This window comes from Emydura macquarii, unplaced genomic scaffold (assembly GCF_026122565.2).
Source record: "Emydura macquarii macquarii isolate MOO-44397 ecotype Brisbane River unplaced genomic scaffold, CSIRO-AGI_Emac_v2 contig_1363, whole genome shotgun sequence".
Taxonomy (NCBI): domain Eukaryota; kingdom Metazoa; phylum Chordata; order Testudines; family Chelidae; genus Emydura; species Emydura macquarii.
This window is the reverse complement of record NW_027131500.1, coordinates 13,231,470-13,289,962: the sequence shown is the minus strand read 5'-3', so window position 1 is coordinate 13,289,962 and position 58,493 is coordinate 13,231,470. Positions and strand designations below refer to the sequence as shown.

The window sequence follows — 58,493 nt, the reverse complement described above, 5'->3', positions numbered from 1 at the left end:
CCATGATAAACTCCAATTGACTTCAATAAGAGAAGAATCCAGCACAAAGAAATTAGTTGCTCTAAATCTTATGCTATTATAAAATGTAAAGAATTACTGCAGAATAGGAAGTTGCAATGCCAGATTCTATTTTCTCATGATTCGTTCTTTTGGGCTGGCATGACTCCTGAGTTGGTAGTCAGAGCTGTACTCAGCCTAAATCGTACTAGGGCTGAGTCTCACACTAAAGTTGCTTTATATACCACTCTGGTAGTTTAAAAAGGCCTTCTGATAATACCTAGTTATTATATAGCACTTTCCATCAGTCGATCTCAAAGTGCTTTACAAAGGAGGTAAGTATCTTTGTGCGATGAGGATAAAGGGGAAACTGAGGCACAAAGAGAGAGATGAAGTGTCTTGCCTAAGGTCACACAGCAGGCCCGTGGTAGAACTAGGAATTCAAGTTTCCTGAGTTGTCCTCCATTGCTCTATCTTCTTAGGCTACACTAATTAAATTCCAGACCAACCTTAAAATGGGTGTACATGTAATTTAGGCATGTACCCTACAAGCTAGGGGAGTGATTTCCAGCTCATGTACATATACTAGCTCCTAGGCATAGCCTAGAAATGATGGTAGCTTAAGTATGCTGTGCATACTGGAAAGTATAGGTACCTTCTGGGGAGGGGGAAGCAGGACTACCATGGAGAATGAATTTCAACAGTTGGAAGCACACCCAGAAAGGCCGTAACTGCCATTAGGGAAGGGAGGGATCCAGGCAGTACAAAAGGAACTTGAAGGAAAAATAGACTCCAGTAGAAAGGTGTGAGGAGAAAGCAAAAAGGAGCCATGGGCAAAAAGAGGAGGACCAAGACTTTGAAAAACCAACATAGAGGAGTCTGACACCAGGCAACCAATTCACTCAGAGGCTGATCCAAAATCCACAGAAGTCAGTGGATAGATCCATGTTAATTTCAGTGGGCTTTGAGTCAGACCATTTAATTTGATTTGAACTTTGTTTCATGCCAGAATATGTGAAGTAGCTTTGTTTCTAAAACTGTTTTCATTAGTTGATGGCCTATTATGTGAGGAAGGGTGATGGTGTTATCAATAAATCATAACAGCAGTTGCAGTTACTCTGCATGTTGAAATCACATTTCTATATTTGTTTGTTGTTTGAATCTTGCTTTTTACCATTCAGTACTATTTTTTAATTTAATTTTCCCATAACTACTATGAACCATGCATAACTTTTCAATCTGTTTCTGCCATAATAAGTAAATAGAATGAAGGACTCAGAGTTCCTTCTTGCTAAAATCTACATCAGAGCTATTTGTGGCTTTGTTTCAGAAACTTATGCTTAGTATATTTGAGCAATGTAAACTTCCTGCCCATGAAGAAGGCTATATGACCAATTAGTAGTGTCAGCTGATCATCCAATCTGGAGGGGTAAAAAAACAACTTTGATATGCACAGCTCATGAGTTTTGGCTGGCATATCAAAATCAGTTCATCAGGTTAAGACTTTTTAATGGCAAACCACAGGGATGCGAATTTTAGTTCTAGCTCTCCATATAGAGTAGCTTAACTGAGACAAACTCACTTTAGAATCTATTCAAGTTGGAAATATTTCTGATTCTTTTATAATTTAGAACCTTTTAGGTTCTTTCCTCCTTTAACTAATGCCTCGCAGCTGATCTGGAAGCCAAAGAAAAATCAAATATATTAGTGTTTTGTTTCTTGCACAAACATTTGGAATTGAAATCCATCTGTTGGGCACCCGAGTTTCTAAAAATGTTCAAATTCAGTGTCTGGGTAGGATAGAGGTGAGGGGGCAAAGTTGAATTATAATATAGTATAAATATAATAATTTAGATACGTTCTTCAGAGTTGCTGAGCACCTGCAACTCTGTTCATCTCAAGCGAAAAACTAGATGAAAGGGAATATAGCGGGGACATATCATGGCTATTATATTAAATAAGAAAAAACAGTAAACTACTGTTAACTGGAAAAAATGTAGATTACCCATCACATTGCAGTTAGCTGACCTTATCTTGCACATTTTTAAACAAATCAGTTGTATAGAAATGGGTGCAAGCTGACATATTATTTACTCTTAATGACAGCTTTCACAAAGAAATATCCAGCAGTAGGTTTACTGGCCTGATTTTGAGATGCTAAGCATCTGCAGCTTCCTATTGATTTGGGACCTAGCATTGCATGTCCTTTGCTTTAGTAATTCCTTATTCATTTTCAGAGGTGTTGAGCACCTGCAACTCTAAATAAAGTGTTGAATCGACTGCTTCTGAATGACTGAAGAGCAAGGTGGGGGTTAAACAGCTGCTGTAGGATGGGTAATCTTTTCCCAATGAAATAAAGGTTTGGCAGCTACCGTATTATTATCAGAATATTATATTATTGCATATCTTTTTGTCTCTACTGTATGTCCACTCTGTGTCTAGGTTTTGGGTTCACGTGTTCAGAGTTACACCAGTTTCTGGCAACAACCTTAGAAATAGCCTGGAGCATATGCTTCCTGTATATTCCTCCTCTCTTAGAGAGAAAAGCTGTTCTCACAGATAACAAACTCTTTTGTGATTCATGGGAATGAGGAGCCACTGCAATCTCAAACATTTCAATCAAGACTTGATGCGACGACCTCACTCAGGACTTCCTAGAGTGGTATGGGCATCTCCTCCTGATATTCTTTGGCATTTGTTAGCTCTACAGTATCCTTGGGTGAGATGACTCTTTTTTTTTTTTTTTTTTTTTTTTTTTTTTTTTTTTTGGGGAACTCTGTTTTATTTCCTATGTCAATGGCTTTTACTGATTCCATGGAAACTACCTTCAAGGTCTCATATTTTTTCTATTTCAGTTTGTGGGCAGTGTGCCTTTTGCCCCTGGAATTATCTTTTCTAATAAAATAGTGTGTGTGGGTTGAGAAAAGGCCTTTTAACAAATAACCTTTTAATCCCCTGAGAACTGATACTAAATACCCTATTTTCAGTGAATAGCCATCTGTTCCCATAAAAAGGATCCCAAGATTGAAAGAAGTAAAGTAAAATCTTGTACTTCTTTTTGTTTGAAACTGGTGGAACGTGATTTTAGGCGTCACTTGTTGAACTGAGTGCTGCTTCTGAGAAGTTTCATCCATATCAGTTCTGTACACTGGAGACAGCTGTATATTTTGCAGCTCCATCACAGCAGGAGACCTGTATTGTAACAGATTTCCTTTGATTCCCCTCCCCCGCCCCCAGTAGAATCCTTCAGATCCTGCAGTGCAGGGCAACACTTTAAAGCAGTCTCCATTGTATCTACTACCTGCTGCTGGGAAGCAAGTCAAATTTCAGTCTTGGATGTTTTGAAAGTTTGATCTCTCACCTAGAAAATAGTGCTGCTTGAACTTCAATTTTTCATATTACTGAGTATGAAAGATACTATAAACTCAAATATTCTATTCTATAATTTGTAAAACTAGCAGTTTGTACATATACATCCTGATTTTTCATCCATATTTTCCTCCTATAATATAAAGGAATTGGGGAATCTGTTATGAGAATTATTTTTATTACTAACTGCACATTACTATTGTCAAAGATGATTCTATGGTTGCTGGTGTATTTAAACCTGTACTTTAAGATTACACACCTATGGTCAAATTTTGAATTGTGATACACCCTGATTTGGGGAGAACACTCTCATGTGTGTGCGCAAGCCAAGTTTCTGATTCACTTATTGTATGTATTGTCATTGTTGTGTCGGTCCCACTTCACCTTCAATGGTCCCTTAGAATATGTGCTAACTACTTATGCTAAACTATCTGATCTTGTGTTTAGCTGTGACACTCTGAGGATCTTTGCGAAATCTGAAGAGCTCTGGGTAGCTCAAAAGCTTCTCTCACCAACAGAAGTTGGTTCAATGAAAGAGGTGACTTCACCCATCTTGTCTCTGGCATGTGCACAGGTGATTCAAAACTTGATCCCTGTTAATTTTCACATGGTATTACTAATGCGCATCAAAGAGACAGTTGTGTCTCTTCACTGGGGCGCTATATAAGGACAGGGCTCTATTTACATGCATCACATTGCTGGATTGGAGTCTGTTATACCATTACTTAAACAGTTTATAAATTGCTGAAGAGGTGACAGGACGGAGGGTGATGTGACGTTTGTATCCTAAATAGAAGGCCTAAACTGTATAAAGGTTTGTAAGTTTTCTCTATATAGAAAGATCTCTGAACCTAATCTCTCATCTCTCCCTCCTTTGTGACTTTTTTAGTAACGTGATATCTGCACCTGGAAACACTGCATCCTGAAGTTAAGGATACATCGTTTTATGTACTGAGTACTTCAAAATCAAATAGTTTTGTCTTCAGGGACACAAACAAGGCTAAACTTTAAAATATATCTACATTGTAGTTACTGGGAATACGATAAATAGTGTCTGTGTGTGGGGAAGAAATAACACTTTTCATGGCTCAAATAACTTAAATAGCCAAATAGGTTCTTATAAAACTTTTTTTCTATGACAGATTGTCCATTTTGGAGCTGAGACCCACAGGTAAGAAATTTCAATCCCAAGGGTAATTTTCTGACAAAGTTTTAAGGAACTCTAAAGAGGGCTTTTGTGCCCAGCATGCAAGTTGGTGAGCACCTCCTTCGAAGGTGGTATTAATGTAATGCCTTTGTGTGTATGAGTGATATCCTCTAGTAGCTGGTCCATAGAGTTTAAGGGGTCTACTTGCAGCTGGACAATGTAGTTTTTCTATAGCTCAGATAAGTATTTTATGTTTTAGGAGTAGACCAGCAGTCTAGTTCCAGCTTCTTAGGTGTATATGCATGTTGGATTTGTTAGAGTGAATATCCTCCACACCCAAAGAGCTTAGTGGGAGCTGAAGGTGCACAGCTCCTTGCGGGAATGGATCCTTACAATAGAACTACCCTGTCAACATTAAATATGTAATAGCTGGCAGAGTGCCAAGATGTAATACTATTACTATTTACTTACCACTTTATCTTCTGAAGTTGGGTGTACTAAGAAAAATCAATGGAATGGAAAAAGAAGGGAATCTCAGCAGCTAGACTGAACACGTTATGAATAATCATAAATGTTCAGTAGCTATTTCTGCTGCTACAAGATGAAAACTGGTGTGGATGCCTGCACAGAATTAAACAGAACAGCTATATATTGCCTGCCAGATCCAAGTTCCAGTTCTTGCGGGTGTTGGTGGACAGGGGGGAGAGTTGCATGACTTTGTTTAAAAAAAACAAAAAAAAACAAACAAAAAAAACTCTTAGAATTTTTCATCTGGGTGGCAAATTTAAGAATTATTTTCTGAGCAGGAATGATTAGTGTCAGGATTATTTTCTATCAGTATCTGAGAAATGAAATGTCTGAGTGTTTTTAGCTGTTTATATTTATTTTTAGAAAGCTGTCTGATAACCTTTGAAGGAGTCAAGATGACATTTTCCCTCTCCCCCACCCCGATCAGTTTTTAAAGTTTTTTCTTTTCCTGAAAGCAGATGCTCTTGCTCCCTTGATAATAAAGGGTGATACTTTTCAAAGAGAAGTTGCTATCTTACTTGATATTGTCACTCTCTTCTCTTTGTTTCCTAGTGATGATTGGAAATATTACACATTTTTGTGATATATATTTTTCCATTCAATTTGAGTTACCACTCAGCTATGGGTCCTGGTCTAACAGGAAGATTGATTTCTACACCTGCTCTTATGATACAGGGAATAACTCAACTCAAGATCAAAAGTGTGTGTGTGTGTGTGTGTGTGTGTGTGTGTGTGTGAGAGAGAGAGAAATTAAAAACAGGCTTAAAGACACTTGTGTAATCAGCATGGCAGTTTGATCAACACATTAGAGGGTTGCTATTTACTAGGGTTTCAAATGTTCATCCTTAAATGCCATGTTTCCATAATGGGAAAATCAGATCTCATCTCAACAGCTATGGCAATGCCACAGCAGCAGAACTGTACTGTGATTGTAGTTAGGGAGTTAGCTTTGTGGGCACCATGAATGGCTGTACTCATGTTTGTATGGTAGAGAGCCCAGCTTTTCAGGGCTCTCTGAGTAGTAGTGTCTAGGGGGCAGGTGGATGTGGGACATGGGAGGAGCCAAAGGATATTTTGTTGGCTCTATGACAGTAAGGCTGGGCTGGTGCCTTGGGGATGAAGTAGTCTCTATCGAGCAGCATCACATCATTGCTTATAGCTTGGGATTGAAGGTTCCTCAAGAGCTATCCAGTACACAGTCTGATGCTTAGGTGGTCTGTGGATTTGGCCATAAGAGCCCAGTTTTGGAAGGCAATGCATGCTTCCTGCATAATATGTATTTCCATAGATTTCAGGGTGCTTAACACCACCATAGGATGAGACCTAAAACATTAGAAGAAAGGTAAATGACACATGCTTGCCAGCTGTCTGTGGTTGTACAAATCTGGCACTTCATAAATAACTGGTGTGTGCTAGTTCAATGAGAAATAAACATCCCATGAAATCTGGTGATTATTCTTTGCCATTGATTTTGAATAGGAGAGCCATTCGCATGTTAGAAGTTTGACAGAAATGGAAGACTATTTCCCTATTAGCTCTCTTAAGAATTTAGCCCAATATCTGTAACAGGCTGGCTGGCCCTTTTAAGGGAGTTGAGCTCAGCCTTGCTGTGATGGAGCAGTTATCCCCCAGCTGCTGCTGATTGGGTGGCTTACTTATCAATGACCCCAGCTGTGAAAGGGTCAGAGAGGGCTACATAGAGAGTGAAACAAGGGCCACTTCTTTCTCCAGGAAGGACCTGGTGGAGGCAGGAGGCAGGATGTCGAGAACCACGGGGAGCAGGTTAGGTTTCTATGGGAGACTGAGAGATTCGGTCTGTAAGAAACAGGGAAGTCCCTAGGAGAAGCTGCCAGAGTCCTTGGTAAGGGGAGGCAGTGGGGAAACCTGCTAGAAAATAGGGCCTACAGGGATGCCCTAGAAGGCAGTGCTCAGCCCAAGGAGCAAAGATGAAACTCTCCACTGCCCACAAGTAAGGTTGTAGAGCAGGGAACTTCGGCATATCTTGAAAGGAGGGGCAGAAGGGTCACTTACTTGCATTCTTTAGCTGGACTTCTGTTACCCCAGAAAGGCACTGAACTTGAACATGACCTAGTGGGAGGACTGAGCCATGGAAGAGAGAAACAGACACAGGCCATCCTGTCGACTAAAGAAATGGTCACGAGCCACTAGAAATGAGGACCCCTAAATTCTAGTGGCATGCCATGCTCTGACACCAGAGGGTGCTATGGATTTAAGAGCAGTCAGCTATGGTCTGATTGATCAAGTTCTCAACTTTCATTTTTTCACACTTTTTTTTTGATGGTCAGGCTGTCTAAAAGGGGCATGGATACTGAACTGTTAAAGTTGTCGTCGTCGTCGTCCTACTGAATGCAATTCAGATATAGGAGCCCCCACCTGCTTTAGAAGACCATTAGCTTTTTGTGATTCTACCTCACAGGTGCAACTAGGTAGTTTTTAATGTTGAGCAATCCCTGCTACAATGTAGCTGCAATGAGCAATAGGAGGGGTATATGACCCAAATACATCAAATATGTGTGGGTTGATTTTCCTGTCCAGAATATATAGTGGGTGTGCACTCATGGGTGGGTACATGCGTGTATGTGTGCGCACACTATATGTGAACACACAATTATACAATGATCTTTAGCACGTAGGCAAATAAGAGAAGTGGTTTTTGTTTTCATCGAAGTCTGGTAACAAAAGCATTTGAAGAATCATGATGTGAGTAATTCCCCTGAGATGATTTCTAAGTGCAGACAGTATATTCTGTTCATTCTCTGAGTACAGAGACAACTTGCACCACAAGTTTGTAGCAGCAAAATGAATTGGCCCCCAGGCATCTAACTGAATGTGCAACAGAATCCAAACTTGGACAGGTCCAGCAGACACTGCATCTAGCAGTCCTTCAGCATGTATTTGCATCAGTACTCTTACAAGATGAGAATAGCTATGGTGAACTTAATTTCCTAAACCAATTCCTAATTGTTACCATTGTCTAGAGGTCTGGATTCCCTGCAAAGTTCCAATAAGCTGACAAATGCTGTTTGACCTTCACTTCAACAGAAGCCAATATCTAACTCAAACCATTTACCCATGCAGGAGAAATGCATGTATGCTAAGTTGATTATTTCACATCTCCTTGATGATTTTGACCTGAAGCCAGTAAGCAGCTAAATATTCCTAATGGGTTCTGGTCATCCATGATTTCTGAACAGGTTACCTTTCTACATGCTGACCTTGATAATACAGCACTGGGTATAACTTGGTGTGTTCTTCAAGAGTACTTCTTCTAGTCTGTATTCAAGCAGCATAGCTAGTGTTACTAGGGAAACTGCTTCCATAATGTCAACTTGACCAGACCATTGCTGTCCTATTTTATCATCAAGCAGACAACATCAATGTGTGACAGTATATCTTTTAAAGAACAGGAAGATATAAAGAAGTTACTATATTCATTTTTTTGTTTAAATGTAATAGGTTTTTTGTTTTTTAAATGGAAGACCTGAGGTGATTCTGCTGGTGATGGATTTTTCCCTCCCCTCTGACTACAGTGAATGCATTTCCTGTTAGTAATTTTTCTAGAACAGCTACTTGAGTTAATGGTCACCTAAAAAGAGCTGCTGTAAATACCACTGGAAATCTTTTTCCTGAGTGCTGAGCACCAAATCTGAATAGTGGAGACCGGTGCAAGCTGAAAGTGGGTAAAATAAGAACATAGAAATGCAAGATTTTGTATAATTACTTAGACCACTGACTGGTCTGTTTGCCTTTTAGGACAGTAGTAAATGTCAAAACTCACTTATGCTTAAGTGATCATCTTACCACTTGAAGCATGAGGGTTGAGAGTCATAACTTTTATTCCTCTTATAAATGCTGCTGTTCATATAAACAGTGCACTCCTTCTGAAATTGCAAGATTAACTACAGCAGAACTTAGGAGTGTGGAGTGGGAGGAAGAGGATCTGGGTTCTGGTCCTAATTTATTCCACTGACTCTGTGTGACCCTACAAAATTCACTTGACTCTACTGCACTTCAACACAATTTTACAGATGGGGAAGTTAAATACCTACTTCATAAGGAACTTCTGAAACTTTGTTAATGTCTGTAAAGTGCTTTGATCATCAAAGAAAATCTGCTATAGAATTATCATTTGATGTTGTTTGCTTAATGTTCCCATGGGCTGAACTATGTGGGAGGCTGGACATAGAGGACTTCTGCTTCAGCCTCTTGATCTGCTTCTCTTCCCCCTTCCCACCCCTTTTAAACTGCTTTCTTGCAGATTCGGGCTTTGGTCTGAATTAAGCTTACGGGTTCTTGCTGATCAGTGTGCATAGTGTAGCTAAGGAAATAGTACTCTGCAACAAATAGTTTTAGACTTGTGGGTCCAATGAGGGAGCTGTGTGGTATAATTAAATTGGTAGACATGAGCTAGAGAGCTTTAGTTTACTTTGCTTGTCTCGGTCTTCTGAATACTGGTCACTACTTAACTGACTGCCTCCCTGCCACTTCTTCCCATGTGTTTCTTCTCCCCTACCCTCTTTTTTCTTTTTGGCTTCCATTATGTCATTAAAATAAAAAAAATCTTGAACACTTTGCCCAAATGGATGCTGTTGCTGCATCAAGGGTTAGGGTTGGAACAATGCCAGCTGTACAACATATTGCTATCTCTTCTGTCTCGCTGCTGATCTGATTAATCAGAATTCAGAGACTCTGCAAAGTGTCTGGATGACATGAATAGCACCATTACACCATGAAACATTTGCAAACCTCAGTGATTCGGTGACTACAAAAGACTAGCTCAGGACTGCTAGACACTTCCATTGAACAGGTCAGACAAGTGGTGAGGAAATACTGGAGGATCTTCAAGGTTATAAGCCCTGTGTTAAAGCAATGGAGGATGACTGGAGGATCCACACTATACAGTTAGCATACATTAATTTAAGGAAAAGCTTCTAGAGCACAGTCTGAATTTCTTGGTCAAAGTATAGTCAAGGTCCAGACTCCAGAGAAGAAAATAACAACAACAAAATAAGTAAATAAAATGAGTTCTTTGGGTCCATTCAAAAGCATCTGGCAGTCCAGATTTGGCACCGCGGTCTGCATAAAGATTACCCCGTCCTAGAGGAACAACTGAAGACAGTGCTGCGCACTTGATCTGTGGCATCCACAGAATGCACAGACCAGTCAGGGATGCATGCAATCTTCTGTTTGCCCTAAATTAAATGAATGCTTGCATTCTTTCAACACTTTGAACTATCAACTTTGCCTTGAATCAGCTCTTCCAGAGCTGCTGTTTTGTTTCTCTGTTCTACTCTTCTCAGATTATCCTTTTTCTTTTCCTCTTTTCTTGGTTCCTCTCTGTTTTAGTTTAAGCCTTTTTTTCTCTCTCTCCTAGTTTCCTCTTTTGTCTTACCTGAATTTTACCTTTCTCTTTCTCCAGTGTCCCACTTTTTCTCTTGTCCCCCTTGTCTCCACGGATGACGTCCCTTAAGGGGAGTTCCAAAATGTAATTGGTGATAATCATAATCTTTGCCCTGTAAATGTGCTTTCCTGTAGAATACTGAATCCCCGTTTTTAAAGAATTTCTATATAGATGGATAATCTGATCACCATAGCAACTCATAAACATGTCAGGTAAGCAATTCAGAATAATTACATGTTTTTGAGATGCCCACAATAAGAGAGATTTTGTACAGCAAGATATTTTGTTAGTGCCTAGAGTCCACTTACCGATAGAAGTGATGGTCTTTGACATCCAGTTGTCATAGGGGGCTCTGGATACTGTACCAGAAGATAGAACCATTTTGTTTGATCTTCAATTTTTCAGGCTTGTTAGTGACTCAGATAATATGGAGAGAGCACTGAAGGGCTGTACAGCATACTTTGAAAATAAGAACATTCTAAATCTGGGGTTTATCAACCTTAGCAGGAAGTCTTTCACCTTTTCTGCAATAAGCTAGTAATAAAATTGACCTTTCCTTTCAATAGACCATTATATTGCTCCCTTTAAAAGTCTGTCAGCATTTTATCACACCGTATTTTCAAGAGGTTTTTGTTTTGTTTTTTTGTTTTGGCTATGAAATTGCTCTAGGATCAGAAGAAATGTTCTAATTTTGCTTATGGTGGTACTAGAAATATTTTCAACAGTGTCAACTTTAACAATGAAAATTCTACCTAGTTTCCTAGATTTTTAACTTTGCTTGGACTTTAAAACACAAACTAACTGAAATAATAACTTGCTGTTCTTGTCCATTCAGTTTGTTGCTTCCCAGGGTATTTTCTTTCTATACATTTGTAATGCTTATCTCTAAGTAATGCATACACGCATTGTATTTACCTTAAGTTTTAGCAATAAAGAATTAATAATCAGTTTCCAGTTATCTATTAAATACTCCTGATAAAATCACTTGGACAGCAAGAGAAAATGGCATGCAATAATGTGCTACAACAAATATGTTATCAATTAATTATGTGGAATATTTCTTTCCAGATGAAGCAAATGGTATAACAAAGAAAATGGTTTTACTAGCTACACATCAGTTCACTTGCTTCAGGGAACAGCCATTTGAAAGACCAGAGTTGTCATGTGTTTTCAGTTTCTATGGCACCACTAGCTACTTTTGACCCAGTTTCCATAATCTAGTTTATCTACCCATTCTTGTTCTTGGATGAGGGGGAGATTTTCAAAGATAGTATGTCAGAAGGACCAAGGCAGCCTTTCATCTACTTCAATGAGCTTTGGAACTGGGAGGCAATTTAATCATATTTAGGACACTATATGAGTAATGTAATTTATATTTTGAAAATCTCTTGCTTATTAAGAGCGTATTGTTTGCTTCCAATATGTAAAGCTATATATACATATTTTACTACAGAGACGAAAAGCCTCAATACAATGTTGATAGTAAAATGATATTTAACATATAAGTTGATTATTAAATTTAAAGATATATAGCTTTCAGCAACAGTGATTAGATTTTTAAATGCCAGTTTGCTGGGATTTAAACCAGTACTGCTATGAACTACTAAACTAGCTTTCACATCTTTCCTTGTTGGAAAGCCTTGTGGGGGATTAGGTCCCCCAACCCAAACAGTATTTCCTTTCTTTCATTTGCCATTGGTCTCCCACAACCCGCTGTCTGATCCTTGAGTTACATTTTGGGCCTAATTTAAGATTGAAAGCAGGGAGCTTGGGTGAAATCCTGGCTCATAGAAGTCAATAGCAAAACTCCCTTTGACTTGAATGGAGCCAGGACTTCATCACTTGTCTTTCATGCACTGCCCGGGTATGGTGTTTATACAAATAGTAAATGATTATTAATATAGATTTATTGAGGCTTACACATATGAGATGACTCTGAACAGTTATTAAATCACATCAGAGCAAGTATAGTATATAAAATAGGTGTCATTAAATATTTGAGAAACTTAAGTTAGAGTGACTCCGGAGGACCAACTTTTCAACCTGAGAATCTAAATTAAGTTTTGTACACTTCCAACTGCAAAATAGTTGACTAAATAAATGTTCATTTGGGACCTGATTCAAGCCCAGTGGAAAGTCTCCTATTGACTTTCCCAAGGACTTTGGATCAACCCCTTTCTGCACGCCTAAGGAAGTTCTATGTATGTAAAATGGCTAAAGTGCAGGCAAGCAACATCAAAACACTTGGCCCTGAATGATGATTAATTTCTATTTAGCCACAGATTCCATGGCACAACATTCTTCATGTACTTCTCTCTCCTAATACCTCATTGAAATTGGATGATAGATTCAGAACTTCACTTCTTTGAAAGATTTAAAAGAATGCTTAAATCAGTTAAAGCTGCAGCAAGTTGTTTGCCAGTTCTGAAGCCCTTCCAAAATTTTACACGAGTGTTTGCTGGTCATGGGCCTAATGACATCGTTTTAATTTCAGGTGGAGAGCAGATTTAAAAAATAAAGAGAGAAACGTGCAGAAAATCTCACCATTTGAACAGGTGAAGAAACAAACACTCTGTACTCAACAGCACTGCTGAGAGGCAAAGGAACATTCTGAGCAGTCATGATAGTCTGGATGGCTTTCAGAATGTTTTATGCTTGAACTTGATATTTTTTTAAACATACAGACTAATTTGGTTCAGATTATACTATTAGAAGCCAAATTCTCAACATCTGCAATATGAACTTAATCTTGCTAGGTGCTGAAGATGCTGGCCCTGGTCCAGCAAAACACTGAGGTTCATGTTTTAAAGCTAAACATGTGCATAGTCTCACCGATGTCCATGGGGCTATGTATGTGTCGAAAATTAAGAATGTGCTTAATTGCTTTGCTGGACTGGGGCCAGAGTGCTCAGCACCATGCAGGACTAATAATTACCTGAGCACATCTTACCTGCCTGTACCAAAAACTGAGCGTGTATCTAGGCTTGATTCCGCATGCTTCTTATGTAATTGGCAATTTAATTAATCAGGCATGTCACTTATATCTCTTTGTCTCTGTTTTCCCCCCTCTACAAAAGGGAGATAGTATTCACTTGTACAAAGTGCTTTGAGATCTTGGGATGAAAAGTGCAGTATAAATGCTGATGAGTAATTTGCTGTGATTGGTTGGTTATTCACACAAGACTACTTGGGACTGCTCACTTAAATAAGTAACTGCATGTGTAGACTGGACAGCAATTTGCAGGTGAAAACTGCGTGCTTAAAGTATCTCTAACTATGTCCAGTAATTGAGGGGGCCAATTAAAAATTTGTACCTATGAATATTCATAAGTCTGCTACACAAGAAGCAAATATAGAGAGAATTTTGTTAACACTGGGTTCCCATTCTTTATTTTAGTCTTGTGCTGCTGAAGTTTTCATCCAGATACCTGGTATAATATCAAGAAAAGCTTTGTGAATGAGAAATCCCAGATAAAATTTCCATTGAAGTTTGGATAACGCTGTTGTGCACCTAAAGAAATAATTTACAAACTTATCTTCAAATCTCGTCCAAGTCTTAGAATAACATCAGATCAATACGCAGACAATGCCCTTGCTTTTGCCTCAGAAGAAAAGAGCTACTGATGCTGACAGCCTTGATAAAGGTTTCCAGTTGGTCCAATATGGAATAAATTACCTTGAAGAGAGAAACTTTTTCCCATTAATGCTATTAATACGATACATTCAATCAACTGTGTCTAAGTTTTTAATAATGCATTATAGTATAGAAAAGGGATCATGGAGGAATCTACTTTTACTGTTGAAAAACCTCTGATGTACACTTTTACATCTCCTGCATTTTCTAAGAAAAGCCCTCTTCAAAGCAAGAAGTGCATTTTTTTTTCCAGCAGTGTCAAAGTATTGACTGAGGGAAAAGTGAAATGGTTTAAAGAAAAATGCTTATGTAAGTTGTTTAGTAAAAAGTCATAAGGAAAAGCAGGAGTGAAACATTGTCATTTTTCCAGACTGATAACTATGGCCCTCTTTCAATTTTTAAATGTGTGTCTAATGAGACAGTCCTGATGAAGTTGTAATTAGAACTAGGCACATTTGTGAGAATAGGCAGTGTTGCCACCCTCCAAGTTTAAAAGTCACGAGTGAGATGCTATAAAATCATGAGACGGACTTAAAATGTAATGAGATTTTTGAAGAATCACACTGGCTGCTCAGAGCAAAATTCCACTTCCTTTGCTTGATCCTCAACGTGAAGAGATGCTTACTTGCTCTTCTTCTCCTCTGTTATTTCCCATCAATATTTTTCCCTCCAAAGAGTTTTCCTCATTCTCTTTCCCCCAACCTTTTTATTTCCTTTCATCTTTCTTCTGTCCTATCTCCCACCCCTTTACTCTCCTCTCTCCTTTTATATTCACCTACTATGTCCCCCAGGATTTGCCTACACAGCAGCTAGGAGCAGGCTTCCAAGTCCACTTAGACAGGCACGAGCTATCTCCAGTTGAGCTAGCAGTGTGAATGTTATGGCCCCGGTGGCAGCACAGGCTAGGTACAAGCCTGCCTGACCACCTGGGTGGCTAGCTCATGTTACATTGCTATTTTTGGTGTGCTAGCTCTGCTTGAACTAGCACATGTGTCTATTGAGGCAGAGAGGCATACTCCTAGCTGCACTGTAGACCTATGGTGAATATCCCTTCCTGCCCACTGACAGCACAGGGGTAACATCAGAGAGCCTGGCTTTAAACGTATTGGAAACGAAGACAGCTTCACTGCCAACTGAAAAGTCTTTAAGGAAATAGTAGCCATTGTAAATGAGGGCAGCCTGACTTTTCTCCCATTTAGAACAAAGGTGGATGGAAGCCATTTTTATTTTTAATAATGGCTCAAAATCCTGAGGTGACTTTTGATGATCACCATGAGTAGTTTTAAAAAATGACTAAATTCATGAAACTCCAGGTTATAAACAACTGGGGGTTGTTTCTTTAAAACTTGTTTACTTTAATCACGTGGCAATGAACACCTGGGACATGAGTTCTCTTCATGAAAGCTTTGATTCTGCTGTGAGGCCCCGTCTACTCCCATTTGTGTGATATTGCAGTTCCGGTGTCCAAGTTTCAGGGTGTCTTGAAAAGCCATGTCCATGGGAGGAGTGGGGGATGCATGAGAGATTTAGCATAAGGATGGGATCCCCTCTCTATTCTATGTAAAAGAAGAGCCCCAATCCTCTCAGTTCCTTTTTTCCTAGCTGCAGTTTTCACATGACTTGAGATAGCCAGGAAGGTAAGTAGGTAACGTGAATGCACAGGGGTGACTCTCAAAGAACAATTACTGGTAAAAAAAAAAAAAAATTTTCTTGCACAAATTGTCAGTTAATGGGGACTTTTTTTTCTCCTATTGTCTGTGACGGTGGCTTTTTAAAAAAAAATCTTTCTTCTCCTTGTGCAGTGAGCCAAGATGTATGTGCACAGTAGTATTCTTTCATAGCTCTGTGCTAGTGATGCTGCTGAGGCTAAGGTTGATTATTATGAAAGGCTGACCTTTCATAATAAATCACATTTTTCAGCTTTGAAACTTTGACACAGATGTGGTCATTTCCCTGTTGAGAATCAGTTGTCATATTTACTGCAACAGTTAATAATAATTTCTGTTCAGGGGTTTACCACCAGGAACTTGGTTTAGTTTGTATGTTACCAAAGAAGGTGGGTCGATAGATTGCCACCTTCAAGTATGAAATAAAGTGTGCTTCAGTTATATTTTAGCAATAAGAGTATAGTATTTTCTGAGAGGTTCAGATTTTCTTGCCATGTATGTTGCTCAAGACAGCTTTCTTAAAATCCAGACTTTACAAGTAATTAGTACTGAATGAGAACCAACTGCTTTGATTTTTGATGGGGAGAGAAGAAACTCTTTAAGTGATTGATATTTTAACATGAGTCTCTTGCCTAGTATGGTGGTGAGGCTACTTTCTTATTTTGTAATATTGTTATGAGCTGAGTCAAACCTTGCTTTGGGCTGAGTTAAAGCCATGTTCAAACTGAGGTGTGACTGCACCTTTCACTTAAGATAGTTGTAATAAACACTTACGGGGCCAAACCTATAACAAGGTCTAATAGTCTGCCCAGAAACTAGCACTATGAGGATGGAGGAGTTGAACTGGGTGTGATGAGGTGTGTGTGAGGCAATGCAAAACGCACAGAAACTGAAAACGGGGGGGGAAGGGGAAGGGTAGAGAGAAGAAGGCCAGGCAGTAGCCAGGGGGAACTGTATGACCCTGGAAAAAGCCAGAGAAACAGCTTTTGGGTTTGTTGGCTGAAGAGGCTTAGGGTTGCAAGCTAAGAAATTGCTCCTTTTTGTTCTTGGCTCCTCCTGCATTTGCCGGAATTTTTTTTTAAAGCAGACTTCATCAATTTCTATTTCCAGCTGAGACATTCCCAGTGCCCTGAACTTTGACTAGCTTCTTAGGTCAAATCGGAGCAAAAATATCTTATGAATAGAACCAAAACCTTGGTTCTGAACCCTGACTCTAGATCTAAGTTTCAATCAGAATTTAGTTTGTATTATGGAAGCACCCAGGAGACCTAGTCATGGACCAGGACTCCATTATGCTAGCTTCTATACAAACACAATTAAAAAAGACTGTTCCTCCTCCTCCTCCTCCTCCTCTAGAGTTTGCAGTCTCTAAGACAAGAGGTTGATACAGGTAGACAGGGAGCACAAGGAAAGAAGAATTTACTTTATAATGAGTCAGATATGAAAACATCAACATCTGGGAATTCCGGGTCTAGATCTAGATTTTGGACAGTAAACTCTGGGAGGGTTTGAGTCTAAGGTTTTATTTCAATCAATGATAGACTTCACTTGATTATTTGCTTAGTTATTATTCCTCAGTTCTGAGCTACAAGCTCTGCTATTCATGATCATTTAATTTACCCTTCTTGGAATAGACATTTATTTGCTGTTAATTTTGGTTTGTAGTTATTAGTAAAGAGATCAAAATGAAAAGATGGACGTTAGAAGGAGGACTGCTATTATTGCATGGTGAACAGTGCTCAATGTACATAAAAAATTTAGAGCGCTATATAGTTTTGTCAAATACCTAGAAAAATCTCTGCTCTACCTGCTCTTTCCGCTTGTTCCTTTCAAAAACAAAAACAAACAAACAAACAAACAAAAAATGCTGAGGAGAAATGGAGAACTACTAAAGCAAAGGGAAATATAAGAGGGGTTGTAATTTAAGCAACCTTATCTCTGAATTTCCTGACTCTTGTGAGATTCTCACTCTGTTTTAGAATTCCACTCATATACGGCTTAAAATTGAGTTTGTTTTGTCTTTGCTAATGGATATGTGTGCCATTCTCTCAGTGGTTCCCCCCTTTGTTCCATTTATTTTACCAGAGATAAGGGGTACTATGGTCTGCAAATATCCTCCTGTATTTCATGCTATGGTGAAGCTACGAATTTAGCTGATGGTTGACTTTTTAGTTTGGATTTGGCTATGTTCAATTTGATTCAGACAAAGTAAAGTGTTCCTTTACTATTTTACAAATAATGGTAGACAACAAAAACCTTTCCTACCATTCTTCAGCATTGCAGTCCAGCTGCCTGCTGTATACAAGGAAACTAGTTGCATGTCCAAGGTTAAAAGAAAAATTACATCTTGCTTTAGTTAGGAAACGGGAAATTCAAAAGGTAAACAATCGCCTATTGTGAAGAAACTGACTTTATTTAAAACATACATCCCCCTTTTCATTTTAATTGGCATTGAAGAGTCTACTAGCAGTGGTGGCTGTTACTAATACATTGATATATTTACATATATGCTCATCTATAAAATTTGTATTTGTCCACATAGATCTGTGAACCTAATATAAGAGTGTGACAGTAATTTATTTTAGCAACTGAAGAATTCCAGGGGGAATTCAACAGCCTTCTCTAGTATTGGTGCTATTTCTTCTAGGCATGTGCTTGTCTGTCAGATCTGTCAGACACCTCTTTACTTCAGACAGGAAGGGTTTTGCCTTAAAACAAGATGTGTGCAAATGGATTTCCTATCCATTAGAACAAACTGGTGTCATCACTAGGAGAAAAACAAATCTTAGGCCCAATGTACAGAAATACATTTGGTAATTGATTCTTATCAGCTAGTTTGTGTTCTTTATCAGGCTACTTATCTCCTGCCTCCATATTTTGATGTACCAGAACTTCAGTATATGCACTGTTTAGGAAGTACTCCATTTCTATTATCTGCTAAACTTTAGCTCAGGTTGCATGCTCCCCAGGGTAGGGAAATGTCTCTTCTTAATTATCAGATGTTTTATAGAAATAATAAGAATTTTAACTTATAAGTCTGAGAGCCTACCATGTTCTTGCATGGTATTTCAACTGGTTAACATCCGAATGCTAAGTACTTGCTCAAGGCTTTTTAGTCTTGAAGAGTTTATCAAAAAAATGCTAAGTAGCCTTTAATCACCATCCTTTATTTTCTATGACTTAAGAAAAAAGTAATTGGTGAGTAAATATGAAAATAATCAAATCTGATTGTGGACACAAAGAATATGTTTCAGTCATCATCTTGGTCTGGTTTGAGATCATTGCTTTCATCCTGAATGTAACAGAATAACACAAATCATCATTTTATTCTAATTTACTTTTCAATATTGCTGTCTGTTATCTCTCTCTCACGCAACAGTTTGTTCTTTTTCTCTTATATAAAGACTGGAGTAGCACAGGAGTCATTCTCAGATGCTGAGTAGCTAACTGTTCCCAGAAAAATAAGGGCTGGTACCTGTGCAGTGTGTGCTTTCCATTATCTAGTCAAGCTTAGGATGCTGCGGTTTTCTGCTGCTGTGTTCCGCCTGAAGGAAGCTGTATTTCAGTGGTAGATAAGATAAAACAAGAAGATTCATTTATATTGCAATGATCTCACTAGTGAAAATATGGTAATAATCTTTCTTCTTAGTGAGGAATTGAGGGATGGCTTTAATAGAAAAATCTATGGTCTGGAGACAATTTTTGGGTCTATGTTCTTGCCTTGCTCAGCCTAGAAGGTTTGAAATTGATTGAAATGAATAAACTGCTTATTGATCTTACCATGGTACAGGTTTTAGCTAAATCCCAAAGAATTTGTCTGATGTGGGGATCTTCAACATCCTTGACAAACTATATAGTGTAACATAAGAATCAAGGCAGAGTGGGAAACAGAGCAGCATGTGGGGAAACTTGCACAGCACCTGATCTAAATCAGCACTGTTAATTCCTCACTTTTGTAAGTACTAAATTCACTCACAAATGTATATTAAATGTTAATCTTTTAATGACTTCCTATCGATTTTTTGCAAAGACTGTAATTCATTTAGAAAATGAATTGGTAAAGATATTTGTATGTATCTCAGGCTGGTCTCTGGCACAATTGTATGAGACCAAGGAAGGATTCAAAAAGACCTCCCACTACCTCTAGATTTCACAGGTATTGCTGCAGCACAGGCCATGTTGTCTGACAATGGGATGCTGGCATTTTTGAAAGACTGGAACAGAGCAACCAGGGTTTCTATTGCCTTTTGCTTCAAGCTGTAAATGGCAGCACATCTATTTGCTCCACTTGTCCAAACTCTGTCTCGTTATTGGCTCCTTAAAAATAAGCTTGACCTTCAATTTAGAACTGATCATACTCCATGGGTGTGAAGACCCAAGAGAGATTAGCTTTCTAATACAGCTCCTGATTGTCTGTGCATCAAACCTAAAGAAACCAGTTGCATTAAAATTATTGGTTCCTTTTACAACCTCACTGTAAACTTTTTGGTTTAAGAAAATAAAACCTCTGCCAAAGTCTGACCACAAGCACGAGAATTCTACATGGAATTTTGCCATTCCTTTAATGAAAATAGTGAAATGGAAAAACAGTTTTTCTTACTCTGCTATAGTCTGACACAAAGGAAACCGAGCAGGTGAAAAGTTAGTGCTAGAAGAAGGGAAAGGATCAAATGTAGAGAAAAGCTTTTTAGCATGTGATTACAAATGTATCAGTTGGTTAAGCAACATGTTCTAAACAAGTCCAGTATTTCTCTAGCCCTTTTTAATTTCTTACAAATAAACAAAGACAATGGGCTTGGTTCTTCTCTGACAGATTTTTCACACCGGGATGATTTTAATGATTTACACCAGACCTAGAGGAGAATCAAACCCAAAGTTCCTAATTTAAAGACATGTTGGGGTGTGGCTCTAGCTGCTGTTTTAGCAGTCCTAAAACACCCATGTATCTGATGGGCTGTAAAGTTGTTCCTGAAACTATGGTCTCTGGAAGGTACTAGCCAGTACTCGGAAGCACATCACAGTGCCAGCAAACCACCATTTTCATCACAGTAGTGTCCTCCTCTGAAATGCAGCCTTACAAATATGAAAGGACCAGTAAAGATGCTGAAGGATCTGGTGTTGCCCTCCCAGGCAAGAGCTATTAGTGGATTGGATAGTACTATCATTTCAACAAATCTTCAAATCCTTGCTCTTAGTTTCCTATGGTGTAGATTATTAACCTTGTAATATAGTAATTTAAATATGAATGGTGTACATTTGGAACAAGACGGTTATTTAAATATCCCTGGAAACATGATTCCTGTGATCAGCAATTCAGATTTTTGTATCACAAACAGACTTACCATCAGCATAGTATTCCATTTTCTAAGGACTTCTAGTAGTCAGTAAGGCATATGCTTCCACTAAATGTACAAGAGGGATGATGATCTCCCATAAGGCCTAATTTAATGGCCGTTGAAGGAAATGAGAACCTTTCAGATCCTTAGTGAAGGATGTGATTGTTACTTTTATTCCCCTGGATAGTTTACTTGGCTGTTTGTTTTGAATGGTGACTGTGACAACTGTAGAACCTGACAAAATAAAGGGCCTTTATTTTGTATCATTTTCATGTTGTTACTTGGGTGATATTAACGAATAACCCTGCCCCCCTTCAGTTTTATCAGTGAATGGGTAAAGAGCAAGTTCTCATTCACCAGAAACTGAGTTTGGCCCTTTGGAGCTGGTTGCCCAGTTTTGCCCCTTATCTATCTGCCTACAAATGGATGCATACTTATTAGTTCTAATTGTCACATTTTCACAATAGCAAACTTAAACTATGATTCGTTTCATTCGCACTGCTTGCCTGAGGTTGAACATCAGTCCTCAGACTATCAGATTGCGACATGTCTATTTTCTTGATGCTATGCCCTGGCAAGCTTTGTAAATATCATGATTAAACATGTAAATTATACAGTCAGAACAAGTTGGTTAATCAAGAATCAAATATTCCTGGGAACAGGATTGTTGTGGACAGTGAGTCATTTTAATTTACTAGCATAGGAACTGATTTACTGTAAACCAATTATTGCCAATCTTATGTAAACTTAGGTTTCTAAGTGATGAATATTCTTATGAGGTAAAGATGAAGTGGGTTTCTGCCCATGAAAGCTTATGCCGAAATAAGTTTGTTAGTCTTTAAGGTGCCCCAGGGCTCTTGCTGTTTTGCTTAAGAGGTTAAAGATTTAGCAAGATGTTTAGAAATACTGCAGTGTGGAAATGGAATCCTTAAATTGTTTGATTCTTGATCATAAAATAAGTTTAAAAAAATCAGTGTTTGGTTCCCAGAGGTGAATCATGAATTGAGCAGAAACATAGAGAGGAGTAGGTAGACAATTACGAACAATGGACTTGAAGATCAGAGATCCTCAGATCACTGGATGAATGTGACAAAGCAAGCACTTCAATTGTAAAATAAAATCTTTCTTTAGTAATTGATTTAACAATTAAAATGAGCTTTGCTGTTCCCTTATTTAGAGAGGAGTTGCATTTCATCAGATGGGAATTGGTACCAGGTAATCATTTACTACATCTGTACAGCCAGAGAACTCTCACATCTTCCTTTTTACCAATACTCAGAGAGAGAGAGAGAGAGGGTGGTCCAAATGGGTAGAACACTAACCTAGGACTTGAGACTTGATTTTAACTCTGTGCTCTACCTCAGACTTCCTGTGTGACTAAGTTTGGGCAAATCACTTAGTCTCTCTTTCTAGGACCCCCTTCAAGATCTATAAAATGTGGATAATAGCACTTCCCTGCCTCTCAGAGGTGCTCTGAGGGGAATAATACATCAAAAGATTGGGAGAGGCTCAGATACCCAGGTGATGGGGGAGCCATAACTTAGATAAAAGCTGTGCATGCATGTGTCAATAACTTAGGCAAAATGAATGTGCACATCTGGTAAGGAGGGCTCTGTGACATGGCTCCACAGTGGCTATTATTACTTTGGCACTCATTCTTTTAATTAATCTGTTGACTTGCTTATTTCACTTACTTTCATTTTAAAAACTATAACACAAAAAAGAAGTTGATGCAAAAAATCTCCAACCATTCTGGACAACTTCAAAAAACAAAAAATATCATTACAAAAACAAGTTAAGGTTGCTAAGTGACAATATATTTATTGGCTACACCTCTTATGAAACCCACACACTAAAAAGCCAGGAAATGAATAGCTAAGGACATTAAAAAAATTAAAACTTTGCTTAGCAAGAATTTGTTGCATAAATATCTTTTTAAACAAATTTTGTAATAACTATCAGTATGTGATTTATTACCTAAATCAGATTGCATTACTTTGCTTCCTGGATTACACAAGTGAAATTTTAATAAATAAGAGGAAGATTGGTGATTTCAAGCTGGTCCCATTCACAATTCCAGTGCAAACACATGACCAAGACTTCTGCTTTCTTTTTACATTATTGTAAACAGTCACTGAATTCATGGAAAACAATGAAAAAGTCATATAAATACTGAGTAAATTCATGTATTTATTCAAATAAATGTTTACACATGCTTTTTGTAGTGTTGATACACCTCTAGTAAAAGGGCTTCTAAAGATTGTTGTTCATGCATTTGTGAATTTATCATTGTAGATAAATATATAGAGTCTCGAGGGTGGGATTAGTCTTTATCTGCTGACCAGAAAGCAGTGGTTCACTCTTTTTTTCGCCTTAATATTTTTGGCAGAAATATCTATCAAGGAGGAAAGCACAGGTCTTGGTGCCTTTGGGTAACTCACTGAGAATAATAAATTACCTTATGCTCTTTAATCTCATAACAAAATTTATTTCAAAATAAGAACTTTGTCACAACAAATAATCTTTGAGTTTGTCGGTATCATTCTCTGTTTGTTCCATCTCCCCATGATAATAATAATAGAATGAACTCTTATCATTTTCATTCAACAATCTCAAACACTTTATGAAGGTGAGTAAGTACCACTGCCCCCAAAACTAAACCTTTTATGATTGAAGCAACTTCTCCATAGACATTTAATCTACATTGTTTACATGGGGGGAGTAGAAATCTGCCTGTTGGTACTTTTTGTGGGAGGTAGAAGGGCTTGAGTTGAAAGTCAGTTAATATTGCTGCTTGCTAGTTTCGTAACAGTGGTTTATAACTTAGTTTTTCAGAGTAAACCAACGAGGAGCCCACTCTAATGCTTTCCCAACTAATCCTTTCTTTGGACAAACAAACCAAAATACAAAGTTATGAAAATTATTCTTAAACAATTTTACCCATTTGGACCTGGTACCAACAATGGACCAGAATGAAGCAAAGAATGTAATCAGATAGCAGAAGTTAATAAATGTTATGGCCAGAAGGACCTACTGTGATTATCTAGTCTGAACTCCTGCATAACCCAAGCTTCACGATGTCATTCAGCAATTATTTCACTGGATGGAATTATTCTTCCCTACTGTATATGGTATTGACCACTACAAACCCATAATGAACCCAACTTCAAACAGGATGAAATAGAAATGAAAAAGTTGGTGTCTGAATGTCACACAACAGTGTGGTGTGTGAAGTGTGGGCTGTAGACTCAGCTTTCATGAAGAACAAAGAAGCAGAAAGATCTAGAAGCATTTAAAATATAGATGTAGATTTTAAAATGTTAGGTCCTATTGAAACTGGAAAAAAAAATCCCATAGCAACTTCATAATAGTATAGCTCCTAGCTAAAGCAAAAAACCTTCACCATTAGAACAAGCCTTTGTCTAGACTAAACAAAATCTCTTCAGGCTTCTGCTAAACTAAACTGACTTTCATTCACCTTGAGAGTCTGGGCCTGTTACAACTTTGACTCTTTCAAGACTGAACCAGCAGGTTTTATAGCACATAAGCTCCTCCCATGGTAGACTTTGACAGATGATCCTCCTCCATTTGTTTTCAAAATGGAGACTGCCAGGCAGTAGCAAACACTACAGCCACTTTAAACTTTAGAAAAATACCATCAGCAGCATACCTTCCTCCAGGTAAGCCTATTAGCTCAGAGCTGGTTTGCTCCTTTACAGAATGCATCCTGCAGCTGATTTTTACCTTACCATTTCTCTTAGAACTTACTGAAATTAATACCAGTTAGCATTGCAGAAACCAACCCCTGTTGGCTGTCCCACATCCACTGACTGATCACTTCATCACACTGACTGTCGCTGTACCAAACTGAAGCCAGGCACCTTGGAAGTTAATTTCCTAATATTTATTTGAATATACTGTTCGTTGTGGCATTGTGGATCACTAATACTTCAGCAATATAGTACACCATTCCAAAGTTCTCAAAAAAAAAAAAAAAAAAAAAAAAAAAATCCCACTATGAGAAACCAGAAAATTGTAGAAATTAGAGATGGAAAAACCTCATTAAGTAGAAGGCTCAAATAGCTCATGCCCCACTGGCACTGCCTAAAGTCTACATTCAATAACCACACTGATCAAGATTTATGGTCTTCAGTTTCCAAGGCTTGCACATCAGTGAAGTTAATTAGCATTTGAGCTTACTAAGGTAATAAGAAAGTCTTATGCTTTTATTGGCAATACCAATGGAGCACAGAGGAATAATGCAATGGGACCTAGAAGTGCTAGCAATTTGTATATACATATTTTTTAAAAAGTACAGTGGGATTCAACCGGGGAAAATGTAAATTAACAAAGTCAGTGGAAGGAAGATATTGCAAAGCAGTAATGGTTTAAAAAAACAAACCAAGACGGACCCATCTTAGACCACATATTGGGTACGAGCTTGCAATGTGATAAGAGCCGCCATGTTGTATCTGGATTTCAATTAGTGTTATGGAGCAGTGAAGTGACAGTCCCTTTCTATGTGACTCAAGGTGTGATTGCACCTGGAATATTGTATTCAGTTCTGAGCTCCGTAATGGCAGATTTATGTCAACAAAGCTGAAGAAACTTAGAAGTGTGCAACAAAAAATCAAAGGACTGGTTTGTCAGACTGAGATTCAAAGAGCGTGGCTAAATGATGGATAAGGGAGAATAGGGTACTTCTACAAGAATACCACAGCAGAAGCATTTAATGCAGTACTAAATACTTCTATAGCGCTTTTAATCTTTGAAGTGCATTGCAAACACTCATCTTCTGAACACAAATGAGTGGCATTATATAGTGAGCACCTTGCAGTGTAACCAGAAGTAATGGACTGAAACTGAGGGGAAGGGGGGAATTAAATGCAGTATTTAAAAGAGTGCTAATACTGATTCACTGTTCATTGATCTCCAAAATGAAATTATAGAAATGGTACTGCACTGAGAATGGTTCTCCTCTGGCAGGGAATGGATAAAATGACCAAAAAGGTCTCTCTTGGCTCCAGTTTCTATGGGTTTTGTAGTTAAATGAATTCCCAGTAGTTTAATTTTGTCTGAAAATCTCTGCTGTAATGTTGGTAGTCTTTGGCGCTATGTGGTGTACTAAAAGCCCTAAGGCCATCCTTGGACAGGCATCACCCTATATAGACACTGAAGTGCATGTGTGATAGCTGATTTTTACCAGTTACATGTACACACGTTCATACGTTGTATTCAAGATAAAAAATTGTGCCCTTAGTTCATTCATTCATTTCTGACCATGTATAATGACTATGGGTATGATTTTGTCCCGGTAAAATTAAGCAAAATTCATGGAATAGTCATCCGGAAAAATGTACAAAATCCAGGTCCAGTCATGGCAGGGCTGAAGCCCAAGCTGGAGCCACATAGCCTGAGCACAAGTGGGGCTGAAGTCATAGAAGTCAGAGATCTGTTAAAGTCACAAAATCCGTGACCAAATTGTATCCTTAATAATGACCATGCATAATATGTCTACTGCAGATACCTGTGTTCAGTGTTAATATTGTTCAATGTGTTCTTGATTTGATGTTTTATATAGCAGATTCTGAATGAAATAAATGCAAATAGTTCCTTTTTAAAAAAAAAAATATGGGTAGGGCATAGTGAGTTTAATGTCTGTCCAGGAAGGTGATAGTCTGTCCTGCAATATAGACAAAGGGCAGTCGCTATCCTTTGCTATAAATAAGCTGATCCCACTTGCAAGCCTGTTAATGATTCTTGAATGGAACCACTTGACAATCTACTGTGTATTTTCTCTGTTTGTGCAGATGAAGATACCATTATGATCATTTAATAAATTGAAATGCATATATGAACAAAAATTGATATAATGTGCATGATCCTGTGAGATGATTACTACCTTGGTCATATGTTAGTTGTGCCTTAGATGTAGATGGTGAATTAAACATGTTCATTGTTTTGGAATATTAAGTGTGAGGTTCTGATTTCAAATACGAATCTCTGTATGTAGAAGCAACTCCACTGGAGTAAAAGGTACTGTACAGATGTAAATTAGAAGAAAAAAGGCTCTAGATCATTGAAATTTTTTTAAAAGAATCTCTCTTCTCCCTAATAGTATAAATACTGCCACTAAAGGAAAATTTGAAAGGTAAAATTTTGTTCTATTTTTTAATAGTAAGCACTTTGTAAAAGGAAAGCTTGTAATGAACAATTGTTTTTGTCTTTCAGAGCCTTTTAAAAATTTGATGTGTTTTTTAGTGCATAGTGTTTCTAGTGAGTTGGATGACAGAAAATTTGTGCTAGGCCCTTGCATCAGAAATGTAAAATAAAACCCTTAATTTTCTTCTGGAATGCATGAATAAAAAGTGGGTTTTGTTCAAGCATATTCTGTATCTTAGTGTGCATTGGCTGATGCTCGCATTGAATTGGGAACATAAGACTTCTTAAGTGGACTATGTGCTTTTGTTAGATTGCACCTTTAAAAATGGAAACATGAGAATTTTGCTGAGGGACTGAGTATCAAATGGGGGCCTAATCCATTTCCTATTGAAGTTAATAGAAGTCTTTCCTTTTACTTTGATGGAAATTGGATTAGCCCTTAATTGAAATGTTAATGGTAATATAAAGAATGTGCTTTCGTATGAGTGATGGACTCAAAACATAGCTCTGAATCTGAACATCCCTTAATATTAAGAGGGGTGGAGATGTTGGTTTTGAATCCAGACCCAGATTTCAATTTTGTTAGTAACCACTATAATGACCTGAATCTCTTTTGGGCTTTTCGTGAATTGAAACCCTGATCTGAATTTTGTGGCTTTAGCCAGTCTCTAGTTAATAATTAGTTAAGTTAATAATATGGTTTGTAAGCTCAGAAAGAACAAGTTTAACAACTTGGTAACTTTCTTGCTTGATTCAGGAACAGCAAGGATAGGCATAAGCTACAACAGTAATTGCAAAGGTGTGGGTGCGTGGGGGTGTGAAATTTGGGACACTATTGGTAACTTGTTTCTGTTAACTATAATCATTTAATTCTTATTGTATTTCACATAATTCCAGATTATTTTTGTATTCCAAATATAGTTATCAAGATTTCATTGGTATGAAGTTAGTCAGAAAAGCTCATAGATGGGTGTTATATGGTTGCTACTTAAAAAACCAGTTTGCTTGGTATTTGAGTTTGTTCCAAAGTCATTGAGAGTTCCCAAGTCTAAAAGGAAGGAGCCTGATTTCTTTTATCCAAGAAAAAAGAATGTTCTCTATTTACTTTTAGTAAAAGGGGCAAGTTAATGAGTGTTGTCTGCAACTCCATGTGCGTGGTGTAGAACGCTATATTCTAATCTAAAGTCTATCGAAATAACTACACATGGGAATTTCATGAAAAATATATTGTTGAAATAAACAATACAATTATTGCTGCTGACATGTTAACTCATTTACTTTCTCCTTTGCAGGCTTTCCAACAATACCTATAGTAATATACACTTACATAGCACCTTTCGTCTGAAGATCTTATAAGTGCTTTATAAACATTACTTAAGGCTCAATCCTATGAGTTCAGTAGGGAAATATTATAATCAGGGACATGAGTCAGCTGGCATGTTGACAGTTTTTCTCAAGCTTACAGAGAGTCAGTGGCAGAACTGGGAATGAAGTTCAGGATTTTGGCTATCTGGTGCTGTGCTTTACACACTTGAATGCTACCTTCATTTTGTAATCAAGCTCTGATTTGAGATTCTCCATGAAGAAAAGTCAACTACCATATATATATTTTGCACTATCTCATGTTAGAAGATGATGTTGCCAAGTCCAAGTGTTCCAATATCATGAGTCAGGTTCCAAAAATCATGATACTGACTTAAAAATCATGACATTTTAAAAAGTAAAATCATGGGTCTTTTGTTTGCCCTTCTGTTGTTTGAGCCATTAGGGTTCATCTTTTGCAGTTTTTCTCTTGAACCATAAGGGCTAGAAAGATATATAGATACATATATATTTTGTTTAAATGAAAGCTAAGATTATCCCAAAGTTACAAGCTTCCAGGAGCTGGGCCTACCAAAACACCAAATGATGTAAGAGATTGTGACACTGAAAAAATGACAGAGAACAAATATAAAACATCCTAGAAAAGCAGGAAAAAACCAGTGACAGTCTTTAACATTCTGCATATGAGCAATTGTCTGTGCAACAAAGGACTGATGTAGGGAATCCTCCACATTTAAAAGGGGCCCTGCACAGAAAACAAAATGACATCTGAGTCTTTTCAATTATATAGCTATGTATACCATGCTTCTGTTAATAACTGATTGGCTCCTATGAACTGAAATATAAATCTTAGCAGTCTCACTGTGAGTTTTATCTATCTGCATATGGAGGAAAGCTGTTCATAATTGCAATTCTACTATGCCTAGATGAATCAAAAGCCTTGGGATAACTAATCCAGTAAAATTACAAGTTGTGAAGTTTTTTTTTGTTTTTTTGTTTTTTTTACTGTGTCAGCAAGGATGTAGATTTGTCAATATCCACACTACACGAAAGGGCAATAAGTTATTCATCTTTTGTTTTCTTACGTAATGCACTTCCTTATTTTCAGTAGAGAAGGAAATATAATGCTGAGAACCAGTGCTAGAAGTTGCCTACTCAGAGTCTTTCTCATAAATATAAGAGTGAGTCAGAAGCTCCTAGTTTTGCCGGAAAAGCTATGTAACACCACCACACAGAGATGAAAGAAATATATTTTCTTAAGCATGCCTTTTGCTACCACAGTTTTAAAGAGTGGTTGATTATAAAGGCCAGAAGTCAGTGTTTTGTTTTCAGAGTAAAATTCTGGTTTGGGGACAGCTCAAACCATTCACTGTAGATAGTGGAATTTAGGAATACTCAATATTATAGTTCTGGAACTGATGTACCATACATCGTTACAAAAATGTTTCCAAAGAAATAGAAGAGATAGTGGCCAGAGGTTCTGGCCCCATTGAAGCTGTAGTATAGTCGAGGGTAAATGTAGGCAAACAGTTTACCCACTTCTCATTTGGGGAATAGTCTACACCCTTAGTGCCTATCATGCCACTGCCTGGCCTGGAACTCTAAAAAGCTGGGTTTAACCACTTCCTTTAACTACACTTCATTTCATTGAAGTCAATGGGAGCTTTGCTATTGACTTCCGTGAGGCCAGGATTTCACTCAACCAGCTCATCCTTTCCTTCAATCCCCAGTAGACAACTCCCTGTCTTAAGCAGTCAAGTATCCCCAAGGTTTCCAGTACAATTTATGTCATACTGAGAGAAGGCCTTTTTGTTATCATATTTCTAATATGTTCATTAGCAGTAGTATCTAGGATGCTTTCTGACCGGTTTGCTAGAACCTTTGGTTTTATTTGAGTTAGACTACATATACTTAAAATTAAGTTCTTTGGGGCAGAAATTGTACAATCACTGTTAGCACAATGGGGTCCCAATCTTGTGTAGTTCATGTACTTCAGTGCAAAACATGCGATTTCATAACGGCTTATTAAAACTAACTTTTTTTGGCCATGGTTTGGAATGAGATTGTAAATTTTAGTGGAGAAATTTTATTATTGAAAATACTCATTACAGACCTCTAATTCAATGAGTACCACTGTACTCCAGAAGTAGCTTAAGTGAAGTTATTGAGACAACTTGGGGAGTTAGATGTCGAGGAAAGCATCAAATCTGTCCCTTAGTAACGCATTTTAATTAAAGGAATTTTTTGGAAGAAAAGTTTTTGGTGAATCAGCACTTTTAATCAAAACCAAAAGCTTTCTAAAGAAAAGGGTTGTCTTTTGACAAATTTCCCATTATGAATTTTTTAAAAATAGTCCTTTTTAGACATTCTTGAAATGAGAAGTTTTTCATTTAATGATTTGTGTAAATTTTAAAATGAAAATTAGTTTCAATCTACAGTTTAAAAAAAAGGTTGAAACTGATGCAAAATGTTTCAGCAGACCTTAGCTGATTTTTTTGGCTTGTTTATGTATATAAATTTTGACTTTGTCCTGATTAAGGATGGGAAAGTACTTTGTTTTTGTATTTTTTAAACTCAACAATTTTTGTAGGATGGGAAACCTGTTCCCCATCCACCTCTAATTTTAATACCACTATTAAACAAGTTCTTCTCTCATTTGACTCCTTATTTTGGGGTGAAAGGGGCAAGCAGGAAAAGTGAACTGCTGTGGATCAGAAGTAATCAGACAATACTGCATTATCCAACACCAATAGCATTTGTCTTTATACAAATTTACAGACTTGGCCACTGATTCTGCAAACCTCTGCACAGACATCATGATGTCTCCATGTTGACCTGGAAGGCTGAGATGGCAGCAGAGCAGGGCAAGGGATCTTTTATGTAGATCTAGTGCCCCCAAATCCTTTAACTAATATGGATGGGTGGTAGAGACTAGACTATAGCCCGGAGTGGTTGTGTATGAGCCCTATGCCCTGGCACCAGGTTGGGGAAAAGCTTTAGCTTCTTCAGCCCCTCCTCGTTCACCTGCAGAAAGCACAGCCATCCAGGCTGTGTGTGGATTGGAGAGTCCGTGGCAAACCAGCAGTAGAACCCAGGGTAATGAGCCTCATACTCTCCCAACTAGCCACTGTTTCCTAGTTGTGTCTTTATGGTGAAATCCTAATCCCATTGAAGCCAATGAGAGTTTTGCCATCGACTGCCAGGATTTATCCTTTTCTTTTGAAAATTGACTCATACTGGGTTTCTTTGTATCCCTGTTGTTATATCTTGTGGACACACCATTTGTGTCTGCTATATGCCAAGATAAAATATTTTTGTTTTTAATGTCGAGCTGAACAGTTTTAATCACACTTTGCGCACAAATGGTGGACCGATTTACTTATCTAATCAACTCACTTTCTTACTAATCTGCTACAGTCACATCTCAATGATGGGTTGTATCAGACTATAAAGTAAATTTTTTTAAGGAAAAAAGAATCTAATATTGGATTGCTCTTCAGAAACACTTTTTCCCAAGCATATGTCAGCAGTGGAATCTTAAATGGTCCCAAGTTAGTTCACATTACTTAAGTTTTCAAATTGTAGCCAATTTTGAGCAAATTATTTCTTTAAATCAAGACTTTCAAGAAATCAGGTTACATTTTGAACAGTAGTCTCAATTAATTATGTGATTGTGGGGAAATGTAAACATTACAAAATATTATACCTAATGGCTATATTTTTAACATTTTTCCTATAATTATTCAGTTGAATTTTTTTGACATAAGTACTGTATTTTTAATTTTTGTAATCTTTTGGTGACAAAAAATAAAAAACAAACAAAATGAAAAACAAATTTTAGCTACCAATAAAGAGGTGAGTTCAGTTTCCCAAATATGGAGCCGCAGACTTAATCAGACATCTTTTTTTAGCTAATTTATATAACCCTAAACACCCTTCCCTATATAATTTTAGAATAGATGCATTAATTCTCTTTTTGTTCTTTTTCTCTTTCCTGTATGTTTTTTATTTCAAGCTCCTAAATTCTCTGTTCTGCCTTGTTAACTGTTCAACCTACTAGAAAAGCATATAAAGATCAGGGTAAGAAATTAATATTCAAATTTCTTCTGTAGTTTAACTTTCACTGTAATAAATGTTAAGGAACTTTTGAATGTCTACCATGGTGTATACAGAATAATTATGTAGGGGGATGGGCTTTAGTTTTTGGAGGAAGAAGAATCTTTTGGGGAGGAAGGGTGTAGAGAGAGAGAGAAGACCAGATCTTGCAATGTGCATTCTACAGGTTGCAGAGTGCCCTAAATTTTGCCTTGAAATGAATGAACATTCAGTTCTTTCATTGCCTCCCAGGATTAAAAGAGGGAAGAGAGAAAATACTTCATTACGTTTTTTATATTTCTAATTCTGCCTTTCATCTTGTGGGATTCCAAACCACATTATAAAATTAAAATACACAGGCTATTGTTTCCAAGAGTTTAAATTTCATATTGGGTGGATCAAAACATTCATCCACAGGGAGAAGGTTATGTGGAATGATTAATTTCTTAGCTGCAGAAAGGGGATGGATATCGTCTTCAGAATACAAAGTGGCCATTATACACGTATAGCTCAAGGAGTTTGTATTGGTTGGAGGCCACAGAGCCTGATTTTTCCTGGATCAGAACCCACTTGCTTCTAATATTTTATTTCTTTGTGTTCATGGAAGTATTTATTCTTAAAATATATACTTCTGTGTTTACATTAACATCCTGTGAAATAAGATACATATTAAATTAATGCTGATTAGATATTAACTCAAAAAAGATGTCTACATTTCATGTTGAATAATTATCCCACAAAAGTGATCAAGGACAAAGCTCAGATATATTCCTGCCTTCTGGTTCAACCAAACAGTACAAATGCTTAGATCTTGCAAGAGATCTAATGCCATATGAGCACACTAGCTGAAAATAAATATTGAGTTTATTACAATCAAATATCTGCAGCTGTTAAGAGAGCCCCCTGTGGGAGGGGTAGGAACCTATAATAACACTGATGCTCCAAGATCCATGAGCAAATGAGCTGAGACATCTATCTGGAGAACCAGTCTCTATCTGCTAATTTGCACCTGCCTCTCTCCCAAGGTAACACAATTCACTCCCCAGCTGTATTTATTACTGGCTACAAGTTCGTGTCTGCATCATACGCCTCACCCAGCTTTCTTTGGGATGGGGAAAATGGAGAGCACAGAGCATGAGTTACTGCTTCAACATGCTGTTTTAACTCCCTCTGGAATTTCCCCAGGAGATGATGTGGACTACAGCAGTTTTCTCCTAGGTTTGGTTCTTTTCTTGAAAACTTGTTGAGAGAGAGTCACACAAATGTATTTCTGTGAGTGTGCTTTGGCACTGGCTCACGCCAGAGGCAGTGCTCAAGGACAAAAATAGTAAAATGCTTAAAATAACTTTTAAAGTTAGAATTTAAATAAAATTTAACAGCTTAAATAGAAACATCAGAATGTCACATTGGCTCCGTAGGTGTCGAAGGAGGGTGATAAATTGCAATGGGTACCTACATGTGCAAGGAAAGCTTAACTATTTTCCTCGCAGAGATGTACCTCGAAGTAAACTGATCACTGTCAGAGGAGGGGGATGGGGAAAAAATTACACCCAAATTGGAGTTAGTCATAGAAGCTGTTTTTCAATGAAGACATTAAAAAAAAACAAAAAAACAAATGTGAGGTAGAGGAACAAATTCCTAAATTCTACAGCAAAATATTAGTGTCCTGTAAGATGTAATGGATGTATCATTTATCCCTATTTTATGGGGGTGAGGAGATAAGGAAGTGAGGTTTCGTGGCTTAAGCAAAGTCACACACACACCCACCTTATTGCAAAGCTGGGAATGTAACTTGGATTTCCTGATTTCTATCCTAACACTAAAACAAAACTCTCATGTTTATCCACACATTCCCTTCCTTCAGAACAAACAACACACACAGAACAAAAAGATAAAATTGACCATCCAGGACTGTGGCTCGCCAGTAAATTGTTCTCTACAGAGGGGAACTATAAAGAGAAAAATATATAGAGAGCTCAAATACCCCCTCCGGTACACATGTGCAATTTCCATTGGCATATATTGTAGTTCATGCATTTATCTTTGAGGGTAGAATTGGGTCTTGTGCGTTTTAAAAACAAAAGCCATGCAAAGTAATTTATATAGCAAGCTGCAGGGTCTTCTACTTTTTCCATTTTTGTATGATAAAATTCTTTGTAAAGCTGTCTGAAATAAAAAATCCTTAACAAAAAGCTGCAGCCTTTTTGACACCTCATGTGAATGGGGTAGTATGTTTTTAATTGGGGAAAGGCAAAGTAATGGCAGGTTTCCCGCATTATGTAAACCAAACCATTTTAATTTGCAGGATAATTTATAACAACTGTGGCTTTATGAAATTTAAAAGGAACTCATTCTTTTTTGAACTTTGATGTAAATGTCAGGGTTCAGAAAGACTGTTGTAGTGGCCCAAAAGTCCTCTGGCAGTCAGACGTCTGACACATTTGTCAGGTTTGGATGTGGTCAGCTTTGGTGCTCTGTTTTGTTAAATTCTCAGTCCCCTGAAATTGCCTCATACGTGGTGTATTCTATTAAATCAAAATAAAATGTTGGGATCTCAATATGCTTCACAAGCATTATCTGAGTTAGATTTTCAGCACTCCTGTGAGGTAGACAAGTATTGTTGTCCCATTTTTAAAGGTGAATAATCTGAGTCACAAAGGCATTCAGGCTATGTTTACACATGGATAAAAAACCCATGGGGCCTGTGTCAACTGACTTGGGCTCAGGCTCCAGGGCTGAAAAATCACTATATAGATGTTCAGCCTTGGGCTTCTGTCTGAGCCCTAGGACCCTGTGGGGATGGAAAGTCCCAGGGGTTGGGGTCCAGCCTAAGCCCTAATGTCGATGCAGACATTTTTAGCCCCACAGCAAGAGCCTGAGACAGCTGAGCTGGGCCAGCTGTGGCTGTGCCCTGGGTCTTTTAGCCGGGTGTAGACCTACACTAAATGACTTACATAAAGTCACTGAGGAAGTCCATGGAAGTCCCAACCCTGTGCCTTAACTACAAGATTTGGTTATGGAGTCCAGCACTCTACTTAATCCTCACACTACTGCAGGGGTGCTTTTTATAGCTAATTAATACTTCTGGAGCACTTTGAAGATGGAAAAACACTGCCACATATAAGGGCTGTGCGCTACTCTATCTCTAACTGATTTTTTTTAAGGACTGTCGTACAGAGACTAATATCTAACTTTCTACAGTTTTCTTCCAAAGTAGATATTTGGTGATTTAAAAACACCACCATTGTTTTAAAAGTTACACTCTAGAGCAATTGGTGAAAATTAATTGGTCATAGATACAGTGTTGCTACACAGGCTAAGCTCGGGTGTGTGTACAAATGCTACAATGTTGCCAAGCTAAGATCTAAACTTGTCTCTGTTAAACATCTGTGCTTTCAGAATTACCAGCAATGTGTCCCCTTGACCTGTTTCATTTGAACTATGTTGGAAGTAAATTTTTAAATCACTAAATTTAACTTCAGGGTGTGAATCACTGCTGGGTGTTGATAGGTAATTGGATAGTGATTTCAAAAAGTTCATGAGAACATGGGAGCACCAGTGCTCTCAAAGGAAAAAAACCAAAAAGGTAAGTGAACCTATAAAAAGATTTTGTTCCTTCCTAAAGAAAGCAGACTTTCAAGAGCATGGATTTTTCTGACAATTGGTTTTAGATCTATAGGTAAAGCATTTTTACAAAGCTTGTCTTAATACAGGGTAAGGCAGAATTTCTTATCTTCTTGAATGGATGCGTGTATATGAAGCGATCTTATTTGTACCATGCAAATATAAGAATTGGACCAGGAATTCAGAGTTTCTTCATAATTCACCATTCTAGGAATGGTAGCATTAAGGGACAAATCCTCTGATCAGTACCTGGCCTGAGTATCCAGATGTGGGAGGGAGAAATCATAATCTGCAGGCCACTCAGCAGCTCCACAACTGTCCTGAAGAGGGTCCTCCAGCCTAAATTGTACTTGATGGCTGGAATAGCCTCTATCTCACCCTTCACAGAGGATGATGAGAGAATCTGTGAAGTGGCAGATCCCCTGTCCCCTCTTTAGCCTCTTGTACTCAGTCATGAGAGGAACTTGCGAGGAGAGAGCCCTTAGGTTGTATAGTGGGTGGGGATGATATCATCCAGATGTACCCTTGCACAACAGAACAATACCAGTTCCATTTCCAGGGGATTCTCTATACCTACAGAAGAAGAGGATGTATTTGGTTCTAAGCATCTACTAAATCTTTTTATTTAAAGTGGAGGGGAAATAATTGACTGAAATTTTCTGACCAGCTCTAGTAACTACATCCCTTTTATAAATAATGTCTGACACTTGGGGAAAACTAATAAGTCATACATGCCTTGTGTTTCCCTGTATTATAGTTACTAGGTCAAATTCTGCTCTCAGTAACAGCCATGCAACCCCACTGAGGTGATGGGTTTACACAGGTGTAACTGAGAGTAGAATTCGGTGTACTATGTTTATAAATATATATGCGATCTTCCTTATAAATATTTGCAGTGTCACCATCTCAGATGATTATATAAGGCTTGTTATTTTGTCCCTAACATGGGTTAGCAGTAGCCTTCTGCTGGGAACATATCAACATGTTTCTCTTTAGATGACAGTGCTAAAGTAAAGTGTGTATTCTTGCATAGGGAGAAGGATGGGGGAAGAGGGTGAGGTTTTTTGTTGCAATGAACATCCAGTAATAGGGATTCAAACTGTAGTGGAAAAGGGCTCTCTGGGATTCATTCAACAACATTCATACACTGGGATCAGTGCCAAGGTTATCAGTGTTGAACTGAATAATATAAATATTGGTTTACTGAATGGAGTTTTCTGAAGTATCTTGCATGTGCTTCTGCTTTACATGGTAAATATTTGTGGATCTGTTTTTAGTTAATGTGGGGTGGTGGGCCGGGCGGGGCGGGGGGGAAGACCTGAACCGAAAAAATTCAGAAGCTTATCTAAATGATTACGTTATCCTATCTAATACCCTATGGTACTACTTCAATACATACTTATTTCTGAAAAAATACCTGTGTGTAAGTCAAGTCATTGAATGTACTAGGATTATATGAAAGAGAATCTTATTGATTGGTGCTATATTTTACTGAAGCCACAGCAGAAAGAAGAAAAGAAAAATCTATAGTGCATTGTCCTATCACATTTCTAGAATGATGCATCATTCAGTCTGCATGGGGAAAAACAGTGAAACCTATAACTATTTTTAATGCTTTCATGGTACATTTGCGTTATGAGCTCGACTCTTCTAAAAAATTTTTTTTCTATAGCAAATCCATTTACTATGGTGTCTGAATATTCTGTCAACCCAGGTTTTCCTATTATGGAATCCAATCTGTACTGACTTTCAGCCAGTAACTAAGTGTTCTGCCTAAATGCAACAAAACTACTACCGTGGCACCTCTCTTTCTGTTACCCTCACCCACACACACACAAACACACTGGGCTATGATAGCTGTTGGCAGTTCTTTTTTAGATGTTTGTTCATAATGTCCTGTGCCTGTTTTTCTTTTCTGTATCTGCATTGGTGTGAGGCACTTAAAACTAGGTTTATAGCTCTAATACATTCTAGAAGTCACCAGAATATTTTGTTTCTAGTTTGTGAGCTAGAAGTTAATTTAGAACTTCACTGGGAGCTCTTATGCATGAAGCACAGTGCAGTTCTGATCAGCAAAAATGTATTAGAAATCACTGGTGTTGGTCAGTCCATCAGTATTGACCATCCTTATTCGAATCAACACAAATTTTCTTCTTCGTAAGTGGCTTTAATCTTTCTTGATGTGTGAACAAGGAAATAAACAAATTTAAACACTTGCCTTAAGCCAATGTTGAGGGTCTACATTGAACTGCCAAGAGGGAAAGGCAAAAAGAGTTTAAAAACTCATAACCCAATACCAACTTTCAAGAGAGTGACCCCTGCTTAAGCACCTTAATTTTCCTGGTTAGTCATTGTGCAACTCTTGTGACCAGCTCAAGTGGGACAGTTATGCTGACTGACTGTGCATAGATGGATTCCGTTGTTTGAGAACGTTTCATAGAGAGGATTGATGTGGGTATCAATAGATAGAGGACAGACATATTCTTATCCCCATCTCCGCAGTATTTGATACTGCTGTCTTGCCTGAGAGAGGCAGTAGGTCTCCCAGGTGATACACTAAAATGGTTTAAATCCTTTCTAGGGGGCACACCAAATGAGCTGTACCTCCTTCTCTAGACCCTTTACTTGTGAAGTCCATCAAGGATCAATTCTCTCTCTCATGGCCTATTCAAGATCTATATCCAACCACTAGGTAAACTGGTCAGACAACAAGGGCTGTATGACACAAACTATGCTATCCTTCATCGCATATGACTACAACACAACCACAAAGATGGCCTAGTACTTGGGCAAGATCAGTTTATGGACAACAGCTACTTAAAGCTGAACCTGAGCAAGACACAAAGGTGATATTTGTAGGCAGAGGAAAGTATTTTGAAGAGCTTGCAACCACGGTGCAGTCTCCTTTGGTTAAAGTTGTGTGCTCACAGTTGGTCACTTCAGTCCATAGTTTAGGAATACCCCTGGATTCCTCAATGATGGTAAGCTTTCACATAGCAACATCTATAAATAAAGCTGGGCAACAATTTTTGGCTGAAACTTTTTTTTGTCAAAAAATGAAGGTTTGGGTAAATCAACGCCTTTTGCAAATTGGTGTTGAGCTCAGTGAATTGTTTGTTGAATTTTTTGAGGGGGGAAAAGTTGAAATGGTTAATTTTTTAACACTTTTTTCAGAAATGAAATTATTCACTTTTCTCAGGCTAGATTCACAAGGGATTTAGGTGCCATTCTATATAGTTGCCCAGTGATTAGTGCCCTCATCTGGGATGTGGAAGACCTGCTTCAAGTCCCTCCTCTGCCTAATGTAGAGCAAGGACTTGAATCCAGATCTTTCTCCTGCCCAGCTAAGTGCCTTAACCACTGGCCTATAGGGTGTTCTGAAGCTGGGCTCACTCAATTTCTCCTGTTGAAGCTCTTCCATTTTGTATAATTAAATATTAATTGGGCCAGATAGAGTGAGAATGACTCTATAAACTGGTAGCGAGGGCCCTTCTCTGAGGGGGACACCTGGGTTCCAGTCCCTGCTCCAATGAATATTTAACTCATGCAGGATTGAAACATGGGGTTCTCGCATCCTGATAAATATTCTAATTACTGGAGTACTGGGTATAAGGGGTGTGAAGGTGTCACAACCACTTTCTCCTGGTGTTTTTTGAATGGTTCTTCAGTGCTGGAATTAGACTATAAGTCCCTTTGTGAATCTAGACCTTCCTTCCCAAATTTCCTTTCCTTTTATTTAAAACAAAACCAAACCCAACCCTCCCCCAGTCCACCCAGTTAAAAATGCCAACATTGAAATACAAAGCTTCGTTTCATACAAAATGTTTTGTTTGACCCAAAATACATTTTTTCAATGTTTTGATTTGCTTAAAGTTCCAGAAATACTCTAGTTGTGGGTTCACCTAAAACTATTCCTTCTCACCCAATATTTAGAAGATCTAGCAAACTGAAAAATCAGTTCTTTGCACAGCTCTGTCATTGAGTAATGCTTTCTATTAACTCTGGTTGACGGGGAGACTCCATCCTATCCTGGTGGACAATGCCCTGGCCTCAGTTATTCATGCCTTTGTCACTTCTCAGCTGGACTACAACAATGAAATATATTTGGGCATGAAGCCTTCAGCACTGAGTACACTCCAACTAGTACTGAACACTGCAGTGCATCTCCTCAGCAACATAGGCTACAATTAACATATCAGACCGGTCCCCTGCTCTCTAATGTGGCTTTCAGTAAAATATTGAATCAACCCGTATTTGAAGGCAGTCCATGGCCTGGGCCCAGGATATCTAAAATAATCTAAAGTTCTGGGATGAAGATGGTTGACAACTTCACTCCTCTGCCACAATGGAACTTTCTAAGTAAGGGTAAAAACTCCTACTTAGCAGGGGCTGGTTCAAGACTGTGGAATGAATTCTCTCAGGAGCAAAGGATGATCGTAATCCTTAACACCTTCCACTTAGTGTGCAAGACACATTTTTTGGGCCTTGCCTTAAGAGCACAGGAATGGGTATACTGGGTCTGGCCATACTGGGTGAGACCAATAGGCCATCTAGCCCCATATCCTATCTTCCGACAATGGCTGATGCTAGATTCTTCAGAGGGAATGAACAGAACAGGGCAATTGAGTGATCCATCCCGTCTGCTAGTCCTAGCTTGTAGCAGTGGGGTTATGTCCTTGACCATCTTGGCCTTCAATGGACCTATCCTCCATGAAATTACTTAATTCTTTTTTGCCTTATACTGAAGTTAGGCTTACTGTTCTGTAATCGCCAGGATAGCCTCTGGAACCATTAAAAATGGCATTACAACCAATCATCTGGTACAGAAGCTTATTTAAATGAGATTGCATAGCACAGGTGGTAGTTCTGCATTTTCATATTTGAGTTCCCTCAGAGCTCTTAGGTGAACACCATTTGATTCTGGTGAATTATTACTGTTAAATTTATCATTTGTTCCAAAACTGTCTCGATTGACACCTCAATCTGGTACGGTTCCTCAGATATGTCACTTAAAAAGAATGGCTCAGGTGTGGGAATCTTCCTCGTATCCTCTGCAGTGAGGACTGATGCAAAGAATTCGTTTAGCTTCTCCACAAGGGACATATCTTCCTTGAGTGCTCCTTTAGCACTTCAATCATCCACTGAGTGTTCAGCAGGCTTTTTGCTGTTAGTTTTTCTTTGTCTTTTGCTAGTTGCTCTTCAAATTACACTTTTACACTTGACGTGCTACAGTTTATGCTCTTTTCTCTTTTCCTCAGTAGGATTTGACTTCCAATTTTTAAAGGATGCCTTTGTGTCTTTAACTGCCTCTTATTCTATTGTGTAGCTATAGTGGCGTTTTGGAGGTTCTTTCTTTCTAATGCATGAAGCTTGCAGGCATATCACTCTTGTGATTGTTCCTTTTTAATTTCCATTTAACTAGCCACCTTTCCATAGTTCCCCTTTTTGAAGGTAAAGAAATCCACTGCAGCAGATTTGGTATTCTCCCCCTCCCCTTCCTACAAGCATGTTAAAAAGAAGCTGTAATGGGGTCTCTGAACATAGGCAGAAGAGGGAGGAGAATCTCTCCTGTTTACAAGCAAGCAGCTTGATTACACTCTTGTGCAGCTGCCAGAACTGCCATTCAGGAGGCAGGCACCCACACCCATAAGGAAACCAAGACCTGCTGTAAAGGGGAAAATACAGAGCAGGCAGGGAGGCAGAAAGGCCTAGGATAGCAAAGAGGCGACTGCCCCACTTCAGGCAGCATCCAAGAAAAAATCCAGGATACTGAAGGAGACTGCAAGGCCTAAAATTGAAGAACTGATAGACTTAATTGGAATTGAGGTCCAGGAACTGACCTAACTGAGAACAAACTAAGGAGGTCAGTCAGGAGAAGCTGTTGTTTTTTAAGGGCTCTCAGCAACAGGTGGTGAAAATGTGGTACCAGAAGCAGGATTGCATTTAACCATCCCTACAGAAAAGTGAAGCCATAAAATAAACCCCTCCCCTCTTTTTTTCTATATGTACAAGAGAACAGTGGAGGTAAATCATCTTCTGCAATGACTGACTGACTCACAAGCACAACAACAGAGACAATAACAGCTGTTTGAACAGATGGCAGCCCATCAACAACATTTGTTGCTGAACTAGTACCAGCCACTACCCCTCAGAATTCCTCCACTATAGGGAATGCATCCTCCCAGTAATTCAGGGAACCACTCCAATCATGATGCTCCTCAAGATAATGACAGACGATGACCTGGAATCATTCCTGGTAACTTCTGAGTGTGTAGCTACTACTTCCTGCTGGTCTCTGGCCCAGTGGGCAATCTGGTTCTCTCCACTCCCTGTCTGGGAAGCCAAGGCAGCATACCATGGATTTGACAATGCAGCAGTCCAGGACTACCAGCAAGTGAAGTCAGCCATATTGGTCATGTTAGGCCTAGATGAAGAGACCTACCGCCAGTGTTTTTGTCATGAGCAGTACCTCCCAAAACATGATCATGGGCGATCACCCAAAGGCATCTGCTGGCATGGGTTAAAGCCAGGATTGTAGTTATGGGAACAGTTCATAGAGATTCTTCTGTCCAGTGGCTGAGACTGGGTTTGTAGACTCTGACCAGAAACCCTAGCCAAAACCGCCTGCCTCATGGAGGAATATATGGCCACTCAAGCCGTTCAGGGAGGACGTAATTGCTTCAGATACACAAGAGAAGGAAATGAGCCAGGGAACCACGATTGGTGGCCCCTCTTGGGTAAACAACAGGAAAATGCAGACATCTGATTGATTGATGGACAGGATAAGGGGTAGATGAACACCTCAAGATCCATGGGTAAGATTTCCCATGACATTAGGCCCATGCCCTTACTTGCCCCGCCAGCTCCTTGCCCTGTGCCTACACAGGAATGAGGGCCCAGGAAAACTCAGAAACAGGGTAACCCAGACGGTAGAAAACAAGGGACAGATGTGATAGCCTGTTACTTCTGTGAATAACAGGGGCACAGATTTCATGCCTTTCCCTACACAGAGTGTAACTTCAGATAGATATGGGACTGGGGAGAATCAGGCCTGGAAAGAGAGCCCAGGAAAACTCTCAATCCCAGTCAAAGTGGAGGGCAAAAAGACACTGGCCTTCGTGGACTGGAGGTGTGATTAGACACTTTCCTGGGAATGGATAGCTGACCTGGTAGGGAAACTCAAGAAAGGGGAAATCCTATTAAATGTTCAATGGAGATATTTTGTGGTATCCTGGCATGGCAATAAGACTGACAATTGGTGCAAACCAAGACTAGATGGAGTATGCAAGTCTCTAGACTTCCTGTATTCTGTGATGCTCTGTGATAGACTGTGACTGCTGTATTTCCCCAAGCTCCGGATTCTTGGATTTCCTCAGGGAGCAAAGGAACAGCAAGACTTTGAGCCGAGCCTTTGAACAATAAGCCACGATAGACGACAAAGAGATGGATCCCCTACAGGCATGATGGTGCCCCCATTTTGTCCTTAAAAAAGACTTTGTAATATGATGTACACCAAGACAAATAGACATAAGATACCGACACAACTGCTAGCACCTTGGGTATATCACTGTGAATTACTGCATCTGGCACACACAAGCCCATGTGTAGAACATCTTGGGAAGGACAAGATACAGTCTAGCATCCTGGCCGGATACTTTTTGGCCAGAGGTCTTCAAGGAAGTCGAGAATTTCTGTGCATCATGTCCCAAATGCCACTTAACAGCCCCTAAGGGAATCCTGCGGGTCCCACTGGTACCCCTCCCCTTGGTGGAGTCTTCCTTTGAAAGAATAGAAATTGACCTTATAGATCCCCCTAGAGAAGAACACCTCTGGACGTCAGCATATTCTCGTCATCGTGGAAGCCAAACCCCTCCAATCTATGAATACCAAGACTCTCACTAATGAGCTGGTGAAGATCTTTTCATGGATATGTTTCCCACAGAAGTTCTGACAGAACAGGGGAAAAATTTCATGTCTTGGTGGATGAAGGAAGTATGGAAATGATTCAAAATCAAAAAAGTTGTCACATCCAAGTACCGCAGATGGATGGCCTAGTAGAAAGATTAAATCAGACACACGAGAAAATTAATTGCTCAAGAAATTCATTGCCCATGATCCCTGGGTCGAGGACCAACTACTCCTAGCCTTACTCTGCCACCAGAGAAGTCTGCTCCCAAGCCTCATAAGGATTTTCGGCCTTCAAAATGCTTTATGGATGACAGCTCAGATGTATACTCAGCCTGGTATTGGAAACTTGGGAAAGCCAAGCACTGAGAGCTGAAAAATATAGTGCAATGTATTTTAAAGTTACAAGAGATATTGGAGGATATGGGTGCATATGCTAGAGAAAATCTCAAGGAAACAAGGAACAAAAACAGTATAATAAAGGGGCACGGATACACGTCGTTCAGTCGGGTGACAGACTTCTGTTACTTTTCTAAGCTCAAAATCAAAGTTCATGGCCAAGAGGCAAAAGCCCTTATGAGATGATGATTAAAGTGGGGACTTTGGGCTGCTTAATGAAGCAACCAGAGAAGAAAAAGGAACAATGAATTTACCATGTAAATTTACTGAAGGACTGGAAATCCAGAGAAAACCTTTTCATCATACTATATCCTGAGGAAGTGGAACTAAGACCCCAAGTTAATGACTGCCTGAAAGTAAGCTCAATATCCCTTGGAAAGAACCTAAACCATAAGCAAAAGGAACACACACGCCAGCTGGTGACTGCTTTCCCACAGGTATTCTCAGCTCCTGCAAGGAAGATGTTCCTGGCACAGCATTGCATTAATACAGAACCAAATAAAATAACACAAGAAGGGCTTTGATCAATCCCCAACAAGTTGGGGAGGGGGAAAGGACATTGAGAGAGAGAGAGATCAGGACCATGTGAGAAATTGGGGTGACAGAAGATTAGCAGAGTAACTGGAGGAGTCCTATCATGCTGGTCCCAAAACCAGATGGCTCACTATGTTTTTGTGTAGATTTCAGAAATGTAGACACAATTTCTAAATGTGATGCCTACTCCATGCCATGAGTGGATGACCTCTGAAACTGACTGGGAGAAGCCCAATACATCACCACTTTGGAGCTGACAAAGGGATATTGACAGATCCTCTTAACGCTGGATTCCCAGGAGAAGACTGTTTTTTCTATGTTGCTTGGCTTATTTCATTTTAAGACCATGCCTTTTGAGTTTCTGATTTCTTCAAATAGCACTGTCAATATTCAGTTACCTGGGACACATAATAGGTGGAGGACAAATCCACCTGTTGGTGGATAAAGTCCATGTCTTACAGGCATACAAGACTCCTATGACCAAAAAGCAAGTGTGTGACTTCCTAGGATTAGCTGGCTACTACTGCTGGTTCATACTCCATTTTGCCACCACAACAACCCTGCTAATTGACCTGACCTATCTAGGGATGCCTCCCCAAGACAGCTGCTGTAGACACCCACCTGCAAAAGTGCTTTTCAAAAACTCAAGGCCATACTGTGCAGACACCCAGTGCTGATAGCCTGAAGTTTGAAAAGGAATTCGTACTATGAAGAGCTGCATCAGAGGTAGGACCACCCTTAATCCTTTCTCAAGAGATAGATGGAGAACAAAACCTGATATATAATATATATAATATCAGCCGACAACTCTTCCCCCATGAGAAAGTAGACTCAGGGACAGAAAGAGTGCTTAGCTGCCAAATGGGCAATACAGAGCTTGAGATGCAATCTCCAAGGAAACAAGTTCACATGAGTTTATGGATTGTGCTCCCTTGCAGTGGCTAAATGTGATGAGACAAACCCAAGGATCATGAGATGGAACTTGTCACTGAAACCATATGCCTCTTCAGAGACAGCACCAGGCAGGAAGTTAGCATTGCAATGCCGATATTCTGTTCAGGAAAGTAGCCTATGCCAACTAAGGCTGAGCCTAGGCCTTGGAGAATATGTAAAGGGGTCTACAAACCCCATGCTGAGCAGAAACAGATGGGGGATGAGTCTTTTTTGTTTACAAGCAAGCTGCTTGATCACATCCCAATGCAGCTGCAAGACTTGCCAATCATGGAAGCAGGCACCCACAGCTGCAACCAATAGGGAAAACAAGACCTGCTAAACGGGAACAGTACAAAGAAGGAAAGGGAGACTGAGATAGAAAAGGGGCAGCACCAGGCTGCAAAAAAAAGTCAGAAGACTGAAAGCCCTAAAACTGAAGGACTGATAGACCCTCACCTCAAATTAAGTCTAAGAACTGACCTGACTGAGAACAAACTAAGGAGGGCTAGTCAGGAGAAGACCTCAAAAGACTGCAGCAAGAGGCGGTGACACATAGTTCTGTGTGTATATACCGTGGCAAAGCACCGCCCTCAGTCTTGCTGGATAATGGCTGTCTCCTCTAGCAGGACAGGCCTGGGGTAAATCTGCCCCACCCTGGACGAGTCCTTTGCTTTTCTCCTCATCACATCTTCATTAGAGTGTTTGGGGTGGGTTTTGGTTTGGCCTGTGGTATGTCTCTCCATCTCCGGGGGGGGGGGGAGGAGGAGGTGTGAGCTGGTCAGTCTATACCACCAAGGCCCCCTGGACTAGTTCCTTTCTCTGGCCCCTTCGATGGGGCTGTAGACATGGTGGTATCACCCTGGGGGTCAAAGCCATATCAGCCCTTCCCCCCCATGCTAGTGCCTGGGTTTTTCCTTTGCTGCTCGCCGTCTGGGGAGAAGCACTATCTCCTAAATGGGGGGAAGTCTGTCCTCCTCCTGCCACAAGCCTTCTGGCAGTTTATCTCTCCCCACTTTCTCTAGCAGAGACAGGGCTTTAGTAGGCCTGGAGCAGCCTTTAATTTGGCCTAGGTGCCTCTAATTAAACCTGCAATAACCTCGCCCTTGCCTGCAGGGAAAAGGGCATCTAACATTCTAGGGCTCACATACCTGTCCTCAAATACCCATTTGTAGCCATCCGGCCTGACTTTACCACAACACATATTTGTGCAATTTTAATATTTATATGTCAAATAGAATTTTAAAAAGATTCAAAACAAAATCCTGCTCACACTTCTCCCCACCTCCTTTGGGAGAGTATGAGAGAACAAATATGTGACAGATATTGGTCGTGTTGCTTAATGCAGTACTGGAAGGTGCTCAGATACTACTGTATCTAGATAATTTATCTAGAATAGAAGTAACAAATTTTGCCCCAATTGCTAAAAACTATTAATCCTAAATAAGGACAATTGCTAGGGGTGACAGTCAGTTATAGTAAATGACTGTTTTAATGCCAATTGGTGATAAAACATGTCTAGGGGATTTAAGAGCTTGAACTTAAGCATGCTGCCACACACTTTGTGTATACACCATATATGTTTTCTTCTGGAGGCAAAGCCAAAAGAAAAATCCTAGAAAATAATGCATCTCATATATAAAAGGATAAACTCAATTTCAGTAGGATAAACAAATGTGCTCGGGTAGGTAAATTCAGAACTTGGTCTCCTTTAGTTCAAAACTCACTGAAACGAAAGCTAAATTCATCACTGTATCCTGAGGTTCACCAGCTATGTGCAGTATTGCAATTTAGTCAGATACATATTTACAGTTTTCTAACTTGATCACTCTTTAAATGGCATGTGCATATCTGACATCAAGTATTTCTTCTTGGGGTCTCTCTGTTCTCCAAGCTATTATTATTGGCACATTCCTCAATCACTATGGAATAGTTTCAGTGGTTTGAATCTGGCCATTAGTGATTCTAGACCATGCTTGTAACTACGATGATGATATGCAGAGAAAAGTTCATCCAGTGGGACAATGGGAAACCAATAAGTGGCCTTTCAAAAAATCCTTTATAATATACTTTTGTGAGGGTTGCTAAGTTACTCTTCAAATTCCTTTGGGCTAAAGCTTGTCAAATAAGATGCTTGGGGCATTTAAAATTGAACAAAATTCTCAGTGATTTTGATTTAATAGGGCATCTTTCATCTCAATTTTTCCATTATTAAAGTTGTCTGTATTTACAAAATTTAAATTTTAGGTTTGTAGATAAAGTTTTTTGTTGTTGTTGTCGTTGTTGCAAGAAAGCCTCTAAAAGCATTCTAATATTAACAACTGGGTTTTGCACACTCCTTTGGGAACGTATTTTAATTTTCCCCTCAAATTGTGACTCAGTTGCTTGCTGCTACTAAAGTAGCTGGGAATTTCCATATTTAGAGCTATATTATAATGTTAAATTTATAGTCCGAATATATGCAGCTTCCAAAGGATGAATATATGTACACTATTCTTTGAGGGATGTCAGGAACAATGTATGAAGGATTTTCATGGGAAAATTAACCAGGTTAACTGGGTGAATCTATGATCATTATTTCTTTTGATTTATACACATGCTAAAAAAAGAGTACCCATCCCATATGCTCTATGTACCCATGATGGAAATTTAAAATGCTACAAAATTACTACCCAGATATAACTAAAGTACAGCAGTATGATTCAGCATCTAATCCCTGTGTATGAGTTATATGAAGAAAATGCCTGCAATGTTTGTGAGAGACCCTCACAGACTCACTCCAGCCAAATTTCTATATCTATTTAGTGTTGTAGATGCTCCATGAGCTTCCTGAACTTCGCAACCATAGAGATTTCCAAAAATCACCCCCCCCACCTCAAAATTTTTTTTTCCAATCCATTCCCCCCCCCCCCCCCCCCCCCGCTCCTGGACAGTATCCTGATTTTAGATAACCCATTTTCCTGTCATCCCTCTCTTTAACTGCCCTTTGTTAAAGGCCCCATTTCACAGTGACTTTTCCTCCATTGCAGGAGTATTGGACATGGCTTCTTCTGGAGCTTGCTGTTTTCTGTACTGTCAGTCAAAGTTCACTTCGGTGATAATGAAGTTCACTATCAACCTGAGGCAATCCTCACCACCTTCAGGGAATGAATCGCTACCTGCACATACTCTGAGTCCCTGGCTGTCCTGTGAACAAATTATTTAATTCAGAGACAAAAGGCTAATCCCTATTTTCACTGCTAAATATTCTTTCTCCTTTGACCACTGAACAGCTTATGGCTATTCACCCACTTCCTTACAGTAGTATTCGAGTCCGTCTAGCTTGCTGGTAGGGAAGCTCTTACAAATGTAAGGGTGTCTCTTTCTAATCTGATTTTAACTTCAATCTGCTGGTGAAATGGTTTTAAAGGTTGTGGGCAAAAGTTATTGCACTCTTCTCTGGTTTGCAGCTCCATGCTTGAGTTTGTTTAGGGCAACAAGAGAGAAATTACACATGGCCTGAAAATTAATCCATTCCATTAGGGCAATGGAGTGGTTAGGAAACTGCCCCCACCAACACTCTTGATGTGATACTAGGGACAGGAAATACTGTATCCTGGCAGCATGGTGAGGGTTTCCTTCCCTGTCCCAAGATATTGTTTATAAAATTCAGTGTGACAGAGGACATGCAGTCAAGTCCAAAGTTCTTGTGTTTCATTGCACAATAGTTAGTTCAGAGTATGGGTCAGCCTGTTACAGAGCTGAGATCTGTAGCCTACTAGGGCTACCGTGGCTCACAAAGCTACAGGTATATTCAGCTGGCTCTGATTTTAATGAGGACCAATCTAACTTCAGTGGGACAATTTGGCCTTTTAATCTTGTAAATATGTTTAAGTAAAAGCATTAATGATTGGCTGTGTACTGTGGAAAAGGTGCAAAATCATCTCAAAGTTCAGAGCCACTGTCCATGGGAAGACTCCAACATAGGACTTCTTATAATGTATCAGTCTGGTGGGCCCTTTAGTTCAGAGTCAGCAGACTTTTTCATTTGTAAGTCATGATTTGTGAACTGAAACGCAGACTAGCTCAGAGTATCTTGGCCTTGTAAATGATTTGCCTTTTTGCCTGCTCTGAAGGACCAGTGGACATTTGAAGGTAAGGCATGAACCAACAGCATTAGAAACTACGCAATATGCCACTGGGAATCCTAGGCATTCATCTCTGACACCAAAGATTAGATTTTCAAATCAGATTAAGGGATTTGGATGCCCAATTTTCATTAATTTTTAATAGCACTTGGTGTCCAAATCCCATAGGCAGCTTTGAAAATCTCAGCCTAGGTGTCTGAGAGAATTTTGGCTGCCCATATCTTGAACAAATTCAAGTGCAGGAGAAAAAACTTAAGAGGGCAGACAAAGACCTTGTTTTGTAGTGTGGGTGGTGTCACCAGTTTCAATTTTTTTAGTTCCATGTGTGACTGGAACTACAATTGCCCAGTGAAGCAGTTGAGAAAATAGAGTTCCTGGTTTGGGAGGAAAAAGATAATGAAGTTCACTTAACTTCATATCTTTCTATTTCCTTATATATTGTAGAAGTTGGCAAAAGGTTTCAAAGAGCACTTTTCTCAGGTTAATATCTCTAAATGGCACGCTAGAAATTTGTTACTCAATGACACTTTGAAACAAAGTGGCTTTGTACTATTTTCAACATAAAATCACTTTTCCAATTTCAGAGTAGCACTCTGATCGAAAGTTGCACTTCAGTATTATGCCTGCTTTAAATATGTTTATTCCATGTTCTTATTTTCATTTATCAGAAGCACCTATCTCTGGCTCTAGGCTCTTATACATTATTCATAAAAACCAATGTAAAAATTACATTGAATCAATATCCACAAACCAGTGAGGTTTCCAATAGCTCAGAGCTAAATGTCTACGCACTATTAAAGTCTATTGCAGTTTTGAAAGAACTATACTTTTAAATCTTCATTATAATATTGATTCTTTATTTTTGTCTCGCTACACATTCAATTTATATCTCACCAAGTGCACTATTTAACTTTTCCTGAAGCCTCAGGAACAGGATCATCTGTATAGAAAACTGCTGTGGTATATGGTGGGGGCGGGAGGAGGAGGAGAACTTTTATTTGGACAGTAAGTAAAATCTGCTTCTAATTAACCTCCTATTTCTGTGTTCTAGACATTGTCAAGAAACCTTTAGTAATATGCTTATCAAGAGTATGATGCAAACATTGATTTAAAAAAAAAATTCTAACTCTAGGTTGGATTTAGGCCAAAGAAAGAGATCCGCTACATTGTTACTTTGAGTAACAAGATAATTATAATGCAGTGAACCATGAACAAATATTTGGTGCAATTTTTTTCATCTGTCTAAGGTCTTTGATACTCTAGACACCTACTTTACAAAGTGGAGGTCTTCTGGGCCCAAGGTTTCCTCCATGGACTGATTCTGTGAGGATCTGTGGGTCTGGAAGCCAGGCTGGGTGGCTGCTGTGTCCATAGCACCACCTTATGATTCTGGTAAAGTGGGGAACAGAAGACTATGAGCCCTATGGATTCAAGCGCCACTCGATGTCCTGACCATGGAGGCCCTGACTGGCAGAGCCTACCACATTCCTTGATTGGCCTGGGCATGCTATTTAAGGCTTAGGGGAAACACCCAGAAACTGTCTGTGCAATGAGGAGGATGCTTGTCTTGCTGCTGCGAGCAGATCCTGCTGCATACTCCTCTTCCCTGGCCTCAGTCCTCTTTTATGGTTCCAGGTCCCCTGCTCTGCTCCTGACTTCTCACCCTGCCTCTGTTGCGCTAACCCTACTTCGGCTGGCTCACTAGGCTCCACTTACCGCAGTGAGGCTCTTTGACCTTGACTCTGACCTAATCCTATCACATGTCCCTAGTCTGGACTGCTGCTTCTGGCCCTTACCCTCTAGAATGAACTTGGATGGCATTTGAATCCCTTCTAACCCGGGTCCTGGCCTTGGCCCACATCCCTGTAGCCAGTCTCCTGGCAGATTTGGTATTTACTTACCTAGGCGCATTGGATTATGGGCAAAATCTTAGGTACTTCTGATCACCATGGGAATTCTCCAGGGTTCTGTGCTGGATAGATTTGGAATTCTGTTCCATGGGAAATTCCAACATTTAAAAAAATATATTCCAAAACAGACCAATAATAGAATTTCCTGTGGAATGGGAATTCTGAATCTTGTTTGGAAAAAGCAAAAATGATATTTTGCTTTCGTCTTTTTTGAAAGGCAACTCACCAGCCTGGGAGCTGGGCAGCACAGAGAGCCTGAAAGCTGGATCTCCCAGGGCTCCCCAAGGACTCTGGGGCAGTCCACCTGGTGGGTTGTGTGTGTATTAATTTAGATGGATATATGAGTCCAAAGAAACCCAGGTGTTAACATACTCCAGTCACTGTCCAACATTAAACAGTGTAAAGCAAATTGAGGAATTTGGTATACAGAGACTTCAGCCTGCTTAATACCATGGCAAACATACCACGAAAAATCCTTTTAACCTTTTTATTAAAGATACAGAAAAGAAGGAAAAACAGTTAATGTGCTTAAAATATAAGTATTCAACTGGCTTTCATTTTAACAACATCCCTTGTTCCCTTTCCTTTTACCTGGAGAGAGTTTTTAGAAGGAACCCCCCCCTGGTATTAAAGATGACAATAACTGTCCTTTGGGAAAAAGAAAAGTTAGTTGAGATGGGCTGGAGCTGTCATTATTGCGGTTGTTAAATGCTGATCCTGTTTCCTGAAAGACAAAAAATATGATTAACATACACAAGAGGGAAAAGAACAGCAAAGATAGAAAACACAGTTGCAACCTTGCTGCTGGAAAAACACAGGCAGAGCACATTCCAAAACTAGCAGCAGGCTGTTTAGGGCATTGCATTTAACTGCTTCTTTCTGGTTACGGGCTTACAGCAGTGTTGCAAAAGATGCAGTCTTGTCTGGCTAAGCCAGACTCCTCTTTGACAGAAGGACAAAGGAGAGCTATGGGAAAAAGAAAAAACAAAGTGGGGAAGGAAAAAAATACATTGGGTGGAGGGGAGATGTCAAAGTCTTACATTCCAGGTGGCATTTAGGATTTAGCCAGAGCTGATGGGAGGTAGCAATGCCATATGGCTTCCTCTTTCTGATCCAGTCTGGTCAGGACATCTTTCAAGATTAAGATGAAAAAGGTGTCTGGAGTCCCAGAAGACAATGATGGTGACGCTTGTTCTGGTAGCAAATTTTCTCCTAGAGTTAACTTTCACCCACAATGTCTTCTGTTTTAAGGATGCCAAAAGGGAATGAGAGGTGGAGTAGCCTATCCCCTCATCATTTTGTCCATCAGTGAAGCCTAGTTTTCAACACACCAATTTTGGGCCATTGATTTCCAGTTCCAAACGTTTTTTTGTTTACAAAGTACGATCTGAACACTGTCCTTGAGTTATATCAGTAGGCCTCTTTGTACTAATTTACTGTTTCTGTCTCACTTTCGCATCTTTTCCCATCAACATTTGTTGTTCTAATTTATTGTGACATGTTAACTTACAGTTGAGCTCGTAATTCGGGTAAATTTGTAGGCCCGATTATCACATCAGCTGTCCTAGAGCCTGGACTGCCCAGGAAGGAGCCATGAGCCTGGGCTTTCAAGACCTTGGCTCCTCATCAGCCCCCCCAGGCTGACTGCCACAGAGCTGAGCAGGTTTCTGGTGGACTATGCCTGGTTTCCACTGGCATGGGTGTGGTCCCAGGGAATGGTTTGTTTTTGATAAATTGGCATTTTCCCAGAGAAAAGTATTCCACTGGAAAATTTCTGATCAGCTCTAATGCTAGGTTCTGTCTGCCATCTTTGTACATTATCAGTAAGTGATATGGAAAGCTTTCAGTATAATTATGCAAAGGACATTGTCTAATATGGCAGGTCTGTAATATTGTAGCCAGTTACTTTATTTCAGTCAGCTTTGGGGATGGGCCATATGGATAGTCTGATGCCCTCTGTGGCTCCACAGCCATTAACTGCAAAATATCCACAGAATTTTTCCACATCTGGTTCAGGTAAGGGGGCTGATGGACACCATTTGTCTCATCTTCTCAAGCAGTAGTAGCAATGGTTTTGGGTGAAAGAGGCAGACAGCAGCTTTCTCTCCTTCCCTATTTTTTGTATGTGGTTCTAAGAGGGCTGGTGGTGGTTCTGTGTCACTATTGCTGTGGAATTTTCTGCTAAAGTTTCCATCTAACTGCTGCAGAATTGGGTCTAGAGGTGTCCTGTCTATAGTCAGGTCTTAGTGTTAACAGTTGAATTCTGAATGACAAGAAAATGAGTTCAATATTTTCTGGATTCAGTCCAAAGTTGGCAGCATAGCATGACCTCTGAGCTATTTTTTGCTTGTTAATTCTATTTTCAGTTCAGTCAATGAATATAAATATCATGCTATACTCCCATCTTAATTTGAAAATACATATTCAAAAAGATTTGTGGCAAATTTGGAATATTTTATCACAATTACTTTGATTACAGAAGCCTCAGGGACATAATTTTTGCCTATAACGTGTCATGCATATCTATAGTGGTATTAGCTAATACTAAAACGGGAATCGTATATATTTTCAGTCTTACAGGAAATCAGTTTTTCAAATTCTGTGCCTTTGGTTTTGAATGTCTATAGTTACTCCATTACATCTCAGACTTGTCTTAAAGTGCAGTTCTACACCAAATGACTATACAAATGGCATCATGGGTTTCTATATTTGAAATTCAAATGACTTGAATATGCAATGTGTTCAATTTACAAGTAAAAAAAAAATGGTATTTTTTAACTGTCAGTCTAGCAAATTCTTGCTAATGTCTGAAAGTCAAGTGGGGTTCTTTTTGGCACAGATATTTCCAGTAATTAAGAAGTTGACAATAGAACTTAACTAACAAATCTGTTTGATGCACAAGCCAGAAGATAAATCAGCTTCCTTTGTCAGGAGATAAAATTAGTAATTGTTTTGGTCACTGAAATAAGCAATTAGGGTTCTAAATGCATGTGGGAAGAAGCTCAATTGATTATAAGGTGCCATTTTCATATAGCTGCTTTTAAGAGTAGAATAGCATCTTGTCACTATGACATTAATCACTGTCTGTGTGTGTTTCTCAGTAATGACACTGAGACTTTCATCACTTAAATTTGCATGATGTGTTAGACTGGCTTTCCCATCAAATCAGAAGAAAAATACACTGAACAAAAGTTCTATACAAATCCATAAATGCTTATTTTAATACTTTTTGTGACTAAAGGAAAATACATATAATTTCAGCGTATGATTGAGCTGGTGAAAATTTTTGACTAAAAAGCTTTATCACTGAAAAATGGGATTTCATTGAAAATTACTTTTTTCTTCCAGGCAAACATGCTATTTTCAACTAGATTTTTTTCAATGGGAAATTTCAAAATGAAATACATTTTAAACTCATTTTGCTTTTTGAAAACAAAAAGCTTTAAACATTTTGAATCTTTCTTTTTCCCTCTCTTCTTCCTTGTTTGCCTCTGAATGCATTAGAATGAATGATGTCTTAGGTATTTTTTTGTTTTTCATTTTCCTTTTACCGCTCTAACTCTTCCAAATTTCTTCAAGTTGGGAAAAGTTCGAGTGGCAAAATGAGATACTGTAACTTTGCCATTCTGTAATTTGAAAACTGGGAGAAGTTTTAAAAAGGTGCAGAGTGGAAAAGGGAAAAAGTGAAGAGAGAAGAGAAAACCTGGAGATTATTCATTTTTATTACTCAGTTGCAAAAAGAAAACTTTGAATTTTTATTCTCCCCTCCCTTTTTAAATAAAAAGAGCCAAAACTTTGGAAATTATTTTAAAAAATATTTTTGTGAAAGCTTTTGAAAAAACACAATATTGTTTTATTGTTAAATGGAAACACTTTCAAAGATTTTGAATTTTTTGTTGCTATTGTTTTTGGACATTTTTGACCAGCTGTTGTACAATAAGGATTAATAAACTTCAGATCACCAAGCCCAAGTTTAACTTTGGTGCTTTCTCAGTGAGGAAGAGCCTAATCTTGTAAGAAACAAAAGTATGTAAGCACTTAAGTGAGTACGTACACAGTGAAGAGAGTGCAGCACAGGGCAGGCTTCAATACCTGTACTTGAAGATAGTACAAGTCTGGCACAGACCCTCCTTAGCTCACTAGCTTACCCTGAAGCCTGCCCTGTGCTGTCTTCACTGTTGTTGTTACCAAGCGAGCTGGATTCAGTCTTCTTCAGGTAGACTAGCTCAGTAGTTCCCAACCTGTGGCCTGGGGGCCGAAAGTGGCCCTCAGGGCTTTCAGAGTGGCCCGCTGCTCCCCTCTTGCTGGTTGAAGAAGGGAGCAGCCGCCTAAGGACTCAAGCGAAGCGCATTCCTGCGGGGCTACAAGACTGATGCAGGCTCCTTGCTACAGCCAGGGGAGATCATTGCTTCCCTCCCCCTGGCTGTAGAAGGGAGCATGCAAAATGCTCCGCCTGGGTCCATAGGCACTGAGGGAAGCACTGATCTCCCATCCCCCTGGATGCAGAAGGGAGCCACCCAAGTGGAGCGCATGGGGCTACAGGATGGCAGCCAGGGTATGGGAGATCAGCAAGGAGGCAGCCTCCTCACTGAACTCGTGTCTGGTTGCAGTGGGTAGGAGGGAGGGAGGTGGCTGGTGGAGCAGCCAGGACCTACTATGCTTGAAGAGGGTCAAGACTGTAAAAACCAGTGCCTTCCTGGTTGGCCTGCACTTAGCAGGCCACCCCCTGTGATTTAGGTGCCAGGCCATGTGCTTCAGTGTGTAGTGACCGTTACTAGTGCTTGGTCTGAATGTGTGTGACATACTGTGGCTAATTTGTAGGTGTAAAATAGTGAATGTAAATTGAGCACAGTAACATCAAAATGTTTACTTTAAATATGCAGTGATTTGTAGTCCTTAATGGTATATACGTCAATACATATTTTATGAGTTGATAGAGTGGTGGCCCTTCTGGGTTGTAAAAATGGTATTTGTGGCCCTCGAGCCAAAAAGGTTGGGAACCACTGGACTAGCCCATGCACAGCTTTTGCTGTCCACACATACCCATAGATTAAAAAAAAAAAAAAAAATCTTGAGCCTGAAAGGTTGGGAAGAAATCCATATCAGTATAGATGTTATTGATGAGACACTTTCATGTGTAGTGTATTCTGTGCTCATGGAAGGTTCCCACTGACAGTCTTCAAGACTGAAACATTATTTATTTATTAAGGGCAGTTTTGAGGTTAAGGCGTATTGAGTGACTGAAAGCTAGGAGAGCTTTGTTCTATTCCCAGCTCTGCCACAGACTTCCTATGAATATTATGTGTACGTGTAAGAAATACTTGGCTTTTGTGTAGTAGTGTTGTTGTGAGACTCTAAAGTCATTAATGTTGATAAAGTAATGTGAGATCCTTTGATGAAAAGTGCTTTAGAACTGCAACACATTGTCAATAATGTATAAAAATGATACAAGGCAGACTCTCTGGCAGTGTACGTTCCCCACTTTCCCTGCTTCAAACCTGACATGGAAGACAGCCGTTCTAGCAGTAAGAGGGTATTTCAGTCTCTGTGGCTTACTCATTCCATCCTTGGACATTCTTCTAACACTGCCAAAATGGATACAACTTAATTGCTAAATGTGGTTCTGACAGGTGAACCTTGGGAACCGAGACTGCCAACTAGCTAACAGATGGTAGCAACTTTTGGTCATTATTTATCTGGCTTACACTTAAATTGATGACCTAAATCCAGATATTAGTTGTTTAAGTGATCTGGTCTCTTTGAACAAGACACTTCTGTTACAAATCTTTCTCCTCGCCCTAAAATAAATAAAAACCAAGCCAGAGTTCTCTTTATAATTACTACTTCCGTTAATAATTGTCTCATGTTTATGGGACTGAAGAATGTGCTTTAGCTCACAAATTCTGCAGGCTTTTCACAAAGTTGCAAGCTAGAACTTGAATGATTCACCAGCAGCAGACTTCTTCAGACTTACCAGTTGGTACAATCGCCCTCCAGGGAACTGATAGGGATAAAACGTAGCCTATTGCTTTTGCCGAATTTTAACAGTTGATAGGTAGGTGGTTATCATACAGTTAATGCATGTGTACTTTAGTTACTAATTCTATATACTTATTTTTCAATGCAAGCCAGATCTGCAAAACCCATTTCCACATATTTAACAGATGTCTGCATCAGCAATTAAGTTTATTCCAGGTTTGATTGTGTGTATCAGTTTCATGGGATTTTCTTTATAATATAGGATATATTTTTCACGAAGATGAATGTTAATTATTATTTTGTGCTAGTTTTTAGTTTTGTTCTGTGCTTTAATGTTGTTGTGTTCCAAGGGAGCAAAGAAGTCCCTGTTTTAGAAAATATGTGGCAAAACATATGTAGTATTAC

The 58,493-nt window shown here is 39.1% G+C and overlaps 1 long non-coding RNA gene across 1 annotated transcript; it reads left to right on the top strand.

The window, feature by feature from the left end:
• The first annotated feature begins 12,957 nt into the window (after positions 1–12,957).
• Positions 12,958–14,438, top strand: LOC137155596 (uncharacterized). Its single transcript, XR_010920562.1, has 2 exons — positions 12,958–13,018; positions 13,861–14,438. It is a non-coding gene; the product is annotated as an uncharacterized lncRNA (long non-coding RNA).
• The last annotated feature ends 44,055 nt before the right edge of the window (positions 14,439–58,493 follow it).